We start from the raw sequence: 72,089 nt of genomic DNA, 5'->3' as shown, positions 1-72,089 counted from the left end.
TTCCTTTGACAAAAAAGAAATTATAACACAGAATAAAAAAGAGTCAGAATTACTAATAGCAGGTCTAAAACTTTTAACATTTATAATAAAGCCTTTTGAAGATAAAATATAAGTATTTTCACAAAACTAACGAAACGGATTTTAATAAAGGTAAAAAATTGTAATTTTTTATTAACATGAACATCTATTTTAATATTTTTTAAACTCAGGTAATTTTTTTAAGAAGTTAAAATGAAAGAAACTATTAAGTGTATTTATTTTGTATTCTTTTCTGATACAATTTCTGAATTGTAAAGTTTATTGCTTTTTTACTTTTAATGATGTGTTATGAAGTTTTTTATATTATAAATTACAGTTTAGCAATTGAACTATTAATTAAAAGCTATCAAATAGAAATTATAAAATAGAAAAGTTTCATATGCCTATTTTTTGTATTAAAATTTTAGTAACTACATTTTTTCTCTAACTTTAAAACAAAATTAAATTACCAGACTTTTTGCTCGTAAAATAATCAAGTTCAAGTTTAAAGCTTTAAAATTCAACTCGTGATAAACTTTTCCTATAAATTTTGTATTTAAAAGTACTTTCAACTCCCATTTAGTTTTGACTTTTAACGATCGAAATTTTACTCTTTATAAACTTCTACAATGCATAAGTTTTGTGTCATTTTATAAAGAAATACTTTATACTTGAATCCTATAAAAGTTTGTGCATGAAAATAGTAGTTATTGTTTTGTAAAATAGTTTAAAGAAAATGTTTTCTGTTTTGTTTATTAAAGTTTGCGAGTTACATATTAAGAACATATGTTTTTCTAAGTTAAAAACAAAATTAAAATGTTTCATGTGTTTTAAAATATTAATTTTCTATTTAATGCACCTTTTAATGCTTAAAATGTTTTGTTTTGTATAAAATAATAGGTTTAAACGTAAATACAGACAGTTTCGTTATTGTCTTGTGGCATAATAACATAGTAGTTTTTACTAAACTTTCTTGAAAGAATATCTCAACTTTTTTTTTTGAACCGCGTATTTTTGAAATGAATACTACATTAATGGACAATGAAAAGATGAATTTTTTCTATGTCAACAAGTGACTTCGATGAATTTTTGAATTTAAAGTTAAGAGAAGAACAAGCGAATTAAAACAGTTCGTTCCTGCTAAAAAAAACACCGTTGAAGAAGAAACCGGAAGAAGAATGCCGGAATAAAAAAAGCCCGAGGACAACAAGCCCAAGAACCCCGAGGAAAAGAAGCCAACTAAATGACTATCATTTTTACTTTGTCCTTATGTGGTGTTTTATCTTAGTTTTTGTAAATTATGTAGTTTTTGAGATAATAAGTAATAGTTTCTTTTTCTTACTTTTTTTTACCCAAACTTTTAATATCGATAAAAATGTTTAAAGTTAAGTAGGATTTTAAGGATTTAGATTATTTAAAATTAGGCTTTAAACACTAATTTAAAAGATAAAAACGAAAAAGTGTAATGATATTAACATTTAATTTTCTTATTTTAAAGCGTGTGAATAAATACGGAATTTTCTGTAACAATAATATTAATGATATGCTTTCTCAAAACAATTATACCAATTCCCAAAACAACTCAAGGGAGTTAATTTCATTCCGACGCGTATATATCGGCGTTTTGTCTTTCAAATGCGCGTTAAAGTTAGTTGCAAAGTTATTACGCGGTACGATCAAGTAACGTTTTACTTCAATTATTGAGAATCAAGAAAACGTCTACATAGCGGAGTTGATGTTAGTATTTATGTAACTTTACGATTGTTGATACTTTTTATAGATTTTATTTGTGTCGTGATTTAATAGTTTCTTTTTTCAGAACTAAGAATTATTATTGAAAATAAAGTAAATTGCATTTATTCAAAGTGTGTTTTATTCATAACTTAGGAAATAGTTTTGTAACTTATACTGTTAGCATATTATTTACTTCTCGTAAGTATAGCAGTCAGTAAGTTACTGGAGACCACGTAGTTAAGACATAAAACATAAACATCATTAAAATAACCCATTTGGTTCCAAAAAGCACATTATGCTATAAAACTAGTAAGTATATAAAAAACTATTACATTAAAATAAAAATATTTCTAAAAAGTAGTATGACATTATTTTAGTAAAAAATGTTAGTATAGTATTATAGTTCATACAAAATGTTTTAAACAGTTCGAACATACTTAGCGTAGTCAAAATATCAAAAGTTTAAGAAGACACGTTTTTCTAATACTTATAAAAGTAGCTAACAAGTAAACATAATTATATTAATTTTTAATGCTCAATACACAAAATACTGGAAAATTACCTGAACCTGTTTTCTTTTTTGCCTTGAACTTCCAAGCCAATAGAACAATGATAACCAGCATTGCCAGTAGTGATGCAGCTATACCCACAAACAACGTTGTTTGACCATTAACCGACTTCGAAGCTTAAATTTGAATTGATTATTTAAAATGAGTTTTTATACGTTATAGTTTTTTTAAACTTCATACAAACAAAACGAGAACATAGAATTTACTCGTTAAGACCAACGATTAAGTTAATATATATATATATATAACCAGTACATATAGATCAATGTAGGGTTTCCCAAAATGGACCAAGTGGCCCCATTGTTGGGCCATTAGGTCATAAATTGAAACTTACACTAGATATTCTGGAGTTGATGATGAAGTGAAAAAAGATGTCTTTATGTTTTTTAAATGGTAGTTTTGAAACTTACTTTAGATATTCTTAAGGTGATCATGGAGTGAAAAAAAAATCTTAGGTGCTTTTAATGGTGGTTTTTTGAGTAATCTTGTTTAAGGGGCCATAGATTGTTTAATTTTTCTGAAGGGGGCTTTTGATAAAAAAGTTTGAAAATTTAATTTAAACTCACAAATAACGTTTAGTTTTCGTGCTGGTGATACCCCTTTGTTTTTATATTCATCCAAATCATGAAGATTGGAAATCGGTTGGCAAGTGACATTTTTGCCATCGTCATCAAGTGTAACCGATGTTGAGAAGTGTTTCAAACTCTGGTATAAAAGTATATTTTTCAGAAACTTTTTAACTATTCAATTTAATTTATTTATTATCTGTTTGTTTTATCTATTGCATTACTGTGCAATTTGATTTATAACTATCATTTATTTTTATTTTTTATGCACAATTACGCATAGCCAATCCCGACTGATAGTGAGCCTAATAATAACAACAAATTTAAACTGTTTAAACCGTGTTAAAAATTAATAGTGTTTAGTAGTCTGAAGTTTTAAGTAAAAGTAAAGTTTTTGTTATAATAGTTTTTAAAATATAAAAATAAGTTTTCGCTGGCGCAAATGTACCCTTAAATTCAAATAAAAAAATACTTTTTAATAAATGTATCTTAATAAGAGTATTAATTTTTAATCAGTTAAAGTGTTATGATATAAAAAGAAAAAAATTGTTTAAATTTAATGAATTAAATGTATTTGATACGTTAAATAAGATAAAATGTTAAGCTTTAGGAAGGTTAATTTTGCTTTACTTAAGTTTTATTTTGCATGAAAGATCACTTTATTCTGACATAGATAAAATTATTTCAAAATATTTGATACATTATAAACTGTTACTTTTGTAATTAAAGTTTGTAGCTTTTTATTAATAAATTTTAAATCAAACTTTTAAATTGTTCCACAAAAAATAAAACTAACAACTGATTGTGTTGAGCAAACGTCACCAAAGCAGTATTTTACAGATGTTATCTCAGGTACACTTAGGCCATAAGAACAAGATACATTAAGCTTTTTGCCGTTCGAAACGTCTAAATCTCCCAATAGATGTACATTTCTCGGAGCTGTAGAAGTTTAATACAAATCTCTAGCAATTTAAATGGTTAAGTTCTCCAATAAATATATGTTTTTTAATATTGGTAGTGTTTAAAAAATTGAAAACTAGCAATTGGTTTTATTATAAAATTAAAGAAAATATGCTGTTAAGGCAAAGTTCTATAAAGAACTGAAACTATTGAAAATAGATAGCAGTGTTAGTTTTTATCATAGATATATTAAATGTGATAAAATTTCGAACAAATTAGTTAAATTCACAGTAATTTATTGATAATCATTTACAAAATGGTTATGATAATAGCCTAATTACTTCTTTAAAAGTGTTTTTAATGTATATAAGGCTGTTTAAAGTACCTCTCCAACATTCAAATAAATATTCGTTGCTCCATAAAGCGTTTACTAAACATTCAGTATTCAAACTTTCTACATTTGGTTGCAAATGCTTCAAATAGTATCCTTCTTCACATTTAAATACTCCGGTGTCTTTATAATTAGAAGAATTTGATGCGATTTTAAGAAATGGAACATTCGTTTTGCAATCTATAAAAACAATAATTTCTTTTATTAGTTTAATAAATACTAAAGATATGTGATTATGTTATTTTGTGTGCTTTTATATGTTTTTAACTTTTTAATCTCATATAAATTTTTGTAGCTTTTTAATTGATAAGTTAAACATAAAGTTTAACTAGCTTCACAAAACATTTTTTATTCTTAGATTATATTAAAATAATTGAGTAGTTGCTAAACTATAAATCGACAAATCGGTAAAAACATTTGATTTTTAAATATTGAAAAATTCCAAAAAAGTATTAGAGAGAACTGTACTTAATTTTGTTTGTGTTGCTCAACACCCCCTATGACATCACAAAGCATCGCCACTATGCGATGACCGAGAGCATTTTAACTTATTTTTAGCAATGTTTTCACTTTAAGCAGTTTTAATAAACATTAGAATAATACAAAGTTAATAACATTTCATTAGTAGTTTTTTCTTTTAAGTTTCGGTCAAAAATTTAATTCAAGAAGTTAAGTCGGAGCTAAATGTTTATTTAATTATATTATTAACAACAGTTTTTTACATCTGTTTCGTATATGAAATATTTCTATATCATATATTCCAAAGTAAAGCTATAGTATATTAAACATGTTAAAAACATCCTTCTAATATCGCAGACTGAAATTACCGGACCCCGACCGTTTTTTGAACTTTAATGGGATCCGGCCCGCGAGCAAAGTGACAGGCCCGCAAAGGGTCAATATTACAAAATAATCATAAAACTTTGTATCACATTTTTTACAAAACAAACCTGTAAGAATTTGACTTTAAAACATGCTAAAAAACTTCTTTATAAATCAATGTGTACTTATAAATACACCATTTTGTCCTTATATTTTGTGTTGTTGTAATTTAGTTGGAATATCTTTTTGTTAAATTACCCTAAACAAAGTGCTTTTTGAAGTACGATATTTTACATACGTACCTTTGTCAATTACAATGTCAATTCTATTTATAGACATTGTTTAAACATCTGACATGTCTCAATCTACATCTTAAGTTGTCAGATATGAGAAAGTTTTGTGAATTTGAAGGGTTCAAAAAAGTGATTAACTGTATCCATAAAATTAGACTTCGGCCGGATCCGAAACTTTTATATAAATTAGAATCCGACCGGATCCGGATCTCGAATTAAAAATTAGCATCCAGTCGGATTCGGATCTAAATTCGGTTGGATCCGTTAAGTCACTAATTCGAAACACTCCGGCCGCAAATAACTAAATGTTTCCGGGTACGGCCCGTTGATTTAAAGACGTTGACCACCCTTATTCTCATACAACCTTTAGACGCTATAAAATTACTAAGACTTTTTCAAAATGCACAAATTCTTAAACCAATAACAAAACTAAAATCACCGCATTTTTCTACATTAACCTACTGCACAAAAACCTACATTATTACCACGACATAATATTTGTAATGTTTTTATTTTTTTTTAATTTCTGCAAAACATGTTTAATAGTATATTAGATTTATAGCAAAAATAACTCACCAGAGAAGTTAATATCGGTTATCTTGCAACTTGCTTCACCGTTTATAAATAATTCCAAATCAATAGACGTGTTGGCTTCGATTTCATGTTTTATTTCAACAAAGGAAACCAGCGGGTCGGATACGTAGTTATTTATGTCAAATATTCCTTTTTGAAGATTGCTATCTTCCCATTTATTATCACAGATACCAAGAAAGCAGTTTTTTGATACTTGAAAAAAGAAGTTTAGTGTGTTTGATTTGTATGTGATCTTCCACTCAAAGCTATCTAGTGAGAAATTACTGCCAAATTTAGCGTAGAACAACGTTCCCTTATACCCTGATGGCCATGTCGTTTCTTTTACCCCTTGGTAATCGCTTATTCTTTTAAGTATAACTTCAGAGTTAATCCCGCATTTTTCTGAAAAATATGGTATTATTCGAATAAAACTAATTTTGTATTTAGATAAATTATGTATATTTTATCATAGTTTTTATGTTTTACGTAATTAAAAAAAAAAACTGTTTCTAGCTTTTCAAACAACTTACAACAAACTTTCGACAATGTGCTTTTGTAAGAAAAGGTATATATGACACAGAACTATTCAAAACTTAAAGTTAATCGTTTGCTAATAATGATACTAGTGAAACAAGTCACCTGGAATATATAATAATAACAGTTTAAACAGTACTTTTTATTTATCATAATATCATAAACAGTGTAAGGAAACATACTACTTCCTCATCTTCTATTCTTTCCTTACACTACTTACTTTTTACAGAGCTCCATTGAATTGTGTTAACTTGTTAACGCACAGAAACATATGTTAGTTTGATAAAGAAAGATTATTATTTAAATTTGGTGTTATTAAATGATGTATAGCCATTTTTAATATTTTTAAACAAACTAATTTCTACTTCAGTTAAAACAAAAACCCATTTTTTTCTTTATGTTGTGTAACTAATCACACTTGAACAAATAAGTACAGATTAAATTTTAGAAAAGCTTAAGTTTTCTTTTTAAGTAATATTTTACTAATAACATAAAATAAAGTAAATTTTCTTACCTGGTACTCTTGTACTAATATTCGGCTTTATAAATAAAACAAAAACTAAGCATTTCAGCAAACTTAACCTAATTATCTTGATCATTAGTAAAAATGTTATTTACCAGTTTAAAATAATTACAAAATATACCCTTTAAAATTAAATTAGTAACTATGAGTCATAGTACGTTTGTTCGTATTAAGAGGAAATTCTCTTTTTTTTCTGATGGTTTCATTTAAATTTTACAAAATAAAAGTTTTTTTCTTTTGTTAGTTTCAAAAAATAAGCTGTCAAACTACTTTAAAATACCAAGTTGAGTTCATTAAATGTAAAAGGTAGAATTTTATTACATATATAAATTATATTCTTTCCAATTAAAAAAAAAAATTAATCTAAAGAACTACTCAGGCTATAGTTAAATACTATTACGGAATATTTTAATATAAAAACTACATATAAGCAACATTTATAGATGTTTCTCACTAATCTTCAATAAAATGAACTAATAAACATGGCGAAAGTCAATAAATTAAGAAACTTAAACGGCGTCGTTTAATGAGTGAAAATTTTTCACTTGCGTTTTTCGACGTACAGTTGTGTCAGCTACAACTTAATCATACGCTTTTTTCATTACAATGTTGTAAAAATCGTGTTATAGATTAATTCTATACAGAGTTCGATGCAATTTTTTGTTTTCTCAGAATAAATTTGTAAAACAAGCTTATAGAAAATAAATTTTTAATATTTTCACTTCAAACTTAAAGCAGATCACTTATAGTTATTTTTCATCCAAGTATAAAAAACATTATGCAGAATGTGTTTAACTTGTTTTGCTATAAAATTGTTTAAAAACAGTTTATTAGCTGTTAGTACAATTAATTTATTACCTTTTGGAATTTAAAAACTGTTTTAACAAACTAGTATACATTTTATTAATAAATGTAATAAGTAGACATGTTAGCAAAATTTATAAAATATAAAAAAAAGATATCACTAGTTATCTTTCTTTATTTCACTACTACATGTTTCTTTGTGTTAACGGGTCAACAAACTTAAACGGATCTATGAAAATCAAGAAATTGCTCATTTCTACTTGCTGAGTAGTTTCTTGATTTTCATGGCTCCGTTGAATGTGTTAACCCTTTGACACACATAAACATGTGTTTAGTGTAATAAAGAAATAAATCCGTTTAGTTTGCTGTTATAAATTTCAGTAAACTTGTTTCGCTCGGGTCTTTGTTGACTAACATTTAAACAATTTTTTTCAAGTTTTAAAACTACTAAAACTACTTGGTATTTTTAAGCTCAACGTAGTCTCTATTTGTTACATACAAAATACAGTAAAATTTTAAACTAAGGATGCTGCTAATTAATATGTAATAAGTTTAACAAATTACAAATAAAACTTATAAAAAAATACTTTAGTTATTTTTCGTTTTGTAAATGTTTAAATAGAATATTTTTATCTAAATTTAGAAGTTTTAAAACTACTTTAAAAAAATATTGGCTGAGAAAACTTAAAGGAACCAATTAATTTTTTAATTTATTCTACTGATATTAAAAAATAAGCTAAAAAAGAAAATTAATAAATCACATAAGCTCGATACAAAAGTTAACTTTTAACTTTTTTATTCGACGAGTTTTATGATTGAATATTGTCTTTTTTTTTAAGTCACTTTGTATATTATTTTGCACATGTAATAAAATGTTGAGCTGTATATTCATTTCAATAAATCTACTAATTTAAAGCACGATGCAGTTTATTAAAATAAAAATAAAAGTTAACCAAATCAGATTAGTTCAAACAAATTTAACATTTTAACGTTCTATTCTTGACATACACAAGTTTTGTGCGTGTCTATGGTAATACTGTTCTTTTTATTCCAAGTCTCTTTGTATATTTGTTTGTAGACTGAAAATTTTACTTATCACCCGAATAATCTTCACTTCCAAAATTCTGATTCTCGTTTCTCTCTTGGCCCGATCTCTGGTCAGTTTTCCCTGAATTCTTCTTCTGGACAGAGAAGAAGCTCTTACAACTGATTTGAATCTCCGCAACGGTTCCGTCAGTTCGCTGTGGAACTTTTTACATCTTTTTATTTCGTTCTTGTACAATTTGACGTCCTTGAGTGCGTTTTGTAGCATGCTCTGAAAGTAATGAAGATTAGAATCAAATAAAGTGTTTATTTTAAGATAAGTAAACAGTTTCATAGTATCATTTTTTCTACAAAATAAATGCTAAATAACATTTTACAGAAAATAGATTTGATGGTTCTTCACCTGTGCACAAATATTTTTCTGTGTGCAGAAAATTTGTTAAAGTGAATAAATTTTCACATACTTTACTTGTTTTGTCTTTTTCTGCTAGCAAAAGCCTTTTATAACATAAGTTTTCCGTTTTCAACCCGGCAGTTACATATTTAAACACTCAAAACACAAAAAATAATACTTCTCCCTAATACAACCTCGGGGGGATATGTTTCGTTTTAAGAATGAATTAGTGCACAGTTTTTGGAAAAGGTTAAAGACCGTTTTGTTAATTTTTATGCTTCACTTTGAGCAACATCATTTAAAATGAACTGGTATGTACTTATAAAGACACAATTTGTGTATCTTGTACATAAATGATATAATCATGCCACTAACACACTTACTATAAAGCTTTTATATTATATTTATACAACTATTTAGTATTTATGTAAACAAACATTTGTTGTTCAAATAAAAATAAAAATAAGTAAAAACAAAAAAACACAAAACTTACCTCCAATTCTTCAGATTCTCTTCTTAGCGAGTTGACCATAATAGTTTATTTATATTTAAATTTAAAGTTTTAGCTTTTAGAACTCAATTTTTTTTCTGTTAAAATAAACTTTTGATATTTACTAATGATAAAACTAATTTAACCGAAAAATCGTTTCCTTAAAGAGATTTATATCAAAATATTTTCATACAAACAATTAGTTTTATTTTGAAAGCTTTTGACTAAGTCTTATGGTAGAAATAAAACTAAACTTTTCATATAAACTTTAAGAACTTTAAACTATAATGACGTAATAATGGAAACAAGCGTAACCGTATAATTATTGAAAACCGAATTAAAAATTAACTAAGCAGAGTAATCAATTAAAAGTTTTTACAAAACTGAGTTTACAGTTGAATATTGAAATCCGAACTTTAATTCGTAACGGGTCGCACTATTTAGCAAAAAGTCTTCAGCGAGCCACAGCAATTTAAATAAAAAATAATCAAATCCAAACTATTATAAACTATAAACGCAAATAATGTACAAAAAAGAAATAAATAAATATTAACTACTATTTATTAACATAAAAGTATTAATGTTAGATTTTTCCACATATTTTTTTAATTAAACGTTTAACGTTTTTGCTGAAAATTAAATCGCAGGCCGCAGTTTGACGACCCCTTATTCAAATGGTATAAAAACATCAACATTATTACAATAAACTAGCCGTAAATGACCAAAAGCTTACAAACCTTCATAAAAAATGCCTTTAATATAATAAGAAACGACCAAAATCAATTTTACACTACATAATTACTAGAAACAACTTAAGAAGTCCAGTAGTTTAGTTTACCTTTCATAAACTAATTATTAAAAGTTGTATGCACAACGAAAAAGAGTTTGCCGCAAATATAATTTGTTAATTAATCTTATTGTCGACTAGCAGCAAATGCCACAAAAACTTTGCTTGGTGAGATTTTTTTCAAAAGTAGTCTAAATATTTTAGTGTTGCCTTGTAAACTTTTAGTTAACATTTATTAAATGACGTCTCACTGGGTTATTACTGAATGATACTCTGTGAATAAAAAATACAAAAAGTCTTTATGTGAATATTAAAGTGTGAGAGTAAAAGATATTACTGAATGTTTGTAATAAAAAAATGTTTATTTTTAATATTGTCAGTTGTTTCATAAAGCCAGTGCCTTTTTATTTTGCATATTTTATAATGTTTAGAGCTTTACATTAATAGACCTTATTTTTAAAACAGTTTCAAACTATTAAACTTTTAAGTATAGTTGTTTTTTAATTACTTTAGGATAAGTTTAATAATGCTTTAATACTTGAAATGCTAAATTCTTAAATTTTTGTTGATCAAATACTTTATCTGTACGACAAAAAAATAGTTTACAATTAAAAGCTTTATTTCAAAGCATTCGATTATTTTTATATCTCCTAATATGTTCCTTTTAAGTTTTCTTTTTTTCTAACATTAAATATAACATTTGGTTTTTGCCTCCTTGATAATGAGTTAAATATTAATACAAATATTTAATTTAATTTGTTTGAATAATTAAAAAATTGTTAAGTTATCTCTAAGTTTCCTAATAGAAGTATCTAACAAAGTTAGTTTGTAATTTTTACAAAAAGATATGAAATAATTTAAGCGTTATCTTATGTTGTTAAACCGTCAAAAATTCAGTATTTTTATTGTACTTCAGTTTTTATTTAGTTAGTTCACAAGGTTTTATAAGATATACAATAATTTTTACCTTATGTTTGAAAAAAATTTTTTAGTACGTTTGTTTGAATATCAATAAGCTTACTTTTTAGGGATAAAAAATGCTTAATGGTTTTAATAAGATGAAATAATTAAAGAATGATAGATAATTTAACGAACAGAAATTAGATAAATATATACAAACAAATTTCAACTGTTACTCGTTTTGGATTAATAAAAACATATTTTAAGTTTTTTATATTTGATTCGAACTTAAAAAGGTATTTTACTAAAGCATTGTTTTGTTGTAGTAAGTTTTCAAACAGCTTAGCAAGATAGAAATACGAAGTGTTAAGCTTCGAAATTCAGTAAAAAATTTTGTTGTTGGCGCGTCTATCAAATTTAATTCATAAAGATAAAATAAAACATATTCAGATTTTTCTAAGCTAATTAAATAAAGTTGTTTTTTTTAAACTCAGTTATATAAAGAGAGCGTAGTTATGTTGTTTTCAATATAAAAAACAAAACTTTACTACAGTTTAAAGTTGAGATATTTAAACTTATAAAAAATATTGATTCTTGCTAGATTATTTATATATAAGTAAACATTGTCTTTCGGTTAGCAGTTTATTTTAGATACGACATCAAAAAACAATCTGCAACTGATTTTTCTCAATGACTTCTATTGTTCAAAATTAACAATGGAAGACACATGAGTGGAGTGATGGGGCGCAGAGTCTCCAGTTGAGGCAAAGTCTCATGCATGGGACCTTGTAGTGGATGTTGATTCTGTGGGTGCAGCAGTAGTTGACGATGATTCTTGGGTCCCAGTAACAGTGGAATTGTTCGTATTTGTCGAGGACCTTTTGGACCTTTTCCATGACGCAAGCGCAGTAGTGAGTTCTCAAACTCTTGATCAAATCGTGTGGGTTGGTACCGAAGGCACTGTAGAAGAACTTGTCGAATTGGATCAAGTGACAACGGGCACGCTGCAATAGAAAAATAATTATAGAGTTTGTAACTAATTGTTAAGAAACTAGCAAAACAAGACTTACTTCCTTCAATCTTTGTTCAAGACAAGCACGAGTGTGATCACGTTTACCGTAAAGGCACTTAGTGAAGATTGAGACCTTTGATTTTCTTGAGACCATGCAAGCTTCCCATTTGGCCTTGACCTGGTAGACCATTTGTTCGGAGCACACTTTCCATTGTTTGATGCGGGCGTCCCATTTTTGGTAGAGGCATTCGACTTGACGGTAGAGTTTGTCTTTTTGGAGACGGACCCAGACCTTAGCTTGTTCTCTGAGGAGATCATGGAATTGATCGATTTGAGCTTGAGTTGGAGATCTGTATAAATAGATTTATTATCAAATGATTACGGTTGGTGTAGAGTTTAATTTGAGTCATACTTTTATAATAATAATAGTAGTATAGCAAATGTAGCACTAATTGGTCCATTTGTTATTTAGTTGATAAATGTTTAAATTGTTTATTTTTACGTGTTATTTATAAACATACTACTAACAATTAAAAAAATCTTAGATTGTTCAAGCGAGTTTTGAATATGCAAAGTAACAGTAAACGTTACAAACTTGTAGTATCTTGGGTATTTGCACAAGATGATTTGTTCAAGACCGACCAAAGCTTTAGTGCACCATTCATCGATTTGTCTGTGCCATTCAGTGTAAGCCAAGACGAGTTCTCTGTTGTAACCTTCGAATTTCTTGTTGATTTCGTCAATGTAGAATTGGTATGGGAAGAGACCTCCAACGATTTGTTCTTCAAAATGTTATTATTTTAAACCGCTGCTATAAATAAACATTTATTACTTCTTTTGCTTGAATATTTTACCTTTTTCGCAGGTCTTAAGGCTTCTGTATCCGCAGTGGCTCCAGTCGGCCTTGAAAGCACTGACACCGCAAAGTCCGAATTTGGTTGATGGGGCACATGGCAAACGGACACTGAAAAAAGTAATTTTGCAAAATATCCTACAAATTACAACTTTGACCACTTTCCTACAATACTTACCATGATCTTCTGCGGTGCATTCTTGACAAACCGTAGCAGTTGCCTCTGAAGTAGACTTTGTAGAAACATCTGTAGTCGCATTCGATGGTGTAGACGGCTCTGTAGACTTCGTTGTAGAATCCTTGGACCAAAACTTGGTTGTAACGGATCATTTCTTCGCTCCAGTGAGTGATGACTTCTTCGAAGTTTTCTGGCATAGCTTTACCGGCTGTCAAAAAAAGGAGTTAGATTGTAATAGTAAGCAAGCTTAGGTTTTTGAGTCTTAAGGCTTACCGTAGAGACAGGTGAAGATGTTTCTGACGAAAGCGATCTTTCTCAAACGGAGTTTTTCAAGGGCTTCCTTGTAGCAGGCAATCATTCTGTCGGCCTTTTTGTACAATCTGTCGTGGAAACAGGTGACACGGGTCTTACGGGTGGCAAGAGCTTGTCTGAATCTGTAGTTTTAACTGGTTTTAGTAACATTTTGCTTGTTTAAATACAATGAACTGATGTAAAATACTCACTGAGCAATGATTTGGTTGTGGAAGTGTTCGATTCTGAGCATGAATGAGTGAATTTGGTTAATGTAACGGCCTTCGGCTTGTTTCTTGAGAGATTCAAGTTCAGCTTTGTAAGCACCGACTCTTTGTTCGTACATGTTCATGGTGTAAGCTTGGTAAGCACGGCGGAAGTATTCTCTGAATATTTCAACGTAGTATTCGTTCACTTCGCAGACTTGTTTTTTCCATTGTTGCATTTGAGCGAAGAGGTCCAATTGAATCTTGGCTCTGGCTTCGGTGAGCTTTTCGACCATTTCGTTGACACGAGTATCGGCAAGGTTTTCTGAAAAATTACATGATGGTTTTAAGTTTTACATGATTGTAAAAAAAATAAAAGAAAACAAAATAGTTTTCGGAATAAACTTGTTTTTGATGTTAAAAAATCAGTATTTTTCAAGAATTGATTTTAGTTATGATAATAGAACTATGTTAAAATCAGTATTATATGCATTTGATTTCTTTAACTCGAAGTTAACTTATAATTTAAGGTTGTATTTATGATTTTGTTTTCTTACATGAAAAGTTAAATCTATTTAGTTAAACATTTAGTCACTAAAGTCGTTCTTTTTACCATAAACATAGATGATTTTAGTTTATATAACTTAAGAACCAACCGTCTTCACAACCCTTTGGAATAAAGCATTTTGGGAATTCAACAAGGATGTCTCTGTAGTAAGCACCGGTGCACCAAGCGTGGTTGAAGTGAATTCTGTAGCAGTAGTAGCTGTTTCTGGGCAACACATGGAAGTTGTGAGCGCACCAGTAATCGTATGATGGGCAGCTAAAAGTAGCTGCTTGGGCAGCCTGTGAAATAAATTGGATTAGAGATAAGCAAAACTTTTCTACAATAAATAATAATTCAAATACAATAAAAGAACAAACGTATTTATAGTTTATTTTTTGATTCAATCTAAAATATTCAAAATATTGACTAATATAAAATTGATACAGTTAGCTTAACTTAATAGAAACTTCTTAAAATAAGCTACTATTAGTTATAACTTAATTTTTAACTTATCAAAGCAACATTTTTTAGTTATGCATAAAACTATAAACTTACAACAATGCATGCCAAGAAGGCAACGACAAATTTCATTTTATTGATTGTCTGTAAATCAAACACTCAAATCAATGTCTGTTGTGATTTAATTCGCAGATCTTTTATACTGCATTATCACAACAAATGCTTAGATAAACTTACTTGTAAACTTGCACTTGAAAATTAAGCTTAAAACAACTTTTTTGAGTGGCTTATTACTCTTGTTTGTTGTGGAACTGGTTTAAACTATTAAATGCAGCTGTCATAGAAACATGGTTTGTTTATTTAATATCAGCTTATTTGACATTACACTTTATAACGTGTCAATTAACTGTTATTTTATGTGGTGCTAAAAATGAATGCCTAGCGGTTTTTTGCTAATTACTGTTTGCTTAATATTTTGTTTAAAGTGGTTTTTCCTTACATAAAATATATTTCAGCTCATTTTGCGTTAATCTGTATAAAAGTTTTAATATACTTTATTATTTACATTTTTGATGAATCTAAATCTTTTATTAAATTTTCTAAAAAACTACTTACGCTTGTCAAACTTATATAATACGTACAATTTTCACAACTACTAAATTTTAATGATTTTTGAAAAGTTTATCTCGTTTTGATTTTTAATAATATCCCTTATAATAATGAATAAAAAAAAAGTTTAAAGTAATAATAAAATTTTTAAAGTTTAAACTTTGTTTTTTAATATAGTAGTTTAAACTTATTATATTTTCAGTCAATTTTGTAAATAATAAGTCTTTTTTATTATGTATAAACAACTTTTATAGAAAAATAACTTTTGCATTATTTAAATTATATTTATTATCAATTTAGTATTTTATTAAACATTAATTTTTTTAATTATAAGAAAATATTAAAAATTTTTGAAACTATTTTGATTAAAACTACTTTTAGTTAAACTATATAAATGTATATACACAGCTGTTTTATACTTTTTAGTTGTCAAACTTTAGTTGTGTTTAGATTATATTGTTTAATATGAATATATTTGTAAGGCTTTTTTTGGGACACGTTCAAAATCCACCCGATCAAAATCCACCCTGCCAAATTCGAGAACAGCTTACCGAACGAGGGTAAGGGTTAGGTGTAACAGTGACAGTGATAATAGTAAAAAATAAATAAAAAATATTCAAAAAATATATAAAATGAATTTGTAAATAAAGAAAATGTAAAAAAACCGGGTGGATTTGATCGGGTGGATTTTGAACGCGGGTGGATTTTGATAGTATACCTTTTTTTGTATAACTTTCACTTTTAAATTGTTATAAGCTGTTCGAATGTTTTTCTTAATTATTTTAGTTTTTAAAACTTTCAAAATTAAAAATTCAAAAGTTATATAAAAACATAAAACTGCTCAAAACGTTTACAAAAGTAAAGTTTTAAGTATAGGATTTGTTTTCTTTATATGCAAATTAACACCTTTTTTTAAATAAAACAGTTTACAATAACTTGTTAGACTACATGCTTTGTTTTAGAGACTTTTTTTGCTAAAAATGTTTACTTATCTACAAACTTTAAAATAAAAAACTATCTTACTTTTTTCAGACAAGCATATTTTTTATTTTTATATTATTTCATTACTTTTTAACAAGTTTAAATAGGAATTGTCCGTAATTAAACAGTTGTACGATTAAAAATATAATCACACAAACATCTCAAGTAATGCTAAAAACAGTCAACTCTTTTTGTAATTAAGTATATTTTAGAAAATTAACTTATTAGCTTTTCCTCACTGTTGCAATTCACCACCTCTATACCAGGGGTCGGCAGCCTTTTGTTACTAGCGGGGCAATATTCCTTGAAAAATTTCTTGCGGGCTGCACAATTTAAAAAAATGTCATCAAGGACCGCTGTTATTTGAAAATAACTGTAGTAATCGGTACTTTTAAAACAAAAGTATGGTAAAATAAGCAATAATAAAGCACTAGTAAAACGTAGCTGTTGGAATAAAGTAATATTCTAAAGTTCTGTTTCAATTTTTTTTGGTTTTAAAACATAGTTTTTAAAGCTAATAAGTACCTCGCGGGCCGCAGATTTTGACTTTAAGGAACGCATTTGGCCCACGGACCGCAGTTTGCCGACCTTTGCCCTATACTACTCTAATTTGGTTTTCAACTATTGTTTATTAAACGACAAAAAAATGCTAAAAATGTTTATTTCTAGGCATTGGTGTACCAAAAACCTTTAGGTTATCAAGTCGTACACCACTTGGAAACCTTTCAACGTTTTGTTCAGGACTGTGTTTGTTCTTAGCAGCTATTAGAAAAAAGTATTTTCAAGTTAAATTAAGGATAAATAAAATTTATAGCTAATACAATCTACAGTTTACCACATTTTTTAAATCTAATTTACAGTTTTAGTTTATATAGTATATCAACTACTTTATACCAAGTTTTTTCTGCATACAATTTTTCCACCTTTTTTTTATAAGTTTTTTTCAATATATGCATACTGTTTATTGACCGATAAACAAAGCGTAAATAAGTTTGGTCCAAGGACCTGGTGTACAAAGGAACCTTTCGGTTATCGCGTCATACACCACAGGTAGAGTTTAGTGTCTTATCTAGGACACAAACTGTAATAAATTGTTCTTACTTATTCTATAAGTTATTGTTACTTAAAAAATACAAATATACTGTAATAAAGACAAAAGTGAGTTAAAAAATGCGGTTATAACTTTCGTGCAGAGTTTCTTAACAAACTATATTGTAAGACTAAGGATTACAGAACAGTAAAAAAAGGTTTTTGTAAGTGTGATAGTAAGTCTAATAATTTTAACTTTTTTGTTTCTACATTCTAGTTCACGAGTTAATACTAGATTTAAGGACGTGTCACACATCTTATAATTATAGCTTTGAAAAGAAAATTAGATTCGGCCGCAAAGGACAAAATTTCAATAGTTACTGTTACAGTTTTGTAAATAACAGGTTGAATTGATTAGATTTAAAGTTAAATGTGAGTAAAGGCAAAGGGGTCAGGAGTGTTATAAAAACTAAAAAGTTTTTAACTTTGAAGCTATAAGTAAGAGTTTTAACTAACACATGGGGTTAAGTGAAATAAATTGTTTTTACTTGGTCAAAGTTTCTCTAGGGTCATATTTTTTACTTTTTTTAAATTTTTGGTGTAATTTTATTTTACTTCATCAAAGCAATAAACTCAACATCTTTGACTGAAATGATTGAAATATTGAAATGACAAACAGTTAAAGCAATTGTGTTTTAAAATTTGTTTAACATTTTTTTGCATACGATAAATTTTATTCTAATTAACCTAATTTATTCTGAAGCAAAGTAGTTTGAAACTGCGTTGTAAAAATAAAAGGAAACAAGAAAAATTGTGCTGAAGACTTGTAGAGATAAAATAATAATGAAATATTTTTTTTAAGACCCTTGACTTTTCTTTTGACCGTTTAGAGTTTAGATTATATGTATTATAAAAAGTATCTACTTTTAGTAACAAAGTTAAAATGGTATAATAGTAAAGTTTATTTATTAAACTAATTAGTATTTTGATTAATTTTTTATTCGTTACTACTTAGTTTTATTACTTCTTTACTTTTAGTTTTTATAAAACATATGAAACTGAAAAAAAAAATTTTTTTTGATATTTTGTATTAAAATGGTCAATACTTTTATCAAAATGTATCTGGGGTCATTTTTTAATACTTGTCCCAACATATGTTTAAGCTTAAAAGATAAGTTGAATTAATTTTGCAAGATTTAGAGCCTTAAGGTAGCAGTTTATGAATAAAAAAAAGTTAGTTTGTAATAAGTTGTTGCGTTTGTAATTAGAATAAATAGAAGTTTTGGCTTTTAAAAGAAAAAATACACAACTGTTACTTACGCAAAAATGTAGCTAATGCAAATTTTACCAAATTAAAACAGTCGTGAGAAAAAGCTTCATTGTTGTAGCTTTTTTATCAGTTTTTATTTAATGGTTTTATGTTTAAAACTTAAAACAGTACATCAAGGTTTTTTATTAATAAAATAGGCTTAAGTTTTGTAGAAAATTTTGGTATATGTATTCATCAAAATATAAACCCTTATTGAAATATATTTACTATTAATCAAGTTGTAAGTAGTAAACAGTATTTGTTGTTATCCAGAATTTTTTTTGTGTTAACAAAAATTTTGGCTGTTTTGACTAACTTATATTTAATTTGTTTTAAAATTGAGATTTTAAGTAAAATAGATAGTTTATTTAAGATGCACAATTTTTTTTTAAAGAGTAGAAAAGTTGATAAATCAAGTTAATAAAATTTTATTAAAAAAAAAGCTCACACAAAAAAAAAAAATCTGATCAAGGCAGAGTTTAAGGACACTGTCACTGATTAAGGCAGGGTAGAATACCATGCCATCTTAAAAAGTCGTCCAGTAATGATAGGCCACGTTGTTTAAAAGATCGTACCAATACATGCAAAGTCTCATACTAGCCATAATTAGTGTATTATAAAGCTAACGTACATAAAAATCGTTTATAATAATAATTATTTAAAATAACTTTTTTTACGATTTGTGTTTTTAGCTGTATTAAAATATTGTTTACATTATTATTATTTCAATTCAAGATTTTTATCTTACAAATAAGTTGGAAAAAAGGAAGAAGATAATATATTGACACTTAGGATGTGACCCGTTGGTAATAGTTTGCCGATTTTTGGTTAAAAACATAAAAAAAATATGGCAATTTAAAGTTGACTGATATAGTTTAAAACAGACTGCTTTTTACAAAATGAAAAAAGTTAAAAGTAAAACAAATGTTCTATAAAACAATAGTTACTGTTATTTTTAACAAAATATTTTTTATTAAACATGAGTTAATTATTAGTTTCATATGTTGATTCAAAACGCAACTTTGACCAAATTGTAAGATCTACTGCTTAAAATCAAGGTTATTAGTCATTACCCAAGTGTCCAATAAAACATTCTTGAATCGTAAGTTCATTAGTTTCAAAAGCCAAATTCAATCAAAACAAGCTATTTCTTCAAACTTTCCACTTCAGAATTTAAATTTTGGTGTCAAAAGGAAAAGTTACTTGGTATGTACCATGAGGCTTTCTTGATGTTACAAGAAATATTCAAAAACTTTCAGTTGATATTTTTGCTCTTAATAACAGTTTCAAACATAAAATAGCAATTTAAAAGTATTACTAAATTTGATTAATGTTGTTGAACTTTTAGTTTGAGATTTGATTTTTGTAAATATAAAAATCACATGCTTTGTTGTTTACATTGTTAAGGAATTTTATTGTATTTAAGAACTGTTTCCTAAGCTATATATCATCAAGAACGCTGAGGTTATAGTTTCAAATTTCAACTTCTTTTCAGACTAAATCTATATGTTATGGTTTAAATATTTGTTCTATATCTTTTACCAGGTGTTAATACCATATAATATACTATTTTTACTAACATCAAAAACCCTGATAACAAATTAAAAAGACATTTATTATACAATCCTGTGAAAATCTAGAATTTAATAATTGTGCAAAAAAAAAACTTGAAGTTTATATATTTTTCATGTATAAAGAAAAAAAATGTGAACGCTTACAACTATGGTCAATGGATTGGTATGGAGAAAAACCTTTTGGTCATCAAGCCTCACACCATACATTTTAATACATTTATTTTTACAGTTTTAATTAAAACAATAAAAAAGAAATTTAAGACCAATGAAAAATCAATTTTATTATAAACTGTTATATAGTTTTTAAAAGTATTATTTATTAAATTAACTCAAATCTTTAGAAAAAATTGGTGTGCACTATTTTTAAACCCATTTCTGCCAATATTGACTATGGAAACCATAGGCTACCATGGGCACCACACCACCTTCTCCCCTTTGGTTTAAATTTTTACAATAATGTAGGTTCAAATTTTTCTTGTTGCTTTTTTTTCAAGAATGCACCATTAAGTTCCATAATAACATATAAAATGAGAAGTGGTAAAAATGCTTTGAAAAATAAAAACAATTATCTCATCTTTAAATTATATATATAACAATAAACATGAGTATAATACAAAAAACTGTAAATGTACTATGTTTTAATTAAATCTGTAAACTTTCTTTGTATGTGCTTAAGTCTATTCAAAAAAATATTTAGTACTTCTAATTTATGTTATAACTCAATTATGATTGCTAATTCTCATAACTATATTTGATGTAAAAAGTTGAGGCAAGGTAAATATCTACGTAAAAGAATCATACTTTTTAATTAACTAATTGACTTTGAAGAAAACTTAACAAATATCTAGTAAATTTTACATAAATACAAGTTAAAAAGTAAAACTTAACTTATAGAGTAAACTCGATAATGGATCAAGGGTAAGAAAAAGATTATATTAGTCAAAAAATCACAAAAATAAATAAATATGCTATCAATTAATATTGTACAAGCTTTAAAACTGTTATTACTTGTATAGTGGACTCATCAGCTGTATTTCTTTTTTAAATAATAATATTAATAATATAACAAGTATAACAATTTTAAATTATTAAAGATAGTCAAATATAATATTGTACCTCTGTATAAAAAGCTCTATTTATCTAACTCATGAATTGATATAAGAATTAAGTTAAGTAAATTAAAGATTAAACAAATCTTCAAATGTTTAGCCACATTGTCAATGGAAACAAAACAATAGTACTAAATCCCAAATTTAAAAAATCAAAACCAAGCCATCTCTGCCCTTACACAGTCAAATTACCATCAATCAACCCAGAAATAGATTAAAAATATCCCAATATCAAAAATTTATCTCAGTTGTTGAAAAATATAGAAAAAATTAAGTTTAACTTCTATCTGATTGATTTTTAAGTAAAATATAATTTTAGTCTAGATTGTAAAGCTTCAAGGTAGCTATGATTTTTTAGGTTTCTTGGAATTTCCTCCCATTCTTTACATACAAAATAAGATATGGTTTTAGAACTATAAAGACCATTTACTCAAGGGATATAACAATTTGTTTTTGAAAATATTGTCGAATGATTGTGAATTTTGTTACTTAAGTAGGGCTTAAAGTTAACCTGCGAAGTATCTCGTTTAAGTTTGTGCATAAAAACTCTTAACTCATAACAGAACATATTTTCAAAATTTAAAATTTTCTTTTCTATTTTTATACTATAAACACTTTTATTCCAACCTTTAAAATGAATGCATCTAAAAATAATTAAATTTATATAATGAAATTTGAATAAGGTTCTAAAAATCTAATGTATACAAAAAATTAAATTTTTATAAGCTACCTTTAATTATCTATCATCATTATGCAGTATCTTTTGAACACTTTTATACTACTTGATACAGTTTTTTGTAGAGCAGCAAGAAAAATGTGAACGTACATGATTGTAAAAATTGAAATGGAAGGGAGAAGACAGTGTGGTGCCCATGGTAGACTATAATTTCCATAGTCATTATTGGCAGAAATTGGTAAATTAATAATTCTGTTTGGAGTTAGTTTGAATTAAAATACTTTTAAAAGAAGAAAAAAACTCAATTAATTATAATATTGATTTTCATTGCTTTTAAGTTTCTTTTTTTATTGTTTTTATTAAAACTGCTTAAAAAATTTATTAAGTGTATGGTGTGGGGCTTAATGACCGAAAGAGATTTCTTCACACCAATCAATTGACCATAGTTGTGAGCGTTCACATTTTTCTTTCTTTCTTGCCTGAAATTTAATACCAAACATGGACAAAAAAGCTTCTACTTTTATAAGCTTGGAGAATTTTTTATGGTGGAAGAAAATCAGGTTCTTCCTTCTACAACAATCAATGATTTTGAAGGTCAAGCAAGCAAGTTGTCATAACCTGTAATTCTATCTGCTCTTTAAAATCCGCATTACACTAACTTTAAAATAAAAGCAATCCATTTAGCTGGAAAAACGTCCGTTGGTGACAGCTATTTGGCAAACACTTACAAGGTTAAGGGCATAGGGGGGGGGGGGTAAACACACTTTTTTGGTTTTTTATCTTATTTTATATAGTTTTTACTAAGCTACAAGATGCTTTTTACAGATTTAAAAAATTCAAAATAATTTTTGAGATATAGCCAGTCAAAGTTGGAGCCGACAATAGGTTCCTTATGGGAGGCGCAAACTAAAACTGCAAAAATAGACTATTTCACTAAAAATCTATCTTCTCCTATGTTTTTTGAGATAACTACCTCAAATTTTCAGGAAGTGTTCCTTGATATATTTAGAAAATTCTGTCAGAAGGAATTTTTAAAAAAATTAAAAATAAAAAAATTATATAAAAAATAAACAAAAAAAACAGTTTTTTTTTGTTTTTTTATTATAAATTTTTTTTTTGATATTTTTTTTTAAATTCCTTCTGACAGAATTTTCTAAATACTGCAAGGAACATTTCCTGAAAATTTGAGGTAGTTATCTCAAAAAACGTAGGAGGAGATAGATTTTTAGTGATTTCTAGTTATTTGCCGTTTTAATTTGCGCCTCCCATAAGGATCCTATTGTTGCCTCCGACTTTGACCGGCTATATCTCAAAAGTTATTTTGAATTTTTTAATTCTGTAAAAAGCATCTTGTAGCTTAGTAAAAACTATATAAAATAAGATCAAAAACCAAAAAAGGGTGTTTACCCCCCCCCCTATGCCCTTAAAATTTCAACACTCAAAACCACAAAATGGTGAAAAGTCACGAAGCTCAAATCATCAAGAAAGTATTTGCAGGCGCTGCAACAAAAAATACATCAATGGTCACTGGTGTGGTCACTGCCACCAGTGTAACCTCACAATCAGCTGTTGCACATTTAAGATAAAAGTATGCCTAACAAAACTATTTAGTTTTACAAAAATATTTAGTAAATTTTAAAAACTCATAAAATCATAAAACCTGAAAAAAAATTTATAAAACCAGTGAGCCACCTTTAATAATTATAAAATTTTCTTTAAAATTGACTTCTTTAACTTTTAAAATTCTAATCAATATAACTTCTCTCAAAGAAGGCACTGATAGACTTTAAAATTAAAATAAAAGTTTGATTGAGGAATTTCTTGATTTGTTATGTAACTTTTTTTCGATTTTTTTAAGTTTTCTTGAATTTCCAGTTTTTTAAGCAAGAAATGCTACCATAAAACTTTCTTTAAATCGTTTTTAGTTGTTCACAATGTGTTTGTGCAATAATTAGCCACATGTTAAATAATTTTCAGCTTAAAACTCCAAGCTTGCTTTTTTGGATCCCATACATTTCGCTTCGGTGGTTTTTTTTTCAAATAGATTTAGTCAATGTGAAAGTTTTTTGTAACCATTCAAAATTTTGCAGAGAGCGTTTTTGTTAATTCCCAAACACAAATTTTTTTCAAATTAGAAAATCAAAATTAGCCAAAAAAATAAGCACCCTAATATTAAACAGCATAAATGACAAATATTTAGCTGTTATAATATGTTACTAGCCTCTTTAAAACGTGAAACAGTTTAACAAACTAATTGGAGCACACTTTCTTTGAAAAAATTGTAATTTTAACCTAAAAATAATAAAACAGCATTTAGTATGCAAATGAGAAAACAAACTAAAACAAAATGTAGTAAAGATTTTAAGTCTAAACTTAAACCCAATGTATATGATGTAAGACTGACTAAGGCTTGTAAAATTAATAATTCATTTTATAAGATATAAAATAAAGTTAGGATACAAATCAGCCACTCACTCTTGAACAAAATAATAATTTTTTATCTAATTACAGCTGCATATAATAAAAATTATAGCTGGTATTGAAAGTACTATTATTTTACAAATTTATAATAATAAAAAAACCTCCATCAGCTGGAATGCTGCCCAAGTATTAAATCAATTACAATTATATAATACAATTAAAAATTATTACAATTACAATTATATAATACAGTGCATTAAAAATATAGAATAATGCACAGTGATGCATACAACAAAATGATAGATAAAATATATATGCTATCAAATATTAAATAAAAGTAATAAAGTATAATTATATAAGTAAATAAAATGGTTTCATTATTATACAATTAGTTTTTCTTCTTAAGTTTTTTATAAGCTGCTTTTCTCTTTTTTGATTCTTAATATCTGCTACTAATAAATGGTGACATTCAACCTCTTTAGGTCATGCAGACACCCTGGAATGAGTTTTTGTGGATGTGTCAATGATCAGTTATCTGTTTTTATAATTATACAAAAAAGTATAATGTTTTTTGCAACACTACAATATATGTACATTATTAAAACTATAATATAATAAAATGTGCCAATCTTGTTCATCTTGTTTACAGTGGTATATTACCACTTCTCTGTTCTTGTTTATTATTGAGTTATATATTGTATTTTACAGATGCTTTTGTAGAAAGAGCAGAAAGAAAATGTGAATTTTAATGGTCATGAAAATTTATTTTTTTAGTGTATCTTAGTATGATTGATATTTCGAAAACTATTTTTGTTTAAAATATCTAAGATTCAACTTTTACATTTAAATGTTTACAGCAATTGTAGTTTCAATTAAATAAAATGTTTTCAAATTGGAAAAAGAAACCTTCAAATGACATAGAGTACAACATCACTTTTCCAACAGTTCAATGTGAGTTTTCAATATTACCTTTAAATTCTTTTTTCTGGTTATGTTCAGTTTAATTTTAGCTAAGATAAAGAAGCATATAAAGCTTAATATACAAAAAAAAATTTACGACATTTTAAAAAAAGTTGTTCAGCAACAAGTTTAATTTATAATTTTACTAACTACAAAACATTAAAATTTCAAAGTATGTTTGTTTTACATGATTGCAGTCTTCAATTCAATGCTTCTTTTAAGGATTATGTTGTCTGTATCATACTTTGGTAACATTAAAAAATTGAATAGAACTCTTTTGTATGTTTTAAGTTTTGAAACAAAAAGTTGTTTTTTATATATAGTAATAAAATAGTGATAACAAAGTCATGGCATCACAGAGTGGTTGTAAATGCAGAAAGCTTTTTACTATTAACAAATTTTATCTCTGTCCTTTTTTATACAAACCTTGAAATGATTATAGGACACACAGTAACAAGATATTGGTATATTGAACTTAACAGCTGAATTTTTACAACATCAGCATTTTAAACTAAAATTTACAGCACAGAACATTAGGACAATTTACAAGTACAGTTCTTTAAAACGAAGTTCCACCACATTTTTTATCAAATCACAATAAAGTTAAATGCGCTTTATAAGTAAATAATAAATAACAATTTGCTAAAAAAATTTCTTTATATATAGATAATTAATAACATTGTTTTTTATAACTCCACAGTATTAACAAACAGCCACTTATAGGTCTCCTACCCATTTGACTGAAGAAATAAAAAAGTAGAATTAAAATATGTTAACTTTTAAAACTAAAACAAAACCAAATTTTAAAGCATTGTCACTTTATTACAAAATTCTAAAAGAAATACAGCTGTGTAAAAATTATTCTAGAATACTTTTGTAGGCTAACAGTTGAATGCACAAATTAAAAAAAAAAAACGTAAGCAGTTCTACAACAATTATGGCAGGCTATACTATTAAAAAAGACAACTGTTTTATAAAATGTTTTTTTTTGTTCTTTATTTTTATACAAATTTCATATTCTTTTACACTTCAAAATCTAAACTTCACGGCCAGCTATTTTAGCCAATAAGTAAAGTATCTGTTTTTATAATTTTAGTTTTTAACTTAAATAGCACAAATGAGCAGAAGCAGGATTTAGTTTTTTTTGCTTGATCATAATAAAAAATCTTGAACACAGTATTACTTTTTTGTTATTTATACCACAGTTTTAAGTTAGGTTGGCAATGAAGCATCTGTTGAATTATATTTTACTTATAATTTCAATTTTTTACAGCACAGAGCACAAACGAGCAGGAACCAGTTGTCTTCCTACTAGGTTGGGTTGGTTGCCAGGACAAAATACTTTCCAAATACAGCAAAATATATGAGGAAGATGGCTGCATTACCATAAGGTACACACACCCCGCTACAGACCATATTTTACAAGGTATGAGATTTATTCATTAAAATCTTTATAGTTTGGTTAAATTTTAAAATTAATTATGTTTTGCCCTGGTTTATTTACTTGTATTATTTTATAATATTGTATGCACAGCTGTTTACCCTTATACAGACACTTTTTTATTAATTTTTACAAGTAACGTTTGGTTTTATTGTTCTCATAAATCATATGTTAAAAGACAATTTTTGTCTTATTTAAAAAGTTCAATTAGTTTTTGTAACATAGTCAGTCTTCTAAAACTTTTCCAATAAAGGTAAATGTTTAAAGGATAAAGTTCTGTGAAGCGTTTTCTTAGAATTGTAAAAAAGATTACAAGAATCTAACTTTTTCTACATTTTTAAAGAAGTTTACCTTAAATGTTTAAGAAGCTTTTATTGTAACTTTTAGTATAATTGAAACTTAACTTTTAGAACAGTTTCATTACTAAAAAATAATACAAAATCTTATTTATTTATAATATTTCTAAAGGTTTCTATTATTATATAAGGAATTGCTCAAAAACTATAGAAAACTCTAGATGTTAAATAAGAATTTTTCAAAAGCTCTTAAAAGAAAATAAAGTATAGTTTTAATTAGAAGAAATCAATTTTTTGTTTTAATTTGATTATTATATAACCTCTGAATTTTTAACTTGACGTTTCAGATAAATAATTTAAGTTTGAAACTATGTATTTATATAGGGTTAACTAACTTAGTCTAATTCTAGTTTTTGTGTTATCAATGCATATTGTTGACAATATGTTTTTAACCTATTGTTGTAATATAAAGTAGTTGAAAACCACAGCAGTTTTTTACATTTTCACTTGAAAACATTTAAGCAGATAGTTTTAAAGTGTAGTATAAAATTACTCATCATATATTTATTACGAGACTACAAGTGTTTACTTTGATAAGATTTTAAACTTATAAACTATATTCGTTTAATACAAATAATTTAATATGTTACATTAAAGTGTAAACCAGGGTATAGTAAGTCAAAAGGTTTGTGAAATCAACTTCTTTCAAAGATTATTTTGACAAGCCAACTTTTAAAAGAATCATAAAAAATATTCAATTAGTGTACTAAGTAAACCATAAAATGATTAGTCTTAAATTTTACTATAAAAGATAATTTTAGTACAATTCCTTTGTTTGTAATAATTTGATTAGTAAGTAAACTTTCTCTAACTTTTATTTGTTTAAACTTTTGAGTAGTTACTTCTTGATAAAAAATATTTTCAACTAGTTTCAACATATATAAACATTTTTATTAAATTCAAATCAATATTAATAGTTATTTGTTCAAATTTGTAAGATAGGTAAATATTGACTAATAAGTTTTAATGTGTGGGGTCGTCAATTACACCTTTGATTTTACTTTTGTTTACATTGAAACTTGTAATATTTAAATGCTAATACTTAAATGAATAAAATGTTTTTTGAAACACTTTGCTTCTAAACACCACCCCACGCATTGCTACTTATACAAAAACCAATTTTGCTTGAAAGTTCATATGAGAAATGTTGTAAAATTTAACTTCAAAAGGCTTTTGATGTTTGATGCTTACACTGCACTTTTGAAGTTAAATTTGCACTTTTTATTTGCCGAAACAACTGGAGTTAATCCGTTTATTGTGATGTTAGACAGTTTACTGAAGTTTGTCCCAATTTTCTTTGAACTTAATCCGATTGTTGTAATGCCACTTACTTTAGATTAATGAACCAATTCTCATTTATTGCTTTTCAGTTACATGTTTAAGTATGTTTTTCAAGAATCGTTTATTAAAAAAAGATTGTATACTTTTGTGACATAAAAATGTAGTTACAGACAATAACTGACCAAATCAACAAATTCAAATTATCAAAGATATTAGAAAAATTATGGCGTAGTAAAAATTTAAATATGTTGTTTCTAGTATACAATAAACTGTATAATTTATTAAACTAGTACTATTAATGCTGTAGAATCCGATTAGATATAATTTGATTAATTGGTCGTTGTATATTGTACTGTTTCATCTGTTGAATGCTTACTAAAAATATTTTATTTTTCAATAAATAGTTTAAAGTATTTTGTAAACTAAGGTAATTTAAAAAGGGTACTAAAAGGGTTAAATTTAATATAGCTATCAATAAAAAGTTTAACATATTGCTTAAAAGACTTGAAAGTGTTAACTTAATGTGAAAATAATATCAGTTTTGAAGATAAATTCAATTATTTAAATATGTCACAACTCAAGTAAGTGTAACATATATTTATCTTTAAAATTAAATAGATTTATTGCGAAAAGCAAAATTAAGAAAAAAAAGTTAAAAAAAGCTCTTTCAAGCAATCTCAGTTGCAAAGTAAAATCTTGATTAGTTAATTTTTTTTCTGTCTTTAGATTCATAATTTGTTATACTTCTGCAAACAGGCTAATCAGACTCTCAGTTATTACAAGATATAGCTGGGAAACTATAGTAATTATTTAACAGATCTAATTAAAATAAGATTTATAATAAATAAATAGATTAAAATAGATCTCTAATAAGATTTAAAGTACTAAATGTTAAATGTTCTGTAATTCAAGCAGTAGTAATATAAGTTTATGAACGGTTTATTTTTAATATCATATATTTCTGCAAACAGACTCATCAGACTCACAGCTACTGCAAGACGCCGCTGAGAAACTATTTCAACTTTTGAACGATTACGATTTGAAGCAGCACCCCATACTGGTGCATTGTTTCAGCAATGGGGGTTACTGGGTTTACAGATACCTTGCTGATATTTTCTATGTTAGTTTGTTTATTATAAATATTGAGTTTACAGAAACCTTGCTGATATTTTCCTTATTAGTTTGTTTTTTGTAAGTTATTTGGTTTACAGATACCTAGCTGATATTTTCTATGTTATTTTTTTATTATAAATTACTGGGTTTACAGATATCTGGCCAATATTTTTATGTTATGTTTTTTTTATGTTATTTTAGAAAATCTATAAAAACCTAGAATTGAAAAAAAAATTTCATGAAAAGTAACAAAATTTCAATTAGATATGAAAAATATATCATATAGATACTATAGTTTTTGTATCATTAATTTTTTAAATTAAAATACATATTTAGAGTAGCTTTACAGTATCTTTTCAATGTATTTATAGTATTTGAAAAAGCTTTTTTAACTTAAGTTTTATTTTATGGACCAATAAACTTGTTTTTTAAAACTGTGAAAGAAAGTCGGAAAGTTTGTAAAAAGTTTTCAAAAAGTTATTAACAACCATGCAAGTTGTACTTAATATTTTATAAGATTAACATTAATTAAATTATTTTCGAATTGTAAAGTAATTTAAAGACTTGAAACGTCAATGTAAAGTTTAAGTTGAAATAAATCATACAAATACTTTTTTTACTTTTGTAAGTCTAGACAATATGTATTACTGAAACTGTTTTAGACTTTATAAAGTTTAACTCTCATATCAACAAACATAATCAAATTTTGAATTTTTCTAGTTTTGAAAGTACAAAATATATTTTACAGTAAATGAAAAATAGTTTTGTTAAAAAATTGCAACATTTTCTCGTTTATAAATGGGTTAGAATATAATATTTTTTTTGAATGTTTAGTCTACTTACTTGACATGACTTGAAAAGTTTAACCTTATAGCATGAACAGCATTCTGTTATTTATTATTAAGGAGTGCTGTTAAAGATTCAACATTTTAATGCAAATACAAGTTTGCACATATAAACATCCTTCGGGCATTTTATTCAAATAAGATTTATCTTTTTGTAAAAGTGTCAAAACGTTTAATATAAATTTTGAATTTCCATAAATTTTTAATGACACTAAAGTTCTTACAGCTATATTGTTGTAAGTGCTTGAAAAATATTAAAAAAAGTTTAAAAAAAGAAGTATTAGATGTATATTGTACTGTGTTAAATACTTTATATCAACCTTATGAAAAGGTTTGAATAAATGATATAAAAATTGTTCCAACATTTGATTTTTGTATAAATCTATATAAAATGTTTTTTTTAATGATAGCATACTATTAGATATGTTTACTTTAGTTCAACAAAAAATTTTTTAGTTAAGATTTTTTCACACTTTTATTTATGTATTTTTATTAAATTATTCTTCTACATGGTTTTTAATCATGGGTTGAATTTGTTTATAAAAACATTTATTTTTGAAACTTGCAAACTAAATTTGAAGATTTCTAAAATTTAATTACTTTTAATTAGTTTTAAAAAAAATTAAAAAAATTTAAATTTTATATACTTTTATAAGCTTAAAGTTTAATTAAATTTTAAGTCTTTTATGTTACAATCAATGTTTATTTCAACATTGTAATTTTTAGAATACATGTATTTCTAAACATTTTTATTCTAGTTGTTCTATTAAATATAAAAAAAATATTTATAAAGTACAATACTTTACTAAATTATATTTTTTTAACTGCTTATCAAATTTTTGCTAGTTTTTGTTGTTCTATACAATTTTGCTTTTAAGATAGATGTTTTATTTTAATCTTCTATAAAAACTATGCCTAATTAGTTATCATAAAAATAATTAAATATATTAAAGTCAGTTATTTTAGTGTGATAATTTATATTAAAAAAATAAATAAAAATGTTTAAACTTTAACATACGCTATTATTTTATGAAAAAGTACGTGTTTTTGTAAATCATGTGTTTTGTAGCAAAATGGCTTTGAAAAATTAAAAAAAAAGTATACGTGCTAACATAAATATAAGTATTTCTAAAATTAAACATTTGTTTTTGACAAAATAAATATCATAATTATTTAAATCAAAATGTATTTAGCACATAATTTAAAGGAAATTGTAGTTTTTATAAAACTTTAAGCTAGAATTTATTGCATTTGAAAAGTATACAAATGTATTTTTTACTTTTATATAATTTACTACCAAAAATTTTATATTAAATGTGTATTAAATTACGTTATATAATACAAATTAGTTAGTCATCAATAGCTTAAGTTGAAAGGAGTTCAAATAGTATTTCTATAAAAATCAATATTATATTTTCTTAATTAATACATATTTTGTCACTTTATATAACAACTTTATTTAGCAGATAATTTTAGAAATTACTCGCAGTTAAAATTACTAACTTTAAATATATGTTACTCATTATCTAGATTTTGCATAGTAACTCAAAAAGTTACGTTTAGAGTATTAGTAAAATGTATTTATATACTTATAATCTTTATGACTTTATATTATACTTTGTTGCATAAATAAACAGCATTAAATGTCAAAAAAATTGCCAGTCTTGTTTATAAAATTAGTCGCACTAATTTTTAAGTGTTCTTAAGTTTATTTGTTGTATGGTTCTTTTAACAAAATGTTTTGTGTTAATAAACTACCTATAGCTTGTTTTTATCAAATATTTAAATACTGAGCCGTACAGAAGTATTGCTTAATAAACTAACACGACATTTTAGAACTTTTGACGTTATTAAAAAAAGGTAAATTTATCAGAGATTTAAAAACAAATAACGAGTTAACTTTAAACCGTATTTTTATTGATTACTGATTTTTTCCTTGCTTTGTTAATACTGTTGAATATTTTGAAATTCATGATTAAATTGTCTTTATAAAAGTTAATACAGCTTGCTGTTTTTAAGCTGAAAAGTTTATTACTCGAAATGAATTTAAAATTTACACTGTTAAATTCTGTAAAATATGAATTGTGTTTTTTAAAGAAATTAATGATATTTAAAGAATTATAATAAAGTATTATATTGATATAAATTACCCATAATAATAAAGATTACATATACATATATAAATCTTTGTATAGAACTAACTATGTAAATAATTTTAAAAACTTATCAAAATCAATAATTTAAAAACTAACTGTGTTGAATTCTTAAAATCACAACTCTGTTTTGATTTTAAAAAGTGATATGAATTATGTCTTCAAAACGTTTTGATATGATAATGATAAGATTAATTAAAATACAGTTTTAAAAGCAATAAATTATTATATATAAACTAATCGAAAGCTCTATCAATTATTTTATATAAAAATTAACTGAAAAAAAAAATCATTGTACAGGTCATGATAAAATTAGTATTTATATTTGTTTGAACTTTTTAATGTATTTAATTATCGATATTGTGTAAATAAAAAACAAGCATAAAAAGAAAGTAGTTTTTTGACTGTATCAAAAAAACACAAAATTTTGTTTCAAAATTTATTTGTACCGAGTTTTAGTCAATGAGTTTTTGTTTGACCTTATTTGCAATAAAATGATTCATTTGTGCTTAATTGTTTAGCTTTTATTTGTAAAAGCTTTTGTGTCGTATAGAGAATATGTGTTATGCTAACAAAAAACTAACAATGTTGAGGTTAAAAAAAGTTTATTTTATGTGAAAAAATAATTTTGTAACACAATACTCATATCATAATTAGACATTTACTATTATTAATTAAGCTGTTTTATTATTTGTATGGTAAATCTGTATTTTTTTCTGTTGGTTAAATAGTACAATTTCATCTTTATCAAAATATTTGATTTGTTTAAAAATATACGCTAGCTTAAGTCAAATTAATCTCGTAATTGATAGTGTTCGATTGTAAACTTATTCTAAAAAACAGTATCATTGTTTACTTATCCCACAGAAATTTACATGTGTAAACATATATTTTGAAGTAAAATGTTCATGTATGAATAAAAAAGGTAATATAAGATAAAAAAGAAATATTTTACTATTATGGTACTTTTGTCAACAGCTGCACAACTCAGGTTTGCCAATTTACCTGGAATCCTGGAAAAACCTGGAATTTAAGAAATTTTGAAAAAAACTTTGAAAAACCTGGAATTTTGAACAAAAAACCTGGAAAAACCTGGAATTTTTAATAATTTTAACATGTTCAGTAGTAAAATTTCAGTTTGACTCAAAAAATTTATCATATTGATAAAAAAATGTTGTCATCACCAAAAATTTTTTTATTAAAAAACACGTTTTAAGTAGCTTTACAGTACGTTTTAAATCTTTTTATACTATTTAACACAGTTTCTTACCTTAAATTTAACTTTAAATTAAAAATAGATCTAAAAATGTGTACTTTTAAAAACCTGGAAGAAATTTGAAAAACCTGGAAGAAATTTGAAAAACCTGGAAAAAATTTTGAAAAAACGAGTGGCAACCCTGACAACTTTGAATCTAAGATTATATAAAAAAAATTGTAATAAATAAAAGTTTAAAGTTAAGACAGAATGCATAGAACACATGCATAAGTGACCACTTGTAAAAGTTATAGTTTTAGAATAACTTTTTAAGTTTTTCAATTAGAAATAATATTCAGCAATCAGCTTGGTGACATGTGTTATGGTTATTCTTCTATTTTGTTATTAGAGTATTAGGAGTCTTGTATTGAAATGACCGATAGTCGATTTATACTATGAAACTAAACTGTATAAGAGAGTATAAAGCAGGGTTTCCCAAACTTTTTTGCTAATGGCCCCCTTTAAAGAGTTTGAAAAAGTAATGGCCCCCTTCAACATATAGATTACTCATAAACTACGATAAAATACACATGAGACTTTTTTTTTTTTTTTGCTCTTCATCTGCAACTCAAGAATATCTAGTGTAAGTTTCAAGTTATGGCCCCCCTGTGGCTCCTTTACTGCTCATGGTCCCCTAGGGGGCCACTTGGCCCACTTTGGGAAACCCTGGTATAGAGTATAATTGGTAGTTTTGAACTTTTGAGCTCTGTTGTTTTTTATAACTGTTGTGGGATTTATGCATGAACTGCAAATAAAAAAATAAGCTTGCAAATATGTTGAAAGCGTATTAAATATTGAATTCACTCAATAGAATACATCTGCAATAGTCGTGCAAAATTTTTTCGCTGCACTGTGACAAAAAAGAATTTGAAATAAGATATGACTCATAAGTACGTGCATACATTGTAGGTGGCCCAGTTTAAACTTTCATTACTGATTTCATTCTCTTGTTTGTATTTTATTTTTATGCCATACTTGCTTCTATTTTTATGTATGTTATTTTATAAGTGCGTCCAGCTGAGTCGATAGTACTGCAACTACTAGTAAAGTCTATACTTCAACTTACTTTTTATAGCATAAAAACGTTAAATTACTAATACAAATAAACAAACTATGTCATCAGTACTTCCCAAAGTAAGGTGGCGTTTTCACCTTTTGGAACAATTCAAATAGATGTTACGAATAACAAATGTGTTATGATTTAAAAATTTTTTAGTTAAAATTTAAGTTGTAGTAATAAAAAATATAATTACTAATCAATACATTTCTACAGAAACAGCTTTATAAACTTCGCCTCTTAAACTTACATGTAAATAAATTTTATTAATTATATTTCAGGTATCCGATTTCAGCAAAGTCAGTTAGCAGAAATTAATACTATTATAGTTACCCGGGAAATTATATAAATATAAATAATAAAACTTTAGATAAGTCACTGATTAGTACTAATGAATTAATTAATAAAAAATTATTTAGGTAATAGACATAAATATGGTAGATATAAAGGGGATAGTCGCCCTAGAAACTGTATATAATTTAAAAATAAACATTAATATATACATATATTCATTAATTTCATTTTAATAATTGTAATATTTTAGAATAATTATAAATATCTCAGGTATCAGACATTAACATGGTGGGGTTGATAGCTGACAGTTGCCCTGGTAAGCCCACACTGAAAGGAGGCTTCAAAACGATCATGGCTTCATCCGCTGGTTTGCTGTACAGTATATTGGGAGTACTGGTGTTTGTATGCGTGCATATATACTTCGGTATGAGGAGAAAATTGGGATTGTGCAAGAACAAACCCGTGTATGAGGTGAGATTTTATAAAATTTATTGTTAGATGATTGTATTTATTAGTAAATGTTTTTAATTGAAATGTTGAATTGCTATTTAAAACATAGCTAGTGTTTTGCAAAAATAAGTCTGTATATGAACGTTTTTAAAGTTCATATTTTTAACTATATAATTTTTTGGAGATTCTTTTTATAATGTAGTTTATTTTTGTATACCTTATTTATTACTTTACAAACTTAATTTAGAAACTGAAGAATATGCTTATACGTAAATATGTCTATTAAAATTTATGTTTTTATAGTAAAAACACTTTTTTTACAGCTTAGTACAAATTTAATTATTTATAACTTTAAAATATATACGTACAATATAATACTTAAACAGTTCATGAAAGTTTTTGTTAAAAAGTTAAATCTATTGATGATTTAAATTTTAAATAGTTTGTCTGTTTGAAATACAGCTGGTTGTTGTTGTTAGTCTGAAAATAATTAAAATGAATTAAAAATAAACTGTTATCTACCATACCCGTTATAGATGTAAAAACTCATGAATCTTTTTATTGAAATGTTGTCCATTAAAATAGTAAATTTATTGTGACCTAGCTTAAATTCTTTTTATCACAGTTAATTATACTTTCTATTGATACCACACATTGTATATTTTCATTAAAATCCTGTAAACGTTCGTGTTTTCATTATGATTTAGCAATACACATTTCCTTTATTTTCATTAATTTATAATAAATCCTTTGAGACCTTTTTGTAGTGATGTTTCAATAAACATATGTCCTATACATCTGTCTAAACAAAAATATAAGTTTACTATAAAAATTTAAGTTTGAAACCATATGAGCATTTTTAAAGTTTTAATGTTAAATGTTTTGTTATTTTGTACAAAGAATACAAAAGTTCACAAAAGTTTTCCACCATTCAAATTAGTAGGTTTGTGTAATGCCTTGACGTTTTGCGGTTTAATCTTTGCAATGCATTGTAAAATGCAAATGTAAAACATATATGAATTTTAAGTAGTTTGTAATTCAAAAAGTCGAAAAATATAAATTTACAAACCATTGTATTACCCTGTTTTCATAGTAAAAAATTGTAAAAAAAACCATTAAAAATAATTATCTCAATTCTGCAGATCAAAATAACATTTCATTGTTAATTATAAACAATGAACTTTATCGCAAGATCAACAACAACAGCATCCGAGACAATCCTACGACCGGTTTCGTCCTTATTAGGACTCATCATATTATTAGGACTTATTGTTAATTATAAATTGTATTTATCATAAAATAAGTAAATATTAAAAATAAATTTAAGTCTTTTTTCCTCAGTTCATGTAGGGAAACTTCTACCATTCGTGGTCTCACCTGTATTTCAAATATATTGCTTAAACTATACATGAAATCCCATAAAAACTTCTACCTTTCATGGCCTCACCTATTAATACTAACGTTGCTGTATTTATTATTCCAGATAACATAATATTATACAACACAACATAAAACACATTATTTTATCCTACCTAACAGTACATGCAGGGAAACTTCTACCATTCGTGGCCTCTACTTGTATTACCCGGTATATTGCTGTTAACTTAAACTAAAATGCATGAAATCATGTGTTAATAAATTCCCCTAACACAAAACTAGCTTATTTTTCAATAATAAATTATGAAAAATAAATAAATATTTATAAATAAATATGAAATAATGTAATATATTTTTTTTCCACAGTGCATGTAAGGCAACTTCTACCACTCGTGGCCTCCACTTGTATTGCCCAGTATGTTGCTGTTAACTTAAACTATAATGCATAAAATCACGTGTTATAATAAAATCCCCTAATATAGAACTAACTTGTTTCATAAAATGTATAGAATAATCTTATAGTTTTTTTTTTCCACAGTACATGCAGGGAAACTTCTACCATTCGTGACCTTGTATTGCCCAGTGTATTGCAATACATTGCCCAGTGTATGCCTTAAACTATAATGCATAAAATCACGTGTTATAATAAAATCCCCTAACACAGAACTTATTTGTTTCACAGTACATGCAGGGCAACTTCTACCACTCGTGGCCCCACCTCTTCCTCTACAGCAGCGGCGACACGATAACCCCCTCTAGTGACATCATCGACATGTGGAAGTCGCGGAAGCTGAACGGCTCGGTGACGGTACGCAAACACGACTTTGTGACGTCACAGCACGTCAGTCACATGATCGAGCACAAGGAGGATTACGTGAGGAGGTGCCTCCACTTTCTCAACAACTGCATACGGGTCAGTATGAGTTTACATATATTAGTTATATATTTTTGTTATTGGTTAAATAATAGGTACGTCAGGGGGTATTTGCATTTTCTCAATAACTGCATACGGGTTTGTTTGGGGTTGCTAAGATACTTTGAGTAATTAAGCCATCTTTATTTAAGGTAATTGTATTAAGCTTTTTTTAATTTCAATAAACACGCATATATACTTATGCTTTGTGAAGTCCATAGATTGGCAAAAAGGTTTTTTTTACTTTTGGTAGGTGTTTATTATATAGAACAAACTTTTTCCTTTTACAGCTGTTTCAATGTTTCTACACGCTTTCTTAAGCAAGGGTTTATTCCATAGAAACCTAAGAATAAGTTCAGTATAAATATAAAAAATAAGAACAAACCGTTGCTGAAGAAAGCGTTTAGTAACATTGAAACAGCTTGTATTGTATTTTAAAGCTGTATATATAAATACATGTTTGATACTGTTGTTTAAATATATACATTTTTTGTCATCATTCGCTAAAAAATGTCTTGATTTACTGTACAACTGCATACAGTTCAGTTTGAGATTTCTTATGTAGGCAAGTTCGATACTTAGTAATTCTGACTCCTATGAGCTGCTAATATTTTATAATGCAAATTATTCATACTTAAGTATATTGTTTAACATAAATTAAATATTATGAGTTATTTCAGTAGTTAATTTTTGCTATACTATTTTTAATTAATTTTATTGGTATTTTGTGTCAATAAGCTAAAATGTATAGAGTTAGTATTATCAAATAAATAATAGAAAAGCAAGCTAATTCAGTAAACTATGCTTAGAGAAGTATTTTTAAGGCTAGATTGTTTTTTTTCAATTCTAGGGCACTTAAAAAATAGAGGTTTAGAAAACTTTAGAAATGAAGAACTTAACTGATGCGAAAAAATAAAAGTATAAATGCTTAAATATATGATTAAGTAAAATTTGTTAAAGTATCAAATGAAGGAAACTATTTATTTTAAATAATGAAAATTTAATCGGGTACTTTTATTTTAATTGGAACAATACTTTTTCAAAAATAGAAATAAATTAATCTATTTTGATAAAAACATAGTAGGTTGAAGTTGTGTTATCAGGTTTCTAACTATGTATTGTTATTTCATAGAGTAGAAATGTATTAAAATAGTAGTATTTGTAAATTTGATTTTTTTTTTATTGTACATAGTCATTTTGTTTTTGCTAAGTATACTTTTGATTTTAATTTAGTTATAGCTATTTTAAGGAAAAAAACCTATACCGTCTGCTTTTAAATATTAGTGATGGAGATCCACAAAAGAACAATTAATTCCTTTTAACTATAACATTAAAAGTTGTTTAACTATTTTTTATAAACCATTTTATTAATAAATACTTAATACTTATTAACTTTTAGTTAATTTAGAAATGCAAGAGCATAAATTTAGTTTTGGTATTCCCTGCTATGTTTTATAATCTAGTTTACTTCCATGTGGTTTTCCCATTTCATTGTTCAATTTAATTTTGTGTTAAGATTTTGTACAACACAACTACTGTAAATACATAAAACATAACAAAACATAGTAGGGAATACCAAAACTAAATTTATGCTTTTGCATTTCTAAATTCACTAAAATAAATTAACATCACTAATACATCACACAATAAATTATACAATAGTTTTGTTATGTGTTTTTATACTTTGCAAATTAGTCTAAAAAATTTGAATAAGCTAATGTTTAAAACTATTAAATAGAATTTAACATTTTGATATAAAAAGCTAAGCTTGTATCTTCGCTTTATAAAGTTAAGTTTTAAGAAATAATAGATTTTTTACAGCTTTATTTTGCTGTTAAGAATTATAATTTTTCTAAAGAACAATAATTTACTGTCATTTAAACAAATACAATTGAATTTATTTAAAGATTAGCTTATCTTTTGTGTGGTTTTAATTGTAAAGTAAAATAAATAATATTCTTAAACAAATTCTCAATAAGTAGTATGATTTAGTATTTATTTATATTATGTTCTGCTTTAGTCTTAGTTGGTAAGTTTTAAATTACTGTAGATTAGTAGTAATCATAAATAAGTATGTTTCTTAAATTGTTAAAACTAAACTTTTTAATTTATAAAACTTATATAGTTTAAGAACGCCAATTAGTTTTATAAAAGCATATTTAAGCTTAAAAGTCAGTGTAAGTAAGGTATAATGTTTTCACTAATTTACTTTTGGTACATTTGTTTTATTATCAAATTTTATATAAAAAATATATAGTTTATGTTTAACTTTGTATACATACTTTTTAACTTTTCCAACTAACGAACTAATTACTTTTAAATATTGACACTGTTTTAAACTCTACTAAGTACTACCAGTAACAGGCATTAAATATTTATATTTGTACTTTTTAGATATTTGACTCTGTACATTGTAGTCACTCAAAAAAAAAAAAACTTGTATTGCTTATTTTTACTGTTTTTTTTAAGTTGATAGTTCTAATATTAACTACTTAGAAAAAATAACTTATTTAAAAAAAGTAATTTGTTTTTTATAGCTAATATTTGTACAAATTTTGATAAAATATTTTATCTATTTGATGCAGACGTAGTTCGTTATTTATTTGATATAGACCAATCTTTTCAACTATCTTAATTTTTTGAGTAAATATTTTATTAAATCAATTATATTTTCAGGTGTTTGACGCGGATGCAGTGCATTCTGATCATTGTGGAGATGACAAAAGATCTTTAATTCTTTCTTAAATATTTCAATACTTAGTAATTTTACATAAAATACCATTATCATTATCCTAGATAACAGTTCAAAATTACTTCTTCAAGCTTAAAACTTTTTGGCATATATTCTGGTACGTAATTAAACTGAAAACATAACAACAAATTATATTACTTTAGAGAGCTAATTCACTTAAAACAGTATTTTTATGAAAATAATTCACGATAGTTTTTTTTCATAGAAATATTCTGTTTCATTCAATTATAAATGCAATTTTTAGCAATTTTCATGCAATTTTTAGCTTGTTGTATGATTTTTATAAGCTTAGAATTTTTAAAAACAATGATTTTTCAGTGATATTGAAAAACAATGATTTTAGAATCAGTACTAACAAAAAAACTAAACTATTTAATGAATTAAAAAGAAAATGCAATTATTGAATATATTTTTGTTTTTAGATATGAAATAGTTTAGTGTTTTAAAAAAGTTACTTTGTTTTATGCTATAAATATATTGTTTTAAAATAATAAGTTTCGTAAAAACTTATTTTTTATTCAATTTTGTTACACATGTGGTTTTTACATGATGATTTGTATCTTTTAAATTCTTTGTTTACTTCTCTAAACTAACTATCATTCCTTTTATACATAATGGTTTTAAATACTGTGTATTTATATAAAATTCTGCCTTACTTTTTTTATTTTAAACATTTTACATGTTGAATTTTTCATTTACCTTTTGTAACAAAACTACTACTTTACATGATAAAATCAATTGAGTTTGTAAATTTTATTTTTTACATGTTCTAAAAATTTCAATTTTTTAATTTGTAGCTGTATTTTATGTTTATGCATTGGACACATTTTGTATATAAATTTTACTTGGACATATTTTAATAAGTCAACGGTTCGTTACCTAAATGTAAGTAATATTTATTTAAAACTAAACTAGTAATATTTATGTATATATTAAAATATAAAATATATACTTAAAATTTGAGAAGAACTACAATAAAATGTAGGTATTAAATTTAATTGCAACTTATAGGTGTTATTAATCATTGGTTATGTATAAAATGTAATTCTGTTCAAACATTTTATTCCTAAAAGTTTTGACAAAATTTATACATTTTACTATAATGCATTACCAAAGCTAGTTTGCTAATAGTCACATCTTTTAACAAATAAATTGGATTATAAATTGTAAAAAAACAAATTTAAGTACTTATTTAGATTTGCTCTAAAATGTATCAAAAAAAAAAAAGAAACTTAGACCTTACATGACAAGTAAAACTTTACAAAAATTCAAAACTTTGTTGCTTAGCTATAAGGTATCATACTGTTCAAAGTTTTTATGGATTAGTTTTAAGCACAACATAATTATATTAAACGTTTTCAATAGATGCAAACAACTAATGTGTTTATTTAAAAGTTATTTTTCGTTTTTACAACTTGCTGTATAATTTAAGCCATATAAGTTAATTGTTTAAATAAGTTAAATGTACACTTTAAACTGTAATAATGAGAAATCTACAACACTTTTTGAAGAAGAATAGCTATATAAGACCCAAACTAACAATAAGCGCCTTAAACTTAATGATTGAAACTTTATAAGGGTTACGCAAAAAAATTGAACAAATCTGTTTTTAACTTATAAAAATTTTATAATTAATATTTAATTTTTCTTCATACAGCATTTCTAAATGCTTTTACAACTTTTTTAAAGTACCAAAAAACAAGATCGACGTTTTACAAAGAACGTAATAAAATACATATAGTGTGAACAAAGTTTTATTTTTCTTCTACATTAGTACAAACGTTTATAATTTTAGTAGCTTGTACTTTTCTCATGCAGTAGTTGTAGGCCTTTGATCTTTACAAGTTAAGCTTTGCAAATTACTTCTTTTTGAGTCTAAATTCTTATGAAGTTAATGAACTTATAAAACTTTTCCTTATGGAGTTTTTCATCAACATCGGTGCGCATTTGCAATTACGCACCAAATCAGTATATTGAGTAATAACATGTACTTTCCCAACTTGTAACTAATTGGTATTCAAAATTTCGTTTAACTTTTTGAATACTAGATAAACATAGTTGAAAAAAGGCAAATTAAGCAGAAAAAATAAACTATAAGGGATAAAAATATTACATTCCTTTTTTTACATTTTTCTTTTTTTTTTTTTGGGTGGCACGCATGCACCAGTGTCCCTCCCTACGCTACGCCCCTGATATATACTCTTTAGCATTTTTAGTGTCGTAAAAACTAAACGAATTAAATACATTAAAATTGTAACATTTAGCGCGTTAAAGCTTTGTTTTGTTAAAAACCTACATTGCAAAATTGATTCTAATGGAAACTGCAGCTACAAAAATCAAAATCATGCAATTTTGTGTTACAAAATTTTGCATAATTTAATCTTGTTTCTATTGACTACCTTAAATGTTTGACTTTAAAACAATATAAATATTTTTGAGTTAAATTGTGATTTTCTTATACTTATTTTCAATGAAAGTTTTATGTGTTTACACAAGTGGCAACACATAAAGCAAAGCAAAATAAAAGTCTAAGGGGTGTGGAGCAAAATAAATTGCCTTGTATATAGTTATCACCCTTACTTAAACATTCCATTTTTGAAGTATCAACATAACTGCATATTTTCATATCAAATTCAATAAAATTAGAGGTATTTTAAATTGCTGTTTTCCCGCTAGGACGTTATCACGCGTCAATTTTAGATGTTTTGATTTTTGCAGATTTGTAACTTTTTTGAGTTAGCTACGTTCCTGAACTGGTGTATCAACACAAACAATAACATCCCATTATTTTACTTAAAAAAAAAAAGTAATTTTTATTTGAAATGAAATAATAAACTACTAAAAAAGTTCAAACACTCAAATTAAAAAAAAATAATTTCATTAAAAAATTTTTCAAAAATTAAAAAATACAACAAATAAAAAGTTATTTGAGAGTGATGGAGATACCAGTTCAGCTACTTTTTATTAATTTTCGAAATTTCCATTCTTTTAATGACAACTTTTGTTATAAAACTTTATAATGAAGTTTAAAATCTATAAACTACTATATTAATATATAAATGTAATACAAACTACTTAAAAATCTATAAAACTTATTTTAACTAGTGTCTTTTATATCAACAATTAATCAGAAATATTCTTTTTAACTATTTAAAGTAAATTAGTTGAGATTGACAACAATGTGCACTACTTATGCAATTTAATTAGTATGAAAAGGCTATTTTTACCTTATAACTTAAGCTTATCTTAACGGTTACATCAGGAGCATAATATTAATGCTTAGTAAAGAAAGCCTTCCATGTTCAAACCCAACCGTAGATATTGTCTCCATAAGTTTAGATATAAATTGTTGTATTATTTATCAAAAATTAGTTTAGTTTTACATGATCTTTTATACGTATTTAGTGTTTAAGTATTCAAATAAGGTTTTTATACACTTTAAAAAGAAAGTAAACTTGTCTTATTTAAAAAAAAAGTATGTTTATTGTATAAGAAAATCACGTTATTGTAAACACACATGTAGTAGTTAATATAGTAAAAAAAACTAGTATGCTACTTTACAAAGTTAATAATTGTTTTTTAACAGATTTCTAAATTTTTATTAAATCTATTTTAGTTTAAGAAAAACTATTTTCGAAACTTTGGGCTATACACAACTAAATTTATACGTGTACAAGAAACTTTTTTTAATTTAAGTAAATAAAATTAGTTTAAACCATACTATGCTTTTATGTTGTTAAACAATTTAAGTAAGAAATTTTACTACATATGGTGGAAAACTTATTAAAAGTAATATGTGAAACATTTGTGTTAAAATACATTTAACAACTGTTATTAGTATTAAAATGTATGCAAAAAGTATCATGTAGTTAAATTTATTTTTATACAAAAAAGTTTTTCATAAAAACTCTTTACACTAATTTAAGTACTAATTAGTAATTCTATGGTGCAACCTTACAAGCTTTAATCTTTTCAAAGAGTTTTTTTCTGAATGTGTGGTAGCTTAGCAAAAGGGTTAATTCAGGACATTAAGGTTCTTGTTGTTCAATTAGAAATACATGAAAATGAAGCAACCTACATGAAATATGTTTCAAAGCCAACCGTAGGCGCTGTCTCTACATGGCTTTATCAAGTTATATTTTAGATAAGTTTGATAGTATTCTTTTGTGTTAGATTTATTTTCAATTTTTGTTTATCAACTTATTTCAGTGTAGTCTTATTTTGAAAATATTTAACTACAAACAATAAATTAAAGAAAAAAAACAAAATCATGCAATAAAGTACTGCAAAAAGTTAAAATGAAGATTAAACAACAATCCAAGATTTTAAAATCTTTCTATTTTATTATAGCATGTTAGCTTAATTGAATTTTTTTAAACTTAATTATATATTTTTTCTTAAGTTATTTATTTTTAGATTAAAATTGATAGCAAAATTCACCTTTACGCCAACTAATAAGAAGGAACAATAAACTTAAATTGTTGCCTAAAAATAATTTTAAAGAATTAGACTGTATAATATTATGTGTTAAAAATAAAACACTACACAACTTACTGACTAAAGACATTTTTAAATGATATATTTATTTTTACTATTTTATTTTGTGACTGGTTAGGGTAAAAAAAAATCAGACTTTGTCAAACAATTAAAAAAACAGAGGTCTGTACTTTAATATTATTGTTTACATAATAATAGTTTTAATTAAGATAAAAGTTTTACTAAAAACCGATTAATCTTTCTTGTTATTTATATATGCTCATCACTTAATAAAAAACTTTACATGCACTGTACAAGTAAGCTTCTTAGTATTTAAAGCAGCTAATGTTTTAATATTTCGATTCATTTAAGTTGTTTATAAGCGTTAGACTAAACTATAATAAAACATTAACTAAAGTTTCTCTTCGATCATATTTTAGAATCGAATTCTAAAATTAACAATACTAAAAGACTTAATAAATATCTAGAACACTTTTTATGTCTCTAAAGGTTAAAAATTGTTTTAAAACCAGTTAAATGCAATTATAAATGGTTTTTGTGGTTTAAACACGTTTATTTAAACTAACTATTAATGATGAAAATATAATTGCTTTACAATTTACTTATATACAACAAGTTTTAGTGTTTTATAAAATTAATGAATGAATTTCATGAAACATTTCTTTTTAATTTTCCACTTACTTAAATTCACAATAACAATTAAATGTATTAAAAAAGCTTAAACTTTATAGCTGAAACTGCAAATTGGAAATTAAAGTTTTTTGTACTCATAAATATAAAAATGTTTGTTTCTTTCAGCATATAGTTTAATAAATTCTGTGTAAAAAGTACTTTTATAAAAGTATAGAGGATAGAGATTTTTTTTAACTAAGCTTAAAAAGTACTTTTAATTGGATTCAGGTAAAAGTATTAAAAATTTAGTTTATTATGAACAACTAAACTATGAACTGATTATAAGAAATAATTATTAAAAAAGTATTTAAAGACCGCGCCTACGGTTGGGTTTGAACACAAGCATTTTATTTTTTTTTTTATGTTTAGTTAATATGAATTAAATTTTATTATTTAATTCAATAAAAGTGCTGAATTGTTGGAACTATAGCATTTTTATTGGTTTTGCAACAATAATCTTAAGTTTTTGTAAAAGCCTAAATTTTACAAGCAACAAAGTAACTATCATTAGTTAAAAGTTGTTTTTAGAATACTTTTTCGATTATTAACTTGTATTTTGATATGTTAAATTACTTTATAGATCTGTAGTTTTAGAATGAATTAAATTTTATACGGGTTGCTAGTTTAACTACAATACAAAAAAGTTTTTTTTGTTTATACAGCTTTCCATAAGAGGTAAAAATATGCATTAAATATAAACCTGTGATCAACAGTTTAATTGTTTTACTTGTTTAGATTTTGTGATTTAAGTATTAATTTTAAAAATATTTTATAATTGAAAAAGTAACGCAAATAAAAATTAGTTTAAAATAGTTTGTCCAAATACAGTACATAACAATAAAGACCGTTTTATTTTTGTATAAATAAACTTAAATTATTTTTTTATTAAAAATTAAAGTAAGCTAATGGAACAATAATGAAACAATTCATGTTTAATTGTGTGGCGGCTTAGCGTAACGGTTACTTTAAAAAGTAATAAAAAGAATATTTGGGTTCAAGACCGCCCGTAGGCGTAGTCTCCACATATTTTCATTATTTCTTCTAATTAGTCCATAGTTTAACTGTTTAAACTACAATAAAATTTAAAACATAATTGTCTTGCTCAAGACTTCAGTATAAATTTAAAAAATTATCAATCAATACATAAATTTGAACCAAAAAAGTAACTTTTATTAACTAACAACAGATTGTAAATGCATGTTGTGCACGACTTGATAACCGAAATGTTGCTTCGTAAACCACGTCTTTAAACAAAACTTGTTCAACTCTTTCGTTCAATATACAAAACATTAGTAATTTTATCAATTTTACATTTATAGTATCTTTAACTGTATTACATTTCTTAGGTCTAATTCGTAACTGAAGAGTTCGGCATTGTTTTATATTTTGAATACGTCAAATAATCTCAACAGCTTGTTTCCATGTATCTATAGAAGGTGAGAACCTTTATTATTCCTTTTAGAACTTATAATGTAGTATCAGTAACGTTGTTTATATAAAAAGTTATTAATAAAACTCGAAGTATCATTTTTTATTTAAAATAAAGCTAAATAGTTTGTTTTAGTTACTAAAAAATGCTTTTAGCTTCTTTATTAAATGATGAACTCTATTTTAGGGTTTCAATTATTATATTTGATATAAAATTAGGCTTCTCTAGTTAAATAAAAGAAATAAAAAATTAGTTGTTCTAGCATGATATCGGCTAAATGATAATGTTTGATGTTGTTACATCACTATTTAGCTCACAAACGTCGAAATTTTCGTTTAGAGAGCTTTTGTACTTTACTTGAAGTGCTTTAATTAAAATCATATATTATCATAATTTTGTCTTTCATGATTGCAGAGTTTTATTTTAATTTTAAGTGAAAAGACACTTTACATCAAGTGCATATATTAAAACCTAATTCTAAGGTTTTCAAAATTTGTCTTCTCAATGTTAAACTTAAAATTGATCGTAAGAAGCCTAATATTTTTATTGCTTTATTCTACTGTGTTTTTGGCTGAAGTATAATATTTGATATTGTTACGTCACTATGAAGCTTTAGCGCACGTTTGGACATTTTTTGTTTGTTCAGCGACTTTTAGTTTTGAGTAAAAATTATAAAACTTTTAAAAAAATGTTTTTTGACGAGTATTTTTAATATTAAAAAGTTGAAGTCTTCAGTTTTTATTAAAAAAAATATAATATACGCTCAATGCTTAAAGTTAAACCAAAGTAGTTTATTTTATTTATATTTATATGTATATTAGTTTTTATTCCTTAGAACTAGTATAATATTTTATTGTTTATTATAAAGTATTGAGCGAAAATGTAAAGTAAAACAATAAGTCTAAAAAATTAGTGTTTTATTTTTGAAATAGTTTTTTAATTACATCAAGTTCATAGGTTTACTAAAATACTTATAAATCTTTTTAAATGACAAATAAATTTAAACTATTAATTATAAATTAAAGTTGAATATAACAGTAGAAACTCCAACTTCTTTTATAATAACAAAAATATTAACAAAATTATGGTAAAAATTTGGACAAAAATAATAAAACTTAATTAAACTTTATGGCTAAAATCTAAAAAATCAAATAATACTCAAAACGAAAACAACCCCGGTTGAGGAGTTTACAAAAAAACGTTTGCAAGAAACCGACGTACCATTTCATCGAAAAAACAATAAAATTAAACAGAATTATGTTACAAAGCAATCGATTGAAATTTAATTTGCACACTGTTACGTCACTTTGTTGATTTTAAACGCATGAACTCACATGAACTCTTGTACGTTTAGTAAATACTAGCGTTTGTTTGTACAAACAGGGTTAAACTTAAACGAAATATAACTGTTTTATGGTTAAAACTTACCATTAAATATTTGTTTATATTTGTATTTGTTTTAAATATATCTTCAAGGGTTTGAGAAAATTATCATTAAAAAAAAAAAAAACATTTTTCATGTTATAGATAAGATTTATATAAAACTTTTTAAATCAGTCCAGGACACAGTCAATTTTTTTTGTGATTTTTCTACGGCATCAATAATTAGAAATAATTAGGTTTTGTTTCAAAAATTTTATTTTTGTTCATCAATAATACCACCTTTTTAAGATGAGAAGTTTGTAGAAACAGTTTATCACTAGTATATGTTTTTAAAATTGCTTTAAGTTTTGCTTTAGAAAAGTGTTTTATACTTATTTCATCAATATAAGTAACTATTTATTAACAATAATTTACATCAAAAAGTCTCTTACTAAGACAGTTCTTAATTTAAAGTTTATATTTGTTTAAGTTTTTGTTTTATTTCCATTTCATTTAAATTTAATATTAAATACAAATATATCATTATAACGTAGAAAACTTTCTAGCCTTTGCAAACTTATCTTACACAGAGTTTTGACATACTACGTCATGATATATTTTTTGTTATTTTGTACTTATTTGCATAAACTTGTTTTAGTTTTATTAGTTTATTAAAAGTTTACTGAGGACGGATTGTAAATCTGAAAACGTATTAAACTTGTGCAATATGCAAATAACTTGTAGATTTTTTTAAACTATCTTTTGGTATTGTCTAATCATGTAATAGATAAAAAAATGTTATACTAGAATAGACATGCTTAAGATTCAATTTTTATTTGAGTTAACGGAAGCTTATACTTTTTTTTTAAAAACTTTATTAATATATGATGACATTAAAAAGTTTAAAAAAGTGTTTAGAAATTTAAAATTTAGAAGTTATTTAACCGTTTAAGATATGTCAACGTTCATCAACATTATTCATTTTGTTTTAGTTGATAATAATTTGTTTTTAGCTTTATTTTTTTTCTAGTTTGAATGAACTGAAAAGAAATAATTTAATACTTTTTTGAACTTTTAAACTGCAAAATAGCTCTTAAGAGTTATACATGATTTATAACTTTCTCAACTAGAATAAGTAATTTATTTGTAGTAAAACTTTAGAAAAATATGTTAATTAAAACATTAGTTAAACGTATTGTCTACGATTTAATAAGTAACTAAAAACATTTTCTAAAAAAACATATTTTCCATTATAAAAAAAAACGTATTTTAGGGTTTAAAATTTACGTCTGACTCAAATCTTAACATCGCAAGAGTTAGTTGAAAAAATTGATATCTTTTCTATAGTTTTATTAGTTGAATAATATATTTGATGTTTTTACGTCGTTATGTAGCACGATTATTTTTTTTTTCTTGTTGTTATTAAACACTGTTCTAAACATTTAACATAAGATTAAAAAAGCGCCCTTAATTAAGGTTTTTTTACATAGGAAATGAAAATAAAATATTTAGAATTTTTCAATATAAACTGATCATCAATGCCAAGTTTCTAAGTTTACAACAATTAAGTAGTATTTATGTACATTTTTAATTATTCTAGTTTTTATAAAAACAAAACTCAATACTTTTATTATTTAAATTCTTTTTTTTTCAAGTTAATAAAAAATCAATGTAAGAATTTGTATTTTTATAAATTTATTTGTGTTTAGAAAATTGTTTAGTTGTAATAAAAGAAAACTTAGATAAAAATTATAATCTGGAAGTTTAACCTAATGTTAGTAGTATTGTTTAATACCTAAAAGTTTCGTCATTATTTTTTACAGTTTTTAATAGTTTATTAACTCATATAAAAAATAGAAAACTTTGTAAAGCTAAAACTAAGTTTTTAGTATCTGAATTGGTTGAAATATATATTTTTCGTTTTAATTTTCTTAACTTAACAAGTTTTAATGGTAGATAACAACATGATTAAAACTAACAGCGCTTGTTGCTTTAAAGTCCATATAACAATTAAACTTCGACAAAATGTCTTTTTGACTTATTGTATACGTTATAATTAATTTCTTCTGTTTTTAAATATTTTAACTGTCTTAGTTTGAGTAGAAAGTGATGAGTGTTCATTAAATGGGGGTTTAAAATTAACCCCAATTTGGGGACTTTAAATAGAACGTTTGATTGTTGCTCAGGTGAAGTAAACTTTATCAATTTACACTGAACTAGTATTACAATGAAAACGACTTTAAAACATTATTTGGTGTTGCTACGTCACTATTTAGTTGTGAAGCTTGTTTTATATAATGAGTAGAAACTTCAGTATTCCTCAAGTAAAGAAAGTATTTTCGACTTGGTTTTTTTTCTTTTTTTCATATAATTTTATCCAAAACAATTGAGTAGGTTTTTTAGTAACTACAAAGTGTTTTTTACTAATAGATAATATTGTATATTATTATATCAAAAAAAATCGTACATATAATTTGATTGCTTGCTTAGTTTTAAATAAATTTAACACTTTAGTCTATCTTAAACTGACTTCAAATCTTCAAAGATATATATATAACCTTAACTTGAAAAAAAAATCAGAGTAGAAAATAGTTCTATGTCAGCTATTTTGTTTACTTAACACTTATATAAAAAAGCCGAAAACAAATTAAACATTTTTTCCTTAATAACAATATATTGCTTCGTATTTAAAATACCAGTAATTTTAGAAAATAAACAACTTCTTATGCTGTGAAGTAAAAGATAAATTAACAAAAAATGTCCTGAGTAGGACCACATATTAATTATTTTACTGCTTTCGTTGTCCTAGCAGGGTAAATTTACTCAGGTAATTATTATCAGCTTAATTTCTGTAATTTTGGAACGTCTTAATTCTTACGTCACAATGAAATTTTTGGTGAATGTTTGTCTTAAGTTAATTTAAAATTTAATTTTAACAGCTTTTTTTATAGCTGAAAATTATTTGAAATTTAAAAATAAAGTTAGCTTTAATAAGACATCATTTTAAAACCTGAAACCATTGGTGATTACGAAACTAACATACAATAGTAGGTTAAAACAAAAAAAAAAAGTAAACAATGTAAATCAAATAATGTAGGATATTTAAACTGTTTTGTTTTTAGTGATGCAATAAGAATGCCGTTAAACATAAAATATTTTCACTTATTTTAAACTAAAGTTAAATTTAAAAATATTCTTTGTATTTGTTGAATGTAGAAAAATCAGTTCTTTTTAGTGCTTTTTGATAACTTTTTTCTTTACTTTGTTTTGCAAACTTTATACTTAGTTTTAGTGGTTTTTTAGATTAAATATTTTTAAAAATTTCCAGTTGTTAAAAGATAAGTAAATTTATGTAAGTTTGTAATACATTTATAAAGTACTAAGGCTTAAAAAGATGAGTTTATAATGTTTTATTTTTAAAATAAAATGTTTGATAATTATCGTCATTATCACATTATTCTTAACAAGTACAAGCAAAAAACAAGTTTATTTTACTTGAATTCGTCTGAAACTATTCCAAAAATTTCTATTAAAATATATTATATAAACATTTTTTTGTTTGTGTCTGTAATAGAGTTTATTAGAATTTATTCTTTAGAAATCGTGAAGTTTCTTTAAAGTCCACTAATGGACAACAAATATGCATTAAGATTCGATTTTTTACAATAATATTAAGTTTACACAAGCTTTTAAATTAATTCGTCCGATTTATCGCACTTTCAATTGTTTAAATTGTACGTCACTATGAATGTTTAAGGGAATTTATTAGTTTTAGATTAAGTCTCTTTTATTAAAAAGTTAACTAAATAATCACTTCAACATTACTGCATACTGTTGATTCCACTAAACCTTAAAATAATGTTTAAAGTTAAATTTGTAGCTATAAAATTTAAGTTGATAAAGTATAAACGAAATTATTTCCAGAAAATTAGAAAAAGAAAATAAACATTATTTTAAAAATATTCAAATGTTTATAACAGTTTTACAAAGTTTTAATTTATGCTAGTTTTTTATATGACTTTTAGTGGTTTTGTAAAAGTGGTTCTGTGTTTTAACTATTTCAAAATCTAACTTTGTAAAATATTTATTTCTTACTCTAGTTATTATTAAAGATAAGCAAAAGCCGATAAATGGATATATTTTTCAAAAACACTAACAGAATTTTAGGTTTTTCGAATTTTTTTTGACTTAATTTAAAAAATCAAATTAATTAAAAATTGAAGGTATACCGTGTTATACAAAAACTTGATAAATCTGATACAAACTTAACGACAGTTTTGTTTTGATTTATAATAAAATCAAACAAGTTTAGAATAGATTTATATATGTTAACTTAAATTTTCTGGAAACATTAAGTATCTTTAAATTTTTTATAAAAGTGTTTGGTGTTTTCTTTTGCTGATAATGCAGATGTTATTTCATTTAGTTTTTTTTTGTTAATTTACTCCGATAAAAGCTTTTTTGTTTAAATTTTCACTTAAAAATCTTTGCTTAAAGTTTTTGATAAATTTTAGTCATAATAAATGAAAATACTCATCTATTAACAAACGATATCTCTTAATATATAATTTTACGTCATAAACGTCTACGTCCTTGATAAGACGTAAAACTATATCCGTGGTTTACAACTCGATAAACAAAAGGTTTTGTTGTTCACCAGGTCCTAGGACTTGTTATTTTGATCGCCAGTTTTTTCTCGTCTAGTCAACAATTAATTATTGCACTATGTAGATACAGGGTAATGATTTTAAAATCGTTATGTGTAAAACACACTTTACATGCTCATAAAGGACTTACACTGCAATAATTTTCAGTTTGGATTTGTTCAGCTATTGAGCATGTTACAGCTTATCTGTATACTAAACTAGTTGATAATAAATTTACTACTAGTTCATCAATATAGGTTTAAAACTAAACTTACAGTAAAGTTATAAATTATTACACATATTTGTATTTATTGTTAATATTTAAAAAAACATTTTGTTATATTTTTTTGTAAACTTTTACGTGATGTTTTTAAAGTATATTTATACTTTAATTTTTAATAAAACAGTATATTAATTGCGAACTAAGCCTAAAACAACTTGTATTTTTGAATTTATGTTTAAATACTTTTTTTAACGGTTATAAGAGAAATTATTTTATATTTTTAAACGGTTAAATTTTTTCAGTTTAAGCCAAAGTTTAAAAAAATTATATTTGCCAATAAAAAAAAAGTATTCAAATAAATAAATATTACTTACTTTTTAAAGATTTTCCATTTTTATACATAAATAATCATACGTTTCTACATTTATTCATATATGCTTACAGTTTTAATAAAATTTTAAGTTAAAAAGCTATATTTTTACAACCATAGCGTAAAGAAAATTTATATTTAAAGTAACCGACAAAATTAACAGAATTTAGTATAGTGTTTTTTTTTTAATTCAAATATCAATAATCCACTTTTAAATAAAGATTGCAGCAAAAAGTTTCTTGTGACGTAACAATATAAAAACTCTTAAGGAGTGCAAAACGTAACTTGTTTCAAGCCACTTAATTAGTTCACTTATCAAATACGATTTACATCGAAGACCATTTCGAAGAATATTTTAAGACCGTTTCAATATGGTCATACTGTTTTTCATTTGTTACTACCTCTGTAATAAATCATATTAAACAAAAAAAAAAATTTAATTTATTAACACAAAATTCTAATAAAAATTAATGTAAAAACATTTTGCTTATTTTACTTGTATATTCTATAAAGAATTTGTGACATAACGTTTAAATATTTTCTTGTTTTCTCTTAATATCGTTTTTTTTTTTTATAAAATCAGTTTAAAAAAATGCTTTTGTTATAATTTTTTTTTTCTACTTCTATTTTTATATTTTATAAGTTTTTGGCTTAGACTCTATTTTTATGTTATTGAACAATTTTTTGAGTACATTTTGAATAAAACTTTTCTTAATAAACAAGTTACTTAGTTTATTTTCGTTCGTTTTTTTTTCATTTCATTGATAGATTTTTAGCTTAAAAATTAAAAAAAAAACTATTAGTTTATAAGGTTTTATGAAAACATGTGGTGTACGACTCAATAATAGAAAGGCTTATTTTGTTCATTAAGGCATTAAATCAGAATTATTAGCGGTTTTTTATCGTTCAATAAACAATATTCTGTTATATTAAGTTATATACGCTAACCTGTCAGTATTCACTTTCATTTTGTTTATAATCAAATTAAAAGAATGCTTTTGTAGAACTTTAATTGTATAAATAGAAAAATAGTTGAACTGATTTCAAGCAAGATTTAATCAATATTAGTAAACTGTGAAGCTTTAAAAAACTTTAAATACATAAACTAAGAACTAAAGATCTACAAGTACATAACTTTCGGTTTTGATTTTTATAACAAGTATTAAATGTTTTATTAATATTATACAAAATTGTTTTGAAATACTTGACAATAGAAGATTAGGAATATTAAATTTGGTCAATATAAATTCTTCAACAAAAAACCTTAGAATCTTTAAAAACAGCAGTAAAACTATTTTTATTATAGAAAATAAAAACGACAGAGCAATCTATTTTCGAATATATCGGTTTTAGTATTGAAATTTAGTGCAACTATTAATGACGGTTTAATTTAAAATTCAATAAAAAAGAATCTGGCTGGTTGTTTTTTGTAGAAAGTTTAAAAATGAATTTAATCTATTAAAACTAAATTTTTAACTCGAGTTTTTTTTTCAAATAAAATTTTATAGCTTTGAAGAAAAAAAGTATTGTTTTTACGATTAAGTAATTTGTTAGAATTTAAATATTGCTAACCAGCTTTAAATAATATTTGTGAAAAAAGACATGTAATGTATATTTTTAAGTATTGAAATACTGAAAATGTATTTTAGTTTTAATTATTTTAATGTTTTAATCAATAAATTTTATAAATATAAAACATAAATAAACTTTTATGATTTATCTCTTATTAAATTTTCAGAAATATATAAATACTTTCTTCAACTACTCTTACAAAGAATTGATAATAACTTCAAGTTAACGTCTTTTAAGCTGTCATCAGATTAAAAAATAAATATTGCAAGATGTAAATAAAATATTTTAATGTGCTTTGTTTATATTTTCCTAAGCTATTTGATCACTGTATAGCTTTTTTGCACATTTAAAACTTTCTGTTTATTCAACAAGTTTTAGTTTTCTTATTTACATAGAGTTTTTATTTTTATAAATTGGTTAAGTGTAAGATAAGATTACAAGCATTTTGTTTTAGTTTGATATTTTTCTAAACGCTTATTGACTAAAGTCCAAAATTAATAAAAAAAAAATTACTATATTTTGTCAAGTTTGTCTTTAGACTTATTCAAAATCCTTAGATGTCTTAAATGTAGAAAATTTCCGAAAAAAAAACACACCTAATTAAGGCATATTAAAAATAACGACCGGTAAAGATACAAAAAGGTAAGTTTTGTTGAATTAAACTGAATTAATGTTTTAAATTAAACAGATTTTAAAACATAATCCTAATTGTTACGTCACTATTAATTTGTGAAACACGTTTTAGAAAGGTTGTAGAAACTCGAGTTAGCACGAAACTCAAGTCTTCCTCAAGTAGAGAAAGCATTGAGATGTTTGGATTTCGTAGCTTCAAATGTTTTTATACCTAAAAAAAACGAGTAGGTTTTTAGTAGTTCTACAGTTTTTTTTTACTGAATGTTGCCATTGTTTATTGTTACATCACAACAAAGACTGAATATAAAATTTAATTGCTAATATCTTTTGAAATTTTTTCATCACTTTAATGTAATAAGTAAATAACTTATAAGAATTGAATTCAAGTATCAACTATTCGAAACTTCTGAAAAAACTTAACATATTTTAACTCCTTTAGGTTTTTGTCTAACAAAAAAAGTATCAAAAAAGTGTGTTTTGAGTAGTATAATATTTGTTTTATACATCTGGATTAAAAAAACGTGAGAATAAAGTAACCAAGTTTTTTTCACTAATCTCATAATTTTTTTCAAAAAAAACGAGTTTAACTTAAAGTATTTGGTTCTAAATTAGATTTTTTTGTATTTCTAAAAACTCATTAACTTATTACTTATAGAGAAATGCTGAGTTATAATTGAACATTATTTTTTAGAGCTTAAGGATTTAGTAAAAATCAACATTTCAGTAGGTTTTACTAAAAAACAATCAAGTTCTGAATCTTTAAAATAAAAAATAAAGTAATAATAAAGTCCGTTGTAATTATCTCAAAAAGTAAGTTTAATGCAACTTCAAATGTTTTTTCAATGGTCCAAAATTTTATATTTTATTTTAAAACTAGTTATAACAATGGCTGGTGTGTTTCGATTTTAATTATAATTTTCCACTATTATTTATTTAGTTTAATACGATGAGAAATTTTAAGAGCATAATGGTGTGGTCATAACATGTTTATTTAGATATACCTCTATTATTTTGCTCTGTTTTCAATATTAAACATTTAATATTTATCTGATATTATTCACATTTAGATGTTAATATTTGTAAAAAAAAAAACATAAATTTGTCCATCGACTTCTTATTAAAAGTATTTTTACATTTTACTAAACTTTTCCGTAGTAAAAATTTTGGATCTTCATTGCTTTCAAAAATATCATAAGACCTAATATGTATAAAAGCAAATAAAAACATTAAACTGTTTTTTTTCGAACACTACATACAAATTTCGTTTAGAATAAAAACCGTTTACGCAATTATTATCAAAAGTTTAAATTAACCGTTTTTTAAAGTATTTCGTAGTATTTTTTATCTATTGTAAAAACCTACCTTACAATAATAATATTGTTATATGTTTTGAATTTTATAAAATAGTTTATTACAAGTTCATAAAATTTTAAGTAAAACTTTGTATTTATTTAATTGTTTAAATACTATTCACCATGTCTGTTACTGATCTTTTTATATTTTTTAATTTAATCACTGACGAGGTGTTAGACAGAAACTTAGTTTGTAAAATAAATTCTTAAAAGAATATATTAATTATATTAAATTTAAACTATCTTTATTCATGTACATTATGACTTTTCGATTTAAAACCTAACGCACTATTACGTCAAAAAGAGAACGTGTGACGCAACTTTTTCGTTTTTTTAGCATTCAACTTAAATGTATCACTTTTGTTTTTTCAGTTTGTAGCAACTGCTATTAGCTTATAAAAGTTTAAAAACTGTTTGAAATTTATGTAACAATTTTGATATATTTTTCAATTCTATATTGTTTTATGAATATATATAAAACAAGCATTTTTATGAAGAATATAATAGTTGTTTGATACATCTTAATATAGAACATTATTACCTGTTTCTGAGTAATTTCAGAATTTAATGTTAGTTTTTATCAAAAAGTACTGTTACTCAACTTTATTAAAGAAAACTTAAGTTAAAAAAACTTAAAGTAGACAAAAACTATATAGTACCTGATTTATACATTGAAATATTTTTGATATAGTTTTTACAAAAAAAAAGGTAAACAACAACTGAAAATTATTTTCTTCAGTTTAAAACTATTTTTTTAGGTAACAGAACAGAGCAAACATCCAAAGAACAAATAAAAGTTAAGAGCTGTGAAATAAATCATCATTTATTAATAAGTCCTAAGTAGGACCACAAATTGACATCAATTATACTTTTACCAACTAACATACAATTTTGATTCGCTCAGTATTTTTCAATCAGTAAAACTTAATTTACTTCATCGTCTAAATCATTACGTCACAATAAAAATTTCGCGCACGTATTTCTTAACTTCATGCAAAATCAAGTTTTAACAAATATAGTTAATTTGACTTTAATTTTTTATCAATACAAACTTGAGTGTATCAAAAATATGTTTGGAAAATGTTCAATCTTAAAACTAATGTGAACGGTAAAGAGACTTGTATAAAAAACAATAAACATAAAAAAATATAAAGTTTTAAAATAACCGTAAGTATACAGCTTTTCAAATTGTTCGTCTGATGTAAAATAAATTTACAATTTTAGATTTGAAAAAAAAAACAGTTTTTAAAATTGCTAATCTTAAGAAAAATTTTGTTTTATTGATTTTGTAAAACTATTATTTTAGAACTTTAAAGAAATTTTTGGTACAAAAAACTAAGTAATGAAATAAAAAGGTAAAAACATTTTAAGTAATAAATTTTTGTTTTTAAATAAGCTTCATTGAAAAAACAACTAGAAATGTAACAAGCAAAAGTTTAATTATAATTTCAAATAATATTATTATTAAAGAGGTAGTTTCGTTAGGAAAAAAGAATAGTCGTAAGATTTCATTATTGAATACTTATTCCAAAATTTCTAACTTAAATAAATATTAACATTACAGCTAACTTTATAAACATAGACTATTTTAAAATAAAAACAGTAAGACATTGCAGTCTTCGTTTTAGTAACTATAAGGTAAGCTATAAGTAATCACGCTCACAACCTTTTTTTGTGTGTTATTTTTTATGGTCTGAAGTTACTTTTTTGAAATTAAAACTAAAACCATCAATGCTTAAGACAAAAAAAAAACTAACTACAAAACAAAATATTAAACTTTTAGGTTTATATAACATATTTTTCTATTCTTATGAAACCTTAAATGATATAATCTTTCATTAAAAACAGTTTAATAGTATATAAAATTATAAAACAAGAGTAATAAAATATATAAGTTTAAATAAAAAACAATTTAGTCAATAACAAACACAACTTACCAAACATCAACTAAGATTGACTACAATTTAAATTAAAAAGGTACTTAAATTTTACTTTTAGCAAAAAGTTTATTAAATGCTTTATTAGAAATCCCATAATCGAGTTTTCAAAATTTGTTTTCTTGATATTAAACTTAAAATTGGTAGTACATTATCAGAAAATTTCCTTGTTTTGTTTTGCTAGGTTTATGCTTGAGTGATAATGTTGATATTGTTACGTCACAATGTAGATTTACTGCACGTTTATTATTTTATTATTTGATTATTGTTTTAGTAAAATATACAACATTTAAAGTCAGTACTTTTATTTGATGTTAATAGGTTTTTAAAGTATTAAACTATCTACAGCTAAGCTTTACAAAGACTGATCAATTTTATATAGAAAAAAAGTATTTTACTCTATTAACATAAAAATATTTTTGTATTAATATCTTAAAGGCTATAATACTTCTTTTTTTGTTTATGCTACTTAACTTAGTTAAGAAGCAGTAGCGTTTGTTTATAAGTTATTGAATGATATAGTATGATTTTTGCACAAAATACGTTTAGGTTCACGACAACTCAAGTTCTGATGATTTAAATTTTTAAAGTCCTAGTTTTTGTTTTCTTTTTCTATTAGTAAAATTATGTTTTCAAAATGTTAATTTTAGTTACCATAATAGTTTAAAACGTTAGAGCTACGTAATTTTTTTTTTTTATAATTTAAATTATCTTTATATTATCTCTAAATAAGTTTTAACACTTACTAAAGTATGAATTTATTAGTAAAAAAATAAGATAAAAGATTAAGTTATCATATTCTCTTTTATTGTCGACACAATTGACCTTTTTTCTCAAGTTAAATTTTATCTAATGATGTAGCCATTTAAAATTGTAGTGTAGTCAGGTAACCGACTGTATTAGAACTTTAACGTTATTAACAAACTAAAGTTTGAAGTTTTAACCTCTAGGATTTGAAATTATATATTTTTATGTATAGAAGTAGTTTAGTAAAATTTAATCTGACGGTTAAGTGTTTCGTTGTTTATAACAAACTGCTTCTTACAAAACTTCTAGACTTTTCAATAAAATAGTATTAAAATATTTTGAATACGTTAAGTAAAAATAAACTTCATTTTAATAATACAATCCATTTTGGAATTTTTTAAAATGATCATTTCTTTTGCCATCTTTAATTCAACAAAATTCTATAATTTTGTTTTAAAGTTAATGGAACGTTTTCAGTGTACTAACAATGTTTTTCATCGTTACGTCACAAAAGCGTTTACAAGCGCATTTGTAATATCAATGAGTGCTTTTTTATAAATTCTAATTTAGCTAAAAGTGAAATTAGCATGCTAAGGTAATTTTATTTGAAAAGTTATTTATTCAAGATAGTAAAAGAAAAATCATTGCAAGAGACATATAAAGTTTTATTTTTTTAGCTAAATTTCAAGCGCATAAAAAGTATAAATGAGTGCTTTTTATTTAGCTATTATTTTTGCTAAAAACTAAATAAACATATTAAGACATTTTGTTTAAAATGCAGTTTGTTTAAGATATTAAAAGATAAATCAAAGCTAGAAACTTGTAAAGCATTTTTGTTAATTCTTATTTTTGTCGTTTAACTACTATCATAAAGCATTGTGTCATTATCTTTACAGCCAGTTTTTTTATTAATAACGTTATTCGTTAGTTTTTTCGATATATAAGTTATTGATTTGTTTCTTTTTGAAAACTATCTAAAATGGTTAAGTTTTTGATTAAAGTTCTTTTTGTCCTAAACTTTAAATATAAAAACTATATTTTAATATTATATACCACAATAATTTTATATTTTTTATAATAAATTATATTTTAATACTGTTTAAACTATGAAGGTTGTTCAATATAGAACACATTATTGAAATATTTTTCTAAATAATAAAAACTTTTAAAATAAGATTTCGTATTGAAAAAATCAGAGTTAGGATTGAACAAACTCAAATAAAAACAGTTTATTTATAATTTATACATTATTAAGACCTAAATGCGCAATCTCTAATCTTAACTATTAAAAATAACTAAGAATTTTTTTTATTTTAGCTATTTCAAAAAAAATAAAATAAATCTTATCAGTTTAACTTTAAATAAATGCTGTTTATAGAAATTGGTGGACTAGTAACTCTTTACTGTAATAAGCTTCATTTGATTGATTGATCAATTTGTCGCACAATTTTGCATATAAATTTAAAACCTAGTCTTATCGAACGTTTAAAACTTTTTAAATTTTATTAAAATTTATATTTGTTATAGTTAATAGTTTAACTATATACTATAATTTATTTTTTTAGGTGAAAAAACGAAACCCTAAACAATTTTACACTCAGTGGAGTTAATTAATATTGAATTACTATAATGTTGTGTTTGTTTCATTTATTTTTAAAGAAAACTTGAACTAAGTTGGTTAACAAAATTTTAACACATACTGTACAAAATCACAAAAGGTATTTTAGAATAACATGTTCTGATTAGAAATATATTGAAACTAAATCGAACAAAATGCTTCAGTCTTCTGAAAAAAAAAGAGTGACATAACGATAAAACTGAACTGTAAACTTTAAATTGTTTACTTCAAAACTAGAAACAATGCTGTAGAAACGTTTCAGGAAATAGCTCTTCAGAACAAATTATGTTTTCTAAATGTTGGTTACTAAAACTTTAAATTAATGTTTTAGTTTATTTAAACTATGATTTGTTTAAATTTAAGTTCTAAAAATTTCAAAATTCTAAGCATCGACAAGAACAATAACATATTTACAACTAAATTTGCTTATTAGATATTAAAAGTTTACTAAACATACTTGTTTTGGTACATTAATATCATTGTAATGACTTATAAATAACTTAAAACAATATTATACTTTTTACAGCTTTTTATAAAATAAAAAATGTTCAAAACCATATAGTTAAGTTTTAAAAAACAAAAAAGTTTAAGTAAACCTCATGAAAATAAGTATTATACTAATTTTTAACATTTCGTTAAACTTATATATACATGTAAGTTTAATTACAAAAAAAATATCAAATTGTAAACTAAAATAAAACTTAGTAACATTTTACTATCAAATGTAAGGTAATAAACGAAGACAAAATGTATTAAATTTGTTTTTGATATTTAGAGGTAGTTGATTTTCAAAACCCAAGATTTAAAGCTGCAACTACTACAAACAGATAATAGAAAAGTTCCAACGAACAGTTAGTAGACTTTAAAGTTTAATGAAAATATCACTTTTTGTAAAAAGACATATTTATAAGACTAACTTGTTTTAATTAGTGAATGAATAAGCAACAAGCAGTGCTTAAATTTAAAGATACACAGCTACTTTTCACAGCTACAAATTCAAACAAGCATTGCTTAGAATTGGAAGAAAAACTTTCACATTACCAATGTTCAGATCTTGATAAACTTTTCGCACTTTTTCGAACAAATTTGAACTATTACCTCACTACGAGCATTTCATGCTTCGTTTGAAGTAAAAAAAACAGAAGTTTGAAAAATAAAGGTGTTAATAAATGCTGTGGTATTTTTTGTATCAGTTTAATTGAAGTTTTTTATTTTCATGGAAATTATATACAAATAATTTTTCAATTTTATAAGCTAAATACGCCTTTTTTAGGTAAATCAAACGTAGTTTTAACTTAGATTAAAAACTATAAAGTTGTTTATTTTGAAAGTAATGCTAGAAAGTTTATTAGCGAAAAAATAAACTAGTCTATGTACGCATTTAAAAGTATTAGTGCTATATAATTTGATATTAAATTAAATTTATTCAAAAATTATCTTATTAAGTGGCTGTTATTACCAATGTTATAAATAAAACTCTCAATCAAGTTGACTTTCTTTGACTTTCAATTCCAAAACATGGCTTTTATTTGTTAAGTTTTAAATTAATGAATAATTTTTACATGTTTAACAAAAATTAATTGCGTAGAGGTCTTTTTTTTTAGTTTTTTAATAATTAGAATATTTAAAAATTTAGTAAGCAGTTTTTTAATATAAGTATTATGAAGGTTATTGCAATTTCTAAGAACTAAATGCTAACAATAAACCGATTAAACGAACTTGATTTATTTAATAATAATTTTGAAACTGATAGTTCGGTTAACCTTGGACTGAGAGTATGAGTATTTTAAAAGTTATAATGCATTTTTAGTTACATTACTAAATTTAGTTAAGAGGAAACAGCGTTTGTTTTTAAATTATTAAACGATATAGTATGATTTTTGCTCAAAAAATTTTTCAGATTGTAACATTTTAAGTTCTGACTATTCAAATTTATAAACTATTAGTTGTTGTCAAATTTCTCTACTAATAAAATAATTATTTTGAAATATTTATTATAATTACCGTAACAGTTTAGCTCGTTAAAAATAATAAGCATTTTCTCATATTTATAAAAGTTTTATTTATTGCAAAACAAATTCTAACACGTGCTAAAAAAATCCTTTGTACAGTAAATTGTAGTAATCTAGTTAGTGAACTAAAATAAAACTTAAGTCATTATATTCTTATTCATTCGACGTATATAAGATTGTGTTTCAAGGTTAGTTTTATTTAATGATGTGACTCTTTTACGTTAAAAAAATATAAATAGTCATTTAATCGACTTTTTCCAACGTAAATGTAACTAGTGCCTTCCAATTTTTTAAAAAGTTTTTTTTTGTAAAATACAAGCTGACGTGTAAGTTTTACGTTGTTTATAACGAACTACTTCCTATAAAACATCTAAAATTTAAATTGAAAAAAGTTTTAAAGTGTTCTAATTCTTTTCAGTAAAGTTTAATTTATTTTAAATATTTCAATCCCGTTTTGGAATTTTTAAAAACGATCATTTCTTCTGCCAATTACAGTGTGACGAAATTCTTAATATTTTTTCATAATTGTGTTGCCATGCTTTTTGTTGACTGAAAATATTTGTTATTGTTACGTCACAAAAGTCTTTACAGGCACGAACTTAAATATCAATGCATGCTTGATTACTAGCTTTTCGTCTATAAGTTAACTTAGTGTATCAAATTTTTTTTAAAGTAGCTTGATTAAAACAGTTAATAAAAACTAAAAGTTATAGACTAATAAAGTAAAGCATTAAACTAAAGTTTATTTAATGATTTTAAGTTCAGTTTTTTTTAAAAACGTTTAAACTTTTGTTTAAACCACCACTTTGTTGTTTGATTGATTTATAGTTATATTGATAATAATATTGGTCTAAGTTAGAATAAAGCTTTTCTAAGTAGTTTAAGTTAAAATATAACTCTGTTTGTGTTAAGTTCTATGTATAAAAAATGTTTAATTACAAAATGCTAAATTTTGAAATGATTTAATAAATCATCGAATAAAGCCTGACGATTGAACTCCATGATAATGCACTCATAATATGTTTATTTGGTTTTTACCTCTACAATATCGCTCTGTTTTCAGTTTTAAATTTTTAATATTTATCTTACATTATTCACTTTTAGATGTTAACATTTGTACAAAAACATATAGTTCGTCAAGCAACAACTTCTTAAAATAAAATAAAGAATTTTTACAATTTTACTTTTTTTTTTTCGTAGTAAAACTTTTATTTTTTTATTGCTTTCAAAAACACCATAAAACTTAACTTTTACAAAAGTAATTAAAATCGAAAAACGACCGATTTTTTAAACGTTAATAAAGACTTATCATTTGAATATTAAAAATTAACGCAAGTATTATTAAGAGTTTAACTTAATTTTTCTTTATATATTGCTGTAATTTATTTTTGTTTTAAAAATTGGTCGCACACTAATAACATTTCGTTGAAATAATGTTTGTTGATATACTTAATGTTTTTATAACTTTTAACTTTTTACATTGTTACGTCACAAAAGAAACTGTTTTTGATTTTTTAGTGTTTTAAATTTAATATGTTTCAAAGTTTTTGTTTTCTTCCACATATGAGCTTCTGTTAACAATTTTATAAGAAGTTATAATCGATTTAAAGTTTAGTTGAAGTACTAGAAACGAATGTAACTTTTTTTTCTTTAAAACCTATAGTTTGTTATGTCATGTTAATAAATATAAGTAAAACTTTAATAAAAAAAAATATAATAACTCTATGATACATATTGAATATGAAAAAACCCTTATAAAAAATAAGATAAAGTTAAAAAATGAAATAAATGATAAAAAAAAGTTAATGTTAAAACTAAAAAAAAAGTTTTTACAAAAATTATTAAACTTTTATATTTTAGGTTAATCACCTATCAAATTTAACAAAGAACATGTAAAAGTCTTAAGCTTTCAAATAAAAGATTATTAAATAATATCGTCAAAAGTAAGATCACAAATTAAATTCGCTAATACTTCTACAAATTTATATCCAGTACTAAATTACCCACAGATTATTTTGAATCGGTAAAATATCTGATGTTTTTCAACATCTAAATTATTACGTCACTTTGTAATTTTGGTGCACGTTTATAGAGTGTTCATACAAACTAGATTTTTAACTGATACACTTAAGCTGATTTTATTTCTTTATTAATATATAATTCAGTGTGCAAAAAAATGTTTAGAAAGTCTTTTTGAGAGAACTTTTAACTTTTAACTGTTGAAAATTTTGAAACCGGTAGGAATATGTATATATATATATATAAAAGTTAGATAGAAGCTAAAAACTGAGCGTAAAGTAGAAAATAATTCAATTTATTCGTTTTATTTAACAAAAATGACTTCTTATGTAAAAAAAATTTAATTCTTAAAGTGATTGACGTTGAAAAACACTTAAAAACAACAAACAACATCAGTCTCAATTCACAGCGATTACTTACAACTACAAACAATGTTGCTATAAATATATTTTATCTGATACAAAAACAACACATGTGACTTTCACATTTTAAATAAATGTTCACATCAAAATAATATTTAAACCTTGTATTTTCAGCTAATATATGATAAGTGTATTGTTTATGAAGTTTAAAGTTTTTTATTCAAAAAGTAATTTTTATTATAAAACCTCTTCAAGATATACAGTTTACTTCTACCAAAAGCAATTTGAAATTTTGTGTGGATTTTTAGTAAAAATATTAAAGAAACGAAAAAAAATACTATTACAAAAAGTTTTTTATGCTACTTCAATTATCATTTTTTAAAATTAACAGTTCAAAAAAAAATTTGTATAGCTTTAAGTGTAGTTTAAGTGAAAAAGTTTTATATAACTTAAATTTAATATAAAAGTAGCTGTACATAATGTTTATTCATAATATAGTTTAAAAGACATTTAGACTTATTAAACAAAAATTTCCCTTTTGGATAAAACAATTCACTAACTAGATTAGTTAAACTTAGGAATTTAATTAACAGTATAAAAATTGTTATTATTAGTTTAAACTAACCTGTAATGTGTATGAAAGAGCTAAAGTAAACTTATCAATGAGATGTTATAAATTATAGTCATAACTACAGGTTTTTCATAGTAAATTTAATATGAAAACACTTTTAGCCTTGTTACTGCTTCTTGGCTCAAGCAGTAAAGTTTTGAGTTTCAAACAAATTTCAAATTTCATCCAATCAACGTGCCCTGCTGTTCAAGAAAAAATTGAACAAGTTGAACAAGATTACAACTGTTAGTTTTAAAGTTAAAATATAAATAAGGTATTTTAAGTTTATTAAAATTCAATTTGATATCTGCTTGACAAGAAATAAAAATGTAAATTTTATAACCAATTTAGTGAGATACGAGTTTAGGATCACCGCTTCCCGCGCAAACTACGACAATGCTCGCGAACAATGTGCTTCGATGAATGGTGAACTCATAACTGAGAGCATGAAACCCGAGGGATCCGTTTATCATGAGTAAGTACAACTATTGTTTTTAATTGATTCATTATAATTAATTAGTAAAATAGCCTGAAATGAACTTAAACTTTATATATTTTGTTTTTTATACCATATTTCTGCTTTAGGAACATCCGTGAGTTAGTCAAAGAAGTAGGTGACGGTCTTTGGGTAGGCCTCACGGATAGAGGAACTGAGAACATATGGAGGTTCATCAGCAACAACGAGCGTTTCAATCCGAACAGCGATGGAACATTGTTCAAATGGAACAATGGTTATTTGTTTTTACTAGTAGTAAATTTTTAAAACACCTGTAGTTTCATTGTCAACCACCAATTATAGTAAAATTTTAAAAGTTATAAATTTACTTCTAGCTCGTGTTTTTTTTTTTAAATATTTGACCAGATCCAATTACTTTATCAAAACATAAATTAGTTTAGTATAAATGTGTGCTTGTTCTAGGTGAACCAAATAACGGAGCTGGCGACGGACAAGACTGTGTGCAGGCTGTACCTTACGAAACAGTAGCGCTTGATGACGATCATTGTAATGACGTCAAATTCGGACTCTGTGAAATCAAAGTTTTTGATTGTTAACAGTTTAATAAAGATTTAATTGTTTTTTCATTGCTTGTAGCATATATCAAATAATACATCAAAAAGTTTTTTTTTAATATTATCCAATTGAAATTAAATAAAAAAGTATATCTAATTACCTGTTTTTAAACTTAAGCATAAATGATAAACAATAATTTTATTCCGCTTAAATACTGTATACTTGATTAAAAATTAAGTTTAGCACATTATTTTTTAATATTTGTTTTTTCAACTAAGATTGTAACTAACTATAACAAAATATTAACAGTAGTTATCATTAAAACATCTTTTAAATCATAACTTTAAGTATAACATATTTTATATGGCAACAAAAATTATAGATATTGAAGTAGTAGTGTTTTAATGGCTGTTTTAATTTTTCATTTGCAACCAATTCAACTAAAAGTACTAATGATTAAAAAGCAGGAAATGTAGATTAGTTCTGTAATAAATTCAATAGATCTTTTAAATATTTGATAAGTCAAGGTTTAAATTTGGTGCAAAATATTTATACGATTAATTAACCAATTAAACAAATTAAGCTTCGTAAAGTTAGGGTATGTTCGTGTATTAATATCAATTAATAGTAAAATAACCTGCTAACTAGGTACGTACTTTCTACGTACGAAGTGCTGGTATGGTACCCAAATTTTAGCCGAAAAGCGCTATTATCATTTTTTTTTACTTTGAAATCTTTGAAATAAACCTAACAATATTATTATAATTTTATTACATTATAACATAAATTACACTTAATATAACTTAAGTTATAGTAAAACATATACTTTTAATTAAAATTAATTTTTATTTGCTCTAGTTTTTCGTCCAAAGTAACTGTTTCTGATAAGTTATTTTAACAATAGTTAAGTATTTACTAACATTTTAAATCGTAGTTTTATGCGATTTTGTGATATAACAACAGAAAAACGTTTATAATAAAAAATTTTCCTTGCATAAATTAAACTCAAAAAATAAAAGAAACACACACAACTTATTTTTACGTCGCTATTATCTTTACAACCCCAATTCTTGAACAACTGCTTATCAACAAAATAAATCTGTTTAGCAATTAAGTCCAAAAAATATAATTTTTTGATCTATTGCCTTTTATGGTACATTTTTGAATTTAAGCGTTTTTTTTTAAAACTGCAACAAAACCTACTTAAACTAAACAAAAAACTATCGTCTGCATGATTATGTAATTAAAATCACTAATGACGAGTTACTTAAGCAGTTGAAGTTTAACGAAACCGAAGTTGTTGTTGGAAGTATTAGTGACAAGTAGTTTGTGAAATTCTATGGCAGATTAGTTTCGAAACATAAAAACGAGACTTCTTTCTTAAAAAACGTATAAATGTCTTTAATTTAGATTATACACACATTAGTTTCAGCGTGACGCCACAATTTAGATATCTGATTATTTAAGACAGTATTTTTATAAAATCATTACGTCTTATATTTGTAAAATTGCTAAAAATATAAAATTAGTAAACAACTAATATTGTTTAAAAATTACATTGTTTTTTACATAAAAAAATCTATACTTTAAATAAAATTCAAAAATATTTCAAGTAACTGCTACAAATTTTAAAAATATATAACTTTCAAAATAAATTTTAGTAAGATTATGACATTTTATAATACGTTTTTGCTTTTTCATTCAACGATATAAAAGAGTTGAAAAAAAAAAAATTTTTTGAAACCATGTTAGTTATTGTAAAGAAATTTTCTAACATGCTTTACAACAGCGGTCGGCAGGCAGTTGGTGGTCGCGGGCCAAATTTCAAGTATCCAAAGTCTTTGCGGGCCGCAGTTTTAGTTTTAGTGACATTTGAATAATCTTTTAGTTTTAGTCACACTAGAGAAAAGTTTTACTTTTATTCACCTTATTTTTTCAAATGACTTTGAGCTATACATAGAATGCCTATTTAAATTAATATTTATTAGAATAGAAGTTACATTGAATAATATACTTAAGTGTTTATAAGCTATGTACATTCATAAGCACATAATAAGTTAAACTTAATACTTTTGTAATTTTACTAACTCTCTATAAAAACTTAATTTGAAGACAATTTGTTTGTTACATTATCAACCCTTTTTATATATTTCTAAGAATATTTACTTTAAAAAAAGTTTTTGCGTTAAAAACAATTTACATTATTTAAAAAAATTATTAATTAGTTAACTTAATAAAATTAATACCTGTTTGTATTCCAGAAGCTAAAACAAATTCTCTAAAATAATTTATTCTCGAATACTTTAGTAAAATATCTTATTAGTAATTAGTCTTTTACATGGTTGCCACGTAAAAAGCAATAACGTCTGAGTTATATCAAACCAGTTTATTAAAAGTTGAAAAAGCTGATAAATAGTTGTTAATCAAGCTTAAATACCTAGTTAAAATATCATCATTATCAAAAAGTAGCAAAGTGTTAGAAAACAAGAAAAAAATTACGATAAGTAAACTACTTTACAGTCATAAAAACTATTCTGAGAGTTAGAAGATTTCTTTGGAAGAAATTGGAAGAAAAAAAAAATTCACACACTCTCAAGGTTTCAAGCTTTTAAAGTAGCCTGTTTTTGTAGCAACCCATTTAAATAAAGTTCACAACAAAAAAATAAGAGAGTTATTATAAGTAAATTAATTACATGCCAAAAAATATAAGTCAGCTGGAATGGATATTTAAGTTTTTTAAACAAATTTAACGAAAGTATAAAACTTTATTGAGTCATTCACGAAGTAGATAACTTGTTTTTTATTTAGCATTATAGCAATTCTTTATCTGCAATAAGAATATTGCATTTAAAAATAGTAATTGTAAAATAAAAGACGAGCTACAAGAATAAAAAAAACGTTAGTTAAAATATATCGCGAGAAACAATAAAAAAACAAATTAGTTCAAACAAAGCACATGATTATCTTCAGTAACTACAGAATGATTAGAAAAAATTGCTAAGGCAAGTTATGAAGTAGCAAAATTTATTACTTAAAACGAGATACCGTTCATAATTTAAAACTTTTTTAAAGAATATATGTTGGCAGTAATGAAAAACTTTTGTTTATTTCTTCAATGATAACAAGAAGTCGTGTTTAGGAATTGCATTAAGGTTATAAAGTTGCATAAATCAAATTAAGACTTTAATCAATCTTTTAACATGAGAGCACTGATAGAAAAAACTATTGCTCATCTAATAATTTTTATTAGAGATGTTTTTACTAACTTTGACATTTTAGTAGAATTTCTTGGTTTAGTTCCAACGCGAAGCACAACAATCGTTGAAATTTTTCAAGAAAAGGTGCAAAGCACCAGTACAAAGGTTTTGGAAGTACAATTCCTTCATTTATTTTTAGTATCAAGTTTAGTTAAAGTTTATAAAAGATGTCTTAAAAATATAACAATATTAAAAAATACTGTTAAGCTACTTTAATATATTTTTTAATAAAGAAATATTTATTTGGTAAATTTTTTCTGTCAAATCAAAATTTCATTGCTTTACATGTAAAATTGTTTGAAATTCAAAGTTTTTTCAAAAATTTTTGAATTCAAGTTTTTTTCCAGAATTTTTAAGCATAAAGTTTCAAATTCAAAGCTTTTCCAGGATTTTAGTTTTTTGTCAACACTGATTGTTCACACTCATATGTACACAATAGTATAAATAATACTTTGAATTATGTCAGCTGCAAGACTTAAATTTAACATATATTATAATTTAAACTAACACTGTCGATTGAGCAAAACATACATCATAAGTTTAATTTGCCACTCTTTCGAACAAAAATATTCCTAATATTTTTGTATACAAAAAGCAATTCTAGCCAAGAACTTAAAAAATGACTTAGTTTGCCTGAGATTTGAAGTTTTAAATTAGTGATAGTCTGAGTATGTGGCACTGTATAGTTGTTTATTTGCTTGAATTTGAATCATTTTGATTAACAATGTACAAACTTTATAAATTTACCATCCCTAAATCTATTTGAAATTAAATAGGTAGCTCTAAAAAACAGAAATTGTGTGTTTTGATATGTAAGGAATAAAAATTAACTTAATTTGACAAGTCAATGTTAGGAAAATGAAAATATATACCTTACAAAAACTATATTAATTTATGTCATATATGTTGTTTTAAA

At 24.7% G+C, this 72,089-nt stretch overlaps 3 protein-coding genes across 3 annotated transcripts in view; 1 reads left to right on the top strand and 2 right to left on the bottom strand.

Annotated features, from left to right (window-relative positions):
- LOC145832133 (uncharacterized) overlaps nucleotides 1-9,697 on the bottom strand; it is a 12,759-nt gene extending 3,062 nt beyond the window's left edge. Inside the window, exons 1-8 of the mRNA XM_082939490.1 lie at nucleotides 9,659-9,697; nucleotides 8,827-9,042; nucleotides 6,915-6,990; nucleotides 5,870-6,268; nucleotides 4,173-4,358; nucleotides 3,684-3,826; nucleotides 2,888-3,026; nucleotides 2,315-2,437 (exon numbers count right to left, since the gene is read on the bottom strand). Of these exons, the coding sequence (XP_082795616.1) occupies nucleotides 2,315-2,437; nucleotides 2,888-3,026; nucleotides 3,684-3,826; nucleotides 4,173-4,358; nucleotides 5,870-6,268; nucleotides 6,915-6,990; nucleotides 8,827-9,042; nucleotides 9,659-9,697 (1,321 nt within the window). The remainder of the gene's footprint in view (nucleotides 1-2,314; nucleotides 2,438-2,887; nucleotides 3,027-3,683; nucleotides 3,827-4,172; nucleotides 4,359-5,869; nucleotides 6,269-6,914; nucleotides 6,991-8,826; nucleotides 9,043-9,658) is intronic.
- A 2,268-nt stretch (nucleotides 9,698-11,965) lies between these two features.
- Nucleotides 11,966-15,074, bottom strand: LOC145831948 (uncharacterized). The gene is made up of 9 exons (XM_082939304.1): nucleotides 14,985-15,074; nucleotides 14,539-14,728; nucleotides 13,889-14,207; nucleotides 13,659-13,819; nucleotides 13,386-13,593; nucleotides 13,209-13,318; nucleotides 12,950-13,136; nucleotides 12,413-12,704; nucleotides 11,966-12,346 (listed from the first exon to the last, which is right to left on the bottom strand). The coding sequence occupies exons 1-9, from the start codon at nucleotides 15,018-15,020 to the stop codon at nucleotides 12,053-12,055; spliced, it is 1,797 nt and encodes a 598-aa protein (XP_082795430.1). The 5' UTR covers nucleotides 15,021-15,074; the 3' UTR covers nucleotides 11,966-12,052.
- Nucleotides 15,075-25,451: 10,377 nt separating this feature from the next.
- On the top strand, nucleotides 25,452-41,072 carry LOC145831610 (transmembrane protein 53-like). Its single transcript, XM_082938916.1, has 6 exons — nucleotides 25,452-25,547; nucleotides 26,830-26,982; nucleotides 29,606-29,754; nucleotides 35,622-35,822; nucleotides 37,861-38,091; nucleotides 40,768-41,072. Exons 1-6 carry the CDS (start codon nucleotides 25,478-25,480, stop codon nucleotides 40,834-40,836), a joined length of 873 nt encoding a protein of 290 aa, XP_082795042.1. The 5' UTR covers nucleotides 25,452-25,477; the 3' UTR covers nucleotides 40,837-41,072.
- Nucleotides 41,073-72,089: the final 31,017 nt, after the last annotated feature.

Source organism: Thalia democratica, chromosome 3 (assembly GCF_965202585.1).
Source record: "Thalia democratica chromosome 3, ktThaDemo2.hap1.1, whole genome shotgun sequence".
NCBI lineage: Eukaryota > Metazoa > Chordata > Thaliacea > Salpida > Salpidae > Thalia > Thalia democratica.
Note: the sequence above shows the minus strand (reverse complement) of the source record. Positions and strands in the feature narration are given on the sequence as shown.

Excerpts from the sequence above, each read along its gene's own strand:
- LOC145831948 (XM_082939304.1), bottom strand. The coding sequence starts at position 15,020 with ATGAAATTTGTCGTTGCCTTCTTGGCATGCATTGTT. Across the intron at positions 13,594-13,658 it reads CATCTTCACCTGTCTCTACG|CCGGTAAAGCTATGCCAGAA; the intron begins GTAAGCCTTAAG and ends TTTTTTTGACAG. Across the intron at positions 12,705-12,949 it reads AAATACCCAAGATACTACAA|ATCTCCAACTCAAGCTCAAA; the intron begins GTTTGTAACGTT and ends CTATTTATACAG.
- LOC145831610 (XM_082938916.1), top strand. The coding sequence starts at position 25,478 with ATGTTTTCAAATTGGAAAAAGAAACCTTCAAATGACATAGAGTACAAC. Across the intron at positions 25,548-26,829 it reads CACTTTTCCAACAGTTCAAT|CACAGAGCACAAACGAGCAG; the intron begins GTGAGTTTTCAA and ends AATTTTTTACAG. Across the intron at positions 35,823-37,860 it reads AGAACAAACCCGTGTATGAG|TACATGCAGGGCAACTTCTA; the intron begins GTGAGATTTTAT and ends TTTGTTTCACAG.